Source organism: Furipterus horrens, unplaced genomic scaffold (assembly GCF_987537825.1).
Source record: "Furipterus horrens unplaced genomic scaffold, mFurHor1.1.pri manual_scaffold_7, whole genome shotgun sequence".
NCBI lineage: Eukaryota > Metazoa > Chordata > Mammalia > Chiroptera > Furipteridae > Furipterus > Furipterus horrens.
The window spans coordinates 57,550,194-57,622,282 of record NW_028327177.1 but is presented as its reverse complement, the minus strand read 5'-3'; the positions used below and the strand labels follow the sequence as shown (position 1 = coordinate 57,622,282).

Genomic DNA, 72,089 nt, shown 5'->3' with positions numbered 1-72,089 from the left:
GGAGTGGAGAGGCAGGCACATGTTGGTCACACACAGCAGGGAGTTTTAATTCAATAGCAAACCACTTTTTTAAGAAATCACTTAAAATTTATTTTAAAAGATCAGTGGTACATCTTTTAAAGTCATTGTATGCAGCTATGACTGGATACCCTGTTAGGACATGTAACAATGTGCCCTGCTTTTGTGCACAGACCCATCACTGAAATATATACTTAGTTTTCTTTTCTTGGCCTTTCTCCCTATGGCCATGGGAGAGGCATCTGATAACCAGAAAGCTCTTGAGGAGGGGGGACTAGCTGGTACATCAGGAATGACTTGATAATTCCTCATACTCTCGATCTTTCCATTATCTCACTTCCCAGCAAGCTGAGGGCCATAGGTGCCCACTGGGCCTGAAGCAGGAACTTGGGTGTCTACTTCAAATCTTTGGTTTCTCTTCTGTGTCTACTTCACTGTCTCTGTTCTGCATTCCCTTATTATGCTTCTTGGGATCACCTCCCAAATACATGGTTTGCATTCAAATCCATGTCTCAGAATCTACTTTTGGGGAAACTCAACCTGAATATTATATTGAGTTTAAATAAAGAAGAAGAAAAAAAAGGGCTTGCCAAGCTTCCTGGTGCAATTAAATCTAGGCTTTGATCCCCTAAAATAATGTCAACATTAGGAAGCTGGGACAAGCTTGGACACAAAGGTAATCACGCTGCTCACTAGGTAACAGTCTGTCAGGCCCCAGTAACAGTGAGTGAAATGTGAACATTGAGAAAGTCAGTTTAGAAGAAAAGAATATTTTGATATGTTTTATGTAGATATAAATTAGATATGTTCAATGGGACAGGGACAAGAACATTTATAGAATAGTTCAAAGGAGAATTTGTGTCCTGCAGTGTAATATATGACTGGTGGTGACAAGTTTGCCTGAAGTTTCCATACTTCCTTTGACCTCTGTGACCAAAGATTGCTTGTGATATCAACTCCTTCCAGTCCAAATCATCAAAAGTTCACAAGTTAACCAAGAATGGATTTGTGTGTGTGTGCAGATAGAAATAAATACCTCAAATTAATCTTCCAACTCAATATTTTGTGGAACAGCTTTTGTGAACACTATAATTCTACAGGAACTTTGTTCCTTTTGTGTTATCATGCAGCCATCAAGATGTTGTTTAGGGTCCCAGAGTGTTTGGATTCTCTTTATGAGGCTGTGAAAGTCATTGATTGGAAAAACAGGACATAACAGTTTTTCAAGGACAAACTTGAACCAAATAGGAACAACAAATGATTCAATTATTCTGTAATTTGAGAATTTTCCCTGTAGGTCAAATTGAACAAAATAAATAAACATTGGACATGAGATAAGAAATGTTGAAGAAATACTGGGTGACTGCATTCAGCCATACAACTCTCCGCAATGCCATCTTTTACCACATGGGTAGAGTATAACCCAAGGCCTTTTACAAAAACCTGTCATGTCCGAATGTTAATCTTTGAAACAAATGTACTTTTTAAAAAGTGTATTAGTCAGTGTCGTTCAAGTCCAAATATGAGGGCAGGATTAGCTAGATTCAGAGATGAAGAGATTTGGGTGGGAAGAGAGTTACTGAAAAAATTAAGGACTTCCTTTACACCCAGATCCTAGGTTGGCAGTCTCTTAAAATGCCTTGTAGTTCTATGGGCCAATTTAATGATGGGATCCTGAATATAAAAAGGGAGGGGTCAGGGGTCAACAAGAGATGACAGGAGCAGGAAATGACCTGCTACTGAATGTCTAAAGGATGCCTCCATGACGGATATTGGGAACAAACTCTACTGTGGCTCATTCTTGCTTATTTAGGTTGTTGACCTATGAGTCATGTAATACCTCTGAGTTTTTAGATGATTAATAAAAATATTTTTAAAAACACTTTGAAGTTTTTGAATTACTGACAGGTGTTTATGTTGAGTGTGACTTTTTATGCCAGGGGTAGCTATGTGCTTGCTACCCCTGGCATAAAAAGTGAGTTTTCAAGTACAAACTGTAGAAGTCCAAACCAAGATTTCAAAGAAGTTAGGGTGCTTTCTTGGTGAAGACTCTGCAAACTTGCAAGTATGAAGGTGATAGGGAAAGTGGGTTATATTTTGTGGGAAATAAAGTTTTGGCATTTAGTTTAGAGGTACATACATCTTCTATCTTGTCTTTTTCTTATATTTAACTTCAAGTCCTGAAATACTATAATTCAATTAAAAAACTAAATTCAGTTCTTTTATAGACTCATTAGGGCTTTAGGTGGGAAAGCTAAGTGTGCAACCACATTGACATCACAGTCTTGGCTTGGGAATTAATGCTCCAGCCAGACACTAGCCCTGACTTGGCCCCCTCGTGGTGACCACAGTGCTTTTCACCTCGGTGGGCTCTAGTTGCCCATCTCTATGCTCCAGCTCTCACAGTTTATGAGTCGATGAACCATGACAGTGAGAACAAGCATCCAGAAACAGCCTAAAGTGCAGGGGTCCCTTGGTGTGGCCCTAAGCCTGTGTCTTCTGGAGATACATTTGCTGAAATCCAATGGGTAGGTGATGGGATTATTGGTGGATGAAGTGCAATTTCTTTTTTATACTTTTGTTTTTTCCTTTATGTTTACTACAGTGAATGTATATTATTGTTACAATTAAAAAACATTCTGATCAGGGGAGGATAAAGTTAAAATCAAGGAAAAACTGAAGCAAAGACCTGAACTAAGCTGGGGGAGTATGAGGAAGTACCCTGAAGGAACAGGAACGGTCTATTTACTCAGGTGTGTCCCTGGCTCAGACTCACCTCCCTGATCCCTGAACTTCTGCCTGCCTCTGCGAGGTACCAGTTATCAGTCAGGGCAGTGGAGTCAATGTCAAAGGGGGCCCTGCTGAGACCGCGTTCCTGCTGATGCAATTCACAGGGTCTGGACACCACTGTTACATGGGAGGGAGCAGCCTGGCAGGCCGCTGGCTGGGTTCCCTGGGTGACCGTACCCTGGTGCTGTGTTTCAGCTCGCCCGTGCATCGTGGGGGAGTGGAGCTCCTGGAGCGGCTGTGCGGGCCAGTGCAAGCCCATGGCCCGTGTGCGGAGGCGCCTGGTGCAGCAGGAGCCCCAGAACGGCGGCACACCCTGCCCGGCTCTGGAGGAGAGAGCTGGCTGCCTGGAGTACTCGACGCAACAGGGCCAAGACTGCGGGCACGCTTTCGGTAAAGGCGGAGGTTTGCACGATGCTGTCTTTGTGGTTTTTGATGACTTCCCTGCTCTTGGTCCCCTAAAAGGGCAGGTGCTGAGTAGGGAAAGTTCCATGCTGCAGCCAATGGGGTGGGCCTGTCAGTCTGCAGGGAGTAGATATGAAGCTCAGGAAATGCTTGATAAAGGAATTACCGTTCAGCTGTAAAAATGTCCCCAGCCCCATCCCTGCTGTTTCCTCTGTGTGTTTATATGTCAGAGGTGGGCCATTCTCCTTGTGCATGGACTCAGTGGTTTTTAGCAAACTCAGTCAAGCTTGTGACAAAGGACTTTAGGTAAGGAGATGATATTTCACACAGGAGAGTGAGTGTGTCTGGTAAGGATAACTCTGTTTCACCTTTCACTATAATTTCTGTTTAATCACCAACATTGACATGCTTGTGAAAATAGTAGGAACATTACATTTCTAAATGATGATAGAATTATCCTCTTTAAACACCTACCTCTCCTCTCATGCCAACTAGATTGGGGCTGATGTGATCAGATCTGTGACTTGAAAAGATCATTCTGGTTATTGGGTGGCCAGTGGAGGTGCCAGGAGTCAGCTTCTTAGTGAGTCAGGAGCCAGATGAAGTTCACAAAGAAATAAGCAAAAAGGCCAGTATCGATGTTCTGATCTGGATGGGACCCAATAGAGCAAAGCACTGATTCTCAGGAGAGCAGAGATCATGTTTTTTATAGGAACTTGGAAAATTTCATGTCAGCATGACCTTCGTTAAGCCATTATGTTCCTTCTTCCATGCCACAGGCTGCATGCCAAGCACTGGCAGGGGCCAGAGTTACAATGGCGTGAGAAGCTGACAGGGAGCCCACTGTTATGTCTAGATAGATCATTGTCTGGTGGGAGGCAGAGATGCTCATTGGATCATCCTGGGAAATTAATCTCAGAAAATCACAGCTGCAGTTCGGTCCAGTTGGTCCCAACCACATGAGAGGTGTGGACCTAGGAGTGTGTGTTAGCTGATTTCCCCTAGTCCTGGGGAGGAGGGAAGCCACAGAGGTGGGAGGGGAGAGGATGAAGCTGAGAGACCAGCATGGTGAATCAGATAGTCAGGGAGAGGGGTTGTGAGGGGTTTGAGGTTGATCTAGGAGAAACATGTGACCACTGGAGGCAGGACTTTGTGACGAGGAAGTCCAGAGGCTGTGGTGTGGGGACCATCATCCAGAAGGGAAGGAGAGGCGTCGGCATGTCAGGGCTTCTGTGTCTAGTTGATGTCAGTTGAGTAGCACAGCCAGGAGTCTTGGGGTCACAGAGCAGTGAAGGGCAAGGGCTTTAACAGATTGGAGTCTGAGAACCATAGGTAATAGCTTATCAATGGCCAGCAGATGCTGGGTGTAGTTTCACAGAGTATGAAAAGCAAGCCAGGTCTAAATGACTAAAAGTCTGCTTGTTTGGCTATTTTTAAAACAATTGGATGTAGAAAAATTTGAGTTTGATGCCAGTAGACTTTGGAGCTACCAGGTTTCAGCATGCTGTGAGGAAATAAACAACCTTTGGCCACCTTTGGCTCATTTATAGAATACAGGGAACAGAGAGCAAGGTGAGAAAAGTAACACTGCCCCCCAAACCCTCACATTCCTCCACCCCCTTACATCCAGTACAGGGCCTTGGGGCTCCTTGTTTAGGATTCTGGTCTTTATTGGAAAATCGCTGGAAAGCTGCTGGGGTATTTTCTGCAGGGGTCAACGTGATCAGATCTTGATTTGAAAAGATCACTCTGGTGGTGGTGAAGGGAAGGGTCAGGGTAGAGGCTTTCCATGGACACAAGTATCATAGTAAGCTCATAGGGAAATACTTTAATGCTCCAGAATTGGTCATAAAACAAAATCACATTCCACTCATTACTCTGCAGAAATGCTGCAGAAAAGGCTCAGAAGTAAGTTGTTGTCGGACATAATGGAGTTTTTAGATGATTCTTAAAATCTATAGCCAAACTGTCAGGAAAAGCAGCTTGCTCCATTCATTTACTACCCAGTTTGACTGCTAGAAAGTAGTCCTTCAGCACATTCGGTGTTGCACTTGGTTGGCACAGACCCTTCCCAGCCCCGGAGGGCCTTCTAACAGGACCATGCACGTCACAGGGAAGGGGACAAGAAGGTCACTGAAGAGAATGCTATGAAGCATGGATCAAGGGCACCAGGGAGCATTGGGTCCACCCCTTCCCCCTGGGATTCTCTTCTCTGCCTGGAGATGTCCACCCCTTGGCTTCTGACTAGGCAAAGCCCTTCCTGCCTCCAATGTCCCCACATTTCCAATTACTCCTCTCACCCATCTCTTCCCACCAAACTCTACAATAGGATTTTAAGAAACAGTAGTCTTCTTAGGTGACTCCCCAGAAGGTGTTAGTGACTCTGATGTAATCCTAACAGGAGATATCTGTACTTAGTGGTCTCCTTTCCCAATAAGGTAAAGTAAAATTTCTCAGTTTGGGAAGAGAGGAGAAATCTTTGTTTGGGGCAGGGCCATTTACAGTCCTGGCTCTGATCCCTGACCTTAACTTTGCAATTAGGATGTCTTGAAAATGATGACTCTTGTCACAAGCTGATCATGGAGAACAGAATGTGGTCCTAGACCAGCAGCCCTGGCCTCACCTGAAAACTTGTTGGAAATGCAGGTTCCTCAGCCCAACCCAGACTCACAATCACTGGAGCTGGGCCCAGCTCTCTGCACTGTAGCAAGGCCTCCTAGGGATTGTGCTGCTCACCAAAGCGTTCCATGGAATACATGTTGGTAAACGATGGACTGTTAGGGGGGAAAAGGAGAGGTGTAATGTAAAAACCCATGGGAGTACATTCTCCAGGCCCCCCAGGCCTGATTTCACCCCAGCTCTTGTGCCTCCAAGTATATGTGTTTTCTTAAGATTCCCTGAGCACCTATGACATCCCAACACTGTGCTGGGTTTTGGAAAGGCAAACTTGAATGGCAAACTCTGGAGCTGAGTGAGCTCCTTGATGGACGTGAAGGTGGGTGAGGGAGCATTGGGGAGGGCACCCACCTCTACCTGGGGCTTTAGGCCCTGCTGTGTGGCCACCTGTGGACCTGTTCTTACCTCCTCCTCCAGACCTCTTGTTCACAGAGCAAGAGCCTTTGTTACATGCTGCACTGGCCCTCACATTTGTGTGGCAAAGAGGCTTTATAGATATTATTGATTCAGTCTTCAGGGCACCCCTGTAGGAGAGTATTTGAGTTTTCTGTGGCTGCAGACACAAATTACCACAAGCTTAGTGGCTTGTGGTAGTGCGAATTTATTATCCTACAGTTCTGTGGAATAGTAGTCCAACACGAGTCTCACTGGGCTAGACCCAAGTGAGTCAGCTGTGCGTCTTTCTGAGGTCTCTTTGGGGGAAATCTGTTTCTTCACCTTTTCATGGTGGAAAGAGGGTCCCTGTCATTAGAGGCAGAAAGCTTAGTGGAATTGCAGTTATGTGGAAAGTAAAACTTGTACCTGATGAAGTTGGATATTTAGTTGAGAAGATTTCCAAGCAGAATGTTGAAGATGTGGTCTGGTTTCTTCTTGCTAAGAGGTAGATGGAGAGAGGAACTATTTATCTCAATGGAACCAGGACTTAACGAACTGAGAAATTCTTAGCCTCACAAAATGGCAAAGGACACTGAAATGAAGAGATTCATTCTCGGAAAGCATGTTCTAGAGAAGAACATCAGAAAAACACCAGGATGTGGTTGCATCACTTTTTGTCAATACCTCAGAATGTTACAGATAAAACTTACCACAAACTTAGTGACTTAAGCAACAGAAATGCATTATCTTACATTTCTGAAGTCAGAAGTCAGACACGGTCTCACTGTGTGAACCAAGGTGTCCATAGGGCTGCCTTCTCTGCCTTTTCCATTGTCCAGGTGCCATCCACATTGCTTTTCTCATGGCCCTTCTTCCACTCTGCAGCATCTCTGCAACTCTCTGTGCCTTTCCTCTATTGTCACATCTCTCCAGGACTCTCTTCTGACTCGTACTCTCACTTTTAAGGCCCCCTGTGATTACATGGGGCTCACCTGGACAATCTAGAATAATCTTCCTATTTTAAGGTCAACTGAGGAGCACCTACATTCCTCTTTGCCATGTAACATAATGTATTTACAGGTGCTGGGCATTAGGACATGGGCATCTTTTGGGGGCCATTATGCTGCCTTCATGGAGCCAGAACAGTGTCATTATCCTTCATTTGCACATGATTACGTCGGAGCTCAGCGAGGTGAAAGCATTAATGAAAGGCTAGCAAAATTCAAACCTGGATCTCGTGGCTCTAAATCCTTGGTATTGTTTTGCTGTAAACTGTTGTTAGAGCTAAAATTGCAATTACAGATTCTGGTAATGCTAAGTAGACCCATAAAGGCTCTGAAAATGAAATATGATCACAGAAGTGCTCTTATTAATGATCAACTAGCTATTGCACTCCTCCTTTTCATTTAATGCCTATTTTGACTATTTCTTTCAATCACAAAAAACAAACCCCCCCAAACCAAATGATTGTATCCATTACACATACAGACAATTCTTTCTTTTTTCTTTTTTTAAAGTATATTTTATTTATTATGTTGTTACAGTAGTTCCAATTTTTTCCCCTTTTCTCCCCTCTTCCCAGTACTCCCCTTCCCTCCAGCAATCCCACCCCCCTTAGTTCATGTCCATGGGTCGTGCATATAAGTTATTTTGCTTCACCCTTTTCTATATTATTCTTAACATCCCCCTGTCTATTTTGTACCAACCGATTATGCTTCTTAGTCCCTGCACCATTTCCCCATTTCTCCCCCTCCCCACTCCCAGCTGATAACCCTCCAAATGATCCCCATACCTATGATTCTGTTCCTATTCTGGTTTGCTTACTTGGATTTTTTTTTATTTTTTAGATTCAGTTGTTGATACTTGTGAGTTTGTTGTCATTTTAGTATTCATAGTTTTGATCTTCTTTTTCTTAAGTAAGTCCCTTTGACATTTCATATAATAATGGCTTGGTGGTGATGAATTCCTTTAGCTTCACCTTGTCTGGGAAGCACTTCATCTGCGCTTTCATTCTAAATGATAGCTTTGCTGGATAGAGTAATTTTGGTTGTAGGTTGCTTTTCATCACATTGAATACTGCTTGCCAGTCCCTTCCTGCCTGCAAAGTGTCCTCTGAGAAATCAGATGATAGTCCTATAGGCAGCCCCCTGTAGGCAACTCTCTGCCTCTCTCTTGCTGCCCCCAGGAATCTCTCTTTATCTTTTACCTTTGGCATCTTAATCACAATGTGTCCTGGTGTTGTCCCCTCTGGGTCCAGCTTGCCTGGGACCCTCTGTGCTTCCCGCATCTGTATGTCCATCTCCTTCACAAAATTTGGGAAGTTTTCTTCATTTTCTTCAATTCTTGCTTCCTCATTCTGCACTGGTTGACTGTTTTTTTCTTCCTTATGTTCCAAATAATCGATTTGAACCCTGGTTTTCTTCCCTTCATCATTGGTTTTGTGTGGATTTTCTTTGTTTCACTTAGCATAGCCTTCACTTCTTTTCTTATGCATTTGTCATACTCAAGCATATCTGTCAAGCCTGTGAGCATCTTTATCACCAGTGTTTTGAATTCTGCATCTGTTAGGTTGTCTGTCTCCTCATCTGTTAGGTTGGCTATCTCCTCTCCGCTTAGTTCTCCCACTGGAATCTTGATCTGTTTCCCCTTTTGGGCCATACTTCTCTGTCTCCTCATTCTGACAGGCTTCTGTGTTTGTTTGCCTCCATACTGACAATTCTTTATATGTGTTTTCCTCCTGCAGGGAGACAAATGTGCATTATCAACTGTATGCTTCCAGGTTGGTATCATTGGGCAGATTTTCTTTCTGTTCTGTTTTACATGAAATCTACAGAGCAGGAGTTCTAAGCCTGCTGTTGTGACACCCCGCTGTGTCAGAGGGCTTTGTGAAATTCTCAAAGCGAATTTAATTTAGTTTTATGTTCAAAGTAAGTATGTATGGTGCCACCTTTTTGAAGTGGAAGTTGTAAAACCCAACAATACTAGGTTGATGGGATGCCAGGGAAGTTGACAAACAGCCTGTTAACAAAGAATCTATTACGTTTGAATGTTGTCGTCAGGAGGGTAATGGAGTAGGCACTAACATTTATTGAGTCTTTGTTCTGGGAACCCAGCTATAGGCTTCCATGCATAAGCAGAAGTGGGACTGGAGGCAAAAATAGTTTCTAAATTACTTACTACTTTTCCAGTAATGACAATTACATTTGTGGGGAGACTGTGGCACTGGCTCAGAGATGTGCAGGCAACCGGGCTCCTGGTCTATTTCTTGAGGACTCATAGGAGTGGGAGGTGCTCTATCACTAGGGCAAAGGGGCAGGACATGCAGGACACAGGGTCTAGGGTTACCGGGCTGCTTTTATCATGGGTCATAACCACAGAGGTTTGACACTGACAGAGCGTATTGGGTCTCACAAGAACAGAACCTACCTTCCATGTTGGGCCTTTGCTCAGTCATTTATTATTTACTTTCCCTCTACCTTCTGTGAGCTTCAGCTTTTTGATGAGAAAACGTCATCAGAACACCTCTTTACAAAGCTTTTGTGAAGCTTGGTAACACAAAATGTGGAAGTTCTTCCTAAACAAGCAGGCTTCAGACGTCCAAGGTGCCATCCTAGGACAGGTGTTAATCTGTGCCCAGTGGGAGCCCCCTCTTGCTCTTGGGCATCAGCCCCCACCCCACCCATTTCCACTTCCCACTTTCAGATGGTGATCAGCGACAGAAGAGGAAAATAAAACAGAATGTAAGTAATTCATGAGAAAAATGTTTTATAAAATAATGAAAATTTGTGATCAGCATGAAAATAGAGACCGTAGAGCTCAGCAATAGGAGCATGGTTTAGAAACGTGGCCTAGTATTGCCATATTTAAACATGAGCCTTGAACTCCTGTCTTACCTTCTCTTCACCACAATTTTCCCATCTGTTAAATGGAGAAACAATAGGATCTATCTCAGAGGGTGTGGTGAGAATTAAATGAGTTAACACATGGAAAGTGTTTTCATTGCACCTGGAAACTTAGAAGTGCATGATTGCTAACTTTTTATTATTCTAAAACTTTTCTGAGGACTTTATATCTGAACCTATAGGCATATACTTGCCCTCTGCTTTCTAACCTCATTTTTTCCTGAGCTATGCATTAGTGTTTATGCCTTTGAACTTCTGTGATAATATATGCAGTGCAAATTAGGAGATCAAGTATATGTTTTGAGTAAAGAAACACATCCCCAAAATGTTATAGTTTGCCTGGTATAATGCTACACATTCTTTACTTAGAAAATAAACACATAAAGTCATCAGAAGAACAAGGTGAAAACAATAATTCATGGGAAAACTAAAATGCTTTAGATGTTTGTGTTTCTGATCATTAGATCTAAGAGAAACAGAGGGATTATGACATACATGCATTCACTTGTCATTTGGATTGTCTGTGGATTTTGAAGTTCAAAAACTACAGTCACATTTAGAAAGTGTGACGTGTTCTCTTTGGCAAACAATTAAACATGTTAGTACAGAAGGAAAGAGCCACACAGCTGGGGTACTAGGGCTTATGGAAGATTTAGGAAATTTTTTACTGGAGAGATTAGGCACCAAACCATAGGAGACAAGAATAATACCTGTAACTCTTGGGGGCAAGCGGCTGCCAGGTGTTAGGCCACTCTTGTCTTACATTCTTAGTAATATAAAAATGCCTCCTCGTTAAGAAAATCTAAAACAGAATTAGGGCTGCCATCTTGTGGCAGTAAGGAGCCAAGTAAAATGAACAAATAGGTTTGAAGCATCAGTTTTGCACCTGGTACCCTCCTAGTATGGTGTTCATGTTGATGATGACTTTGGCACCCAAAAGCCATCATCAGCTGGTACTACCCTTTCTGGATTGGTCTCATTTCTGAAATGAAAGGGAGGAAGGATTTTGTTTAGCCATTTTAGCTGCAAGTCTCAGTACAAGAACAAAAGACCACTGGGAAGTAGAACCCTGTGCCTTTGTGTCAATTTGGGGACTTCATTCACTTGCTCATTGGCCCATTGCACACACACTTATTAAATGCAAAAATGTGTAAGGGCTACAGTGATGAACAAGGCAAAACCTTGTCTTCCTTGAGTTGACAGCAGAGTGGAATCGAAAGGCTATCTGCAGGTGCTACATAGAGTGACAGGTGCCTCACTGGACTTGGAGATGAAATAGGAAGAAGAGACACAAACAAAATAAAATTATAGAAGGAACAGAAGTGAGAGGAAAGAATTCCTGGCTCCTTTTCTCTTCTCCTACCCAGAGCACTTGATTTGGGGTAGGGTTGCTGGAGGAGGGGGAAGAGCAAAGGACAACTTAGAACTTTGCTTCCTCAGGTGGGCACAGGGAGAACACTGCGCTGGCTGGCACCTAGCACCCACATCTGGGTTGTGAGTTGAGCAGTGAAGCTTCTAGGTTGCACTTACCAGAAGACATGGCAAGCACTCACACTTTCATTCTTTGCTTTTTCTGTTTTTTCCCCTTTCTCATTTCCTCTCTCTCTGGTCATCATTTTTCTTCCTTCCACTCTGTGTCTTTACTCTCCTGTGTCTTTTTTTCTCTCTCTTTTCTGCCTTCTTTCTCTCCTTTTGATTCTTTTACTTTATTCTTCCTATCTTTCCCTTTTCTGCTCTATTCCTCTACCTTTCATTAAAAAAAAAAAAAATCCTCTCCCTTTCTATATCATGTCACTTTTTTGTTTTTTGGTTTACCAGCCCCATCATTTTTTATTTCCTGGGCTGTTCCTCCTGGCCCTTCCTTTTCAGTGTTATTATTCCTGCAGATAAGCCCACTTATCCAGGCCTGCAGTCCCTTCCTCACTCATCTGTTTGCACACAAATCTTTATCACTGGGTTATGGGGACACTGGAACATAGCCCCACTTCACTCACTGACGGTGCCACAGACTTTTGGCTTAAGAAACAGAGCACCTTTGACAGGTTTGAAACCAAGTTTGGCAAATATCACTCTGAGTACTTTAGGCTACATGTGTTCAATGTCATTTTGTTTCCTAGTCCCTGCCTTCATAACTACCTCCGCATTCAACAAGGAGAGAACAAGACAAGCTGCCTCCCTGCAGTGGTCTACAGACACAGAGGATGCTGGGTAATTTGATTTTTTTTTTTAATCTTATGTTTTTTCACTTGGCCACAGAGGTCAACTTGGTGTGATGGATTCCCTCTCATACTTATTCATTGCCTTTTGGTAAAAATAGCTCTACCACGGAGTTGGAAAAGTATTTTTCCCCTCCCTGTTTTTGTTGGGCTTTAAAGATTTATCTGTCTCTGAGGCCTAATCTCCGAGAAAAAACATGCTATATAAAAGTGAGTTGGTATTACTGTCAGTCACACTAAGGATACTCCTCTTACAGTCTTTATGGGACCATGGACTCCAGCACCACCTCTCTGGTGAATTTGAAAGTGGCCCACACCTGAGCTCTGAGGATTTCTATCAAGACTCCAGGCACAGGCTGGGAGGAACCTCTGTGCTCACTAGAAGCCCACTTTTCTGCTGTCAGAGTAGGGACACCAGATGGGCTGCATGGTCAAATCCCTATACTGCTGCTCAGCAGCCACCTCAACTTTTTCTTCTTGAAAAGTGCGAATACCAATACCTACCACATGGGTTGTTATGAGAATTTAATTAGAAGAAAATATTGAAGAGATAGATGTCTGAATTAAGCTGTCTTAAGTTTACTGAAGCTCCATCATAGAATTTTCTACCTCAGTATTTTAAGGTACCTAATAAATGATACTTACCAAGTTAGAGATCTTCATTGAAGCAGATGCTCCAAACACTTTCCATATAACTATTACCACTCATAATTCTACAGATGAAAAACTAGCCAATTTTAGCATATTTAGAATCTAGAATGCAACATTCAGGATTTTTAAATTACATTTAATTCTCTGCAGAATTATAAAATTGTGTTGATTTTGAGAACACGATTGAAATATTCACACATATCTGGGGCCCTCAGTCTAGTCACATATAGGGTTAGAGTTTTCCACAGCTTAGTGAGAAGTGACAAAAGCCTTTGTCACAGGAAATCACATCTCAGCTTCCCATTTCCTTTCACCTGTGACACCCAATATAATTTTGATGTTTGACTTCAAGTCAAAACTCATGTCATTACCCCAGACCATGCAGGTGAGCTGGGTCGGGAGGGCAGGGAAGGCCTTGGGCACATCTGTGGGAACACTGCTGGTTGGCCAGGGCCCTCCTGGGAGTCACATGTTCTCAGGCTCAAGTAAGTTCTTATTCAATTTATATAATTCATTAAAATGTCAGCAAAGCTATCAAAGTTATCAAGGGCTATTGTCCTACTGAAACGTGTTTTTATATACACAATTTAGTGGTCAGGCTAGACAGGGTACAGGATACTGAATTTCTGCAGATCCATGTTGACCAGATAATTCAGTCATGGATTGAAAAAGCTTGAAGTTTCACTGCAGTTGTCACCTGGACATCATCATAGTTCAGCCAATGAAAATGGTCATCAGGTATTATGTGACCAAAGTGGGACCTGTGCAGATGTCTTTAGGGACAGACGACAGGCTTCCTAAGACTTTCCATAGTCAAGGCCACTTCTAATCACAGCAAGTGAAATTGTTTCTTTTTTTTGCTGTAGATACTGTATGGAGTTCAAGACCGAGTCTCTGACTCATCACTGCGCCCTAGACAACCGCCCCCTGACACGATGGATGCAGTACCTACGAGAGGGGTACACAGTGTGTGTCAATTGTCAACCTCCAGCCATGAACTCTGTGAGCCTCCGTTGTTCTGGAGACGGCCTGGACTCTGATGGGTGAGCGAGGGAAGTGGGTTAAAAGATTTTTCTTGTTATTCCTTTGGAGAGGTCTGTTCTCTGTATGTCCTGAACAGCTGACCAGTAGGGAATATACCAGGGCATGACTTGGAGAGTCAAACAGTGAGTGAGGAGGCCCTTCCTTTCTGCCACTCCATAGCTCAGGGCCCACTTCACACTGGAGCTTAGAGGCTCTTTACCAGAAATGAGGAATGAAGGGGTGAATCTAGATATTGGGGTTCAGGACTAACTCCTAAATGACCACCAAAGATCTGATCACTCCAAAGCAGTGTTCCAAAGACCATTTGATCAAGAATCTCTTGGTATGGTGATTTAAAACATGCAGATTTCTGCCCTGTAGTGTATGGGAGGCAACGTATTGATGTTTCTCTCTATCTCCCTTCTTTTCTCTCTAAAATCAATAAACATATCCTCAGGTAAGGATTGAAATAAAATAAAGTAAAATAATAGTTGAGTATAAAATAAAATAAAATAAGCAGATTTCTGAGCCCCACCCGAATCTGAATCTTTGGGAGTAGATTTTTAACAATCTCCTAGGTCAGGGGTCAACAGATGGCAGATAGCTACCAGATGATAGACATTTTTGACTTCATGGGCCACACAGTCTCTGGCACAAGTACTCAACTCTGCATCAAAAGCAGCCAGAAACACTATGTAAACTGATGAGCTGGGCTTTGTTCTAATAATACTGTATTAGTGGACATTAAAATTTGAATTTCATATAATTTTCATGTATCACGAAATAGTCTTGATTTTCATTCAACTCTTTAAAAATGTCCACAGGAAAGTGGGGGTGAGGGCTGGATTTGGCTCATGGGTCCTGGATCGCTGACCCCCTGCCTAGATGACTCATTTCCAGAGCAGGTTCAGAACCACTGCTCACATAGTGATTGAGATTGTGGTGGGCTCAGCTTTGCCAGGTCATAAACTTACAGAAATCTATAGCTTGTCCAAAAGAATTGACCCTTGAAAACATTCCACCATCTTGAAAAGTATGCAAGTCCTATACTCATTTATCAGTTAAATATGACAGCACCTTGTAACTAAGAGAAGGGTAGACTTCATGCTGGGCACGGGTTATGGTTTTAAGTATGTCAGATGGAACTGGTAAAAATACAGATTAAAAAGTGAAATATGGACCTTTTCAGTTACGCATTTATTCCCATAGTATGTTTTAATGCTTAATAACTTGACTTTTCATATATTAGTTGCTTGTGCCTAACAGCCTCTGTATTGAGTACAGCATATGAACGGTAAAGTGAGTAAGGAATTCATATGAAATAGAAACTTAATATTTACACTTATTATATTCTGAATACCTCATCCATATTTTGACCTAAAATGAATTTATAATTTAATTTGTATTCATAAAATACCTTAAGCTCTGGCTGAGGTTCCAGTGACTTTTAAAAATAATAATTTCAATAATCTGGCTTTGCTCTTTCCACTTTTTCCTTTTTTTTTTAAATCATGGAATCAAATAGTTGGAAAAGATTACAAGAAATTATTTGGTTCAGACTCCTCTAATTTAAATAGACATGAAACAGGAAGCCATTTTCCTTTATGTAGCACTTCATATATTCAGATCAAGTGACAGAGCTGAATACAGTGATGTTAGACTACTCTCTCAACACAGGGTGTCTTCAAATAGGGATAAGTGGTAATGCTTTGAAAGAACCCAAAGAAGGGGAACTCAGTATGTTGATTATCTTTTTTTAAAAAAATCCTCAATGTGTAATTTTGTAAATTAGAATTTCCTTTGGTTTGCTGTTAATGTAAGTAACATTTTCAAAATATTCTTTCAGAAACCAGACTCTTCATTGGCAAGCAGTTGGCAATCCTCGATGCCAAGGAACTTGGAAAAAAGTTCGGCGAGTAGGCCAGTGTTCATGTCCAGCTGTGCACAGTTTTATTTTTATATAGATAGCAAGGTAAATATTTAAAAGTCTGTGTGTAAACATGCTATTTATCAAGTCATGTTTAATGCTTCATAAACCTTTAAAAAATTGTGCAGCCAAATTTCTGAACAAATGTCTTCGCCACACTATGAACTGGAGAAAGAAAATTTAGGGGCCAGTTCTCAATAAACACAGCATCTTTATTTTTATTTATATTGAGGACCTACCCCAAAGTCTCCTGTGGTTTTGTGTCCTTGACCTCCCAGAGAGAGGCCCCTCATTTTACAGGTGACTCATGTACTACAAAATACATGTGTGTTTGCACTAAAATTACTACAACATAGTCCATTTATTGGTGAATAAGTTGTCATTTAAGAGTATTCATACTTTGCATCTTACATTTTTTCTCCAATCTTCAAAACTTCTTGCTTTAAAAAATGTATACAGATATATGTACACTCTCACAAATACATTTCTCATATATTATTCCACAGACTGTGAAATAATTCATTTCAAGCAAATTTTCACAAATAATTTTCCACAGAACAAATTGTTTAAGATTCAGTAAGCATTTTGTAATTAAAAAATAAAGGCTATTCTAAAACTAATTTTTTGAAGAAGAAATATTTTTCAGTTAATTGAAAAGATCAAATTTTCATTCTAGACCAATACGAGTTCCTTTAAATGTTATATTTTTTATAATGAGAAATTTTGGTACCAGTGAATGGAAAAATTGCTTTAATTATAAAAATTCTACCATCATTAGCATCTAAGATTATTTCCAAGGCTAAAGTCTTAACTCTTTCAGAGTCCAATGTCAAATTCAGTTGAAGTGAACTTACCACAATACTTGTTTTCCACAGCATTCATTTTATGTTTTGAATAGAAGGCAGAGGAATAGATTATTGAAGGCTGGAATTTTATTACAAATACTCTGATCTCACACACACACATGGAGTATCAGTCTTATTTTATGGTTGGAATATCAATGAACCAGAGACAAACTGGCCTGTTTAAGCATCTGGGACAAGTCATTCTGCATATCAGCCGCAAAGCTAAATCTCGATTTCTCATCCTGAATTCAGCTTTGATGAAAAGCCAAACTGTGCCAGAGACTGTGCTGTATAAGCTAAGCCCTTTCCATTTTTTGAAACAAATCTTAAATTCAGGGTATTTTATTTGGAAAATTGAATCTCAAGATTTAAACTGTATGAAATTCCTTCAGTTTCATTTGTATAAAACATTATTCACTAACAAATGATTTACTAAAATACGTATTTCTTGGTACTTACCGTGTAATGACAGAATAACAATAGCAAGCTTAATAGAGATGGAAAAGTGCCCAATATTTAATGCTGAGAGTAGCAATATTCCTGACTAAACATTCATTTAACTGTCAGAATTGTTTTGGTGGTAAATTAAGTTCTTCAGAAATTAATAATAAAAAGTTTGCATCTCATCAAGGTTAAGATTTCAACTATCAGTTCAGTATTAACATTTTAAAACTATTTCTAACATTTATAAAGCAGGGCTTTTGAAAATATACCTGGGTAATTTTCAATGATACTTAAAATTTTTGTACCAGTAAATAAACTTTCTGTTCACATTTTAAAAAGCTCTTTATTGTTTGATTAGAAAATACCCCAATTTTCTGGGCTGGTCAGAAAATGAATAAAATTTCACCAAAACCAAAAGGCCAGACTGGTACATGATCTGACGCCACCAGAGGCAGATCCAGGAAGTGCAGATCATTCCAAGAAGCACCAACAAACAATAGGAGTCAAAAAAATGGGGAGACAGAGAAACAACCTCCCATCAAAAGGAAAGGTAGAATCCCCAGAAAGAGTGCTAAATGAAATAGAGGGGAGCGAACTATCAGATATGGAATTCAAAACATGGATTATGGAGAAGCTGAATGAGCTCAGCGGAAACTTCAAAGAACTCCAGAAAAACTACAAGGAACTCACAGAAAATTACGTGAGCATGAAAAAGGACATAGAAGCTATCAATAAGAGCCAGGAGGAAATGAAAAATATGATCTCTGAATTGAAGAACACAGTAGAAGGAATTAAAAGCAGGCTAGAGGAAGCAGAAGATCGGATCAGCGAGCTGGAGGACAACCTACACAAAAACTCCCAGACAATGCAACAAAATGAAAAAAGACTGAACAAGACTGAAGAGGTTCTAAGACAGCTGCAGGACAACATGAAACGTAATAATATCCGTATCATAGGAATTCCAGAAGGAGAAGAAGAAGAGCAAGGGATAGAAAACCTCTTTGAAAAACTAATGACAGAAAACTTTCCTAACATGACGAGAGAAAGAGTCACGCAAGTCCAGGAAGCACAGAGGGTCCCAATGAAGATGAACCCCAACAGGCCCACCTCAAGACACATCATAATTAAAATGGCAACATTCAAAGACAAAGAGAGGATCCTAAAAGCAACAAGAGAAAAACAACTAATAACATACAAGGGTACTCCAATAAGGCTATCATCAGATTTCTCAGCAGAAACACTACAAGCCAGAAGGGAATGGCAAAAAGTATTCCAAGCAATGAAAAACAAAGGCCTACAACCTAGAATACTATACCCAGCAAAGCTCTCATTCAAAATGGAGGGTGAAATAAGGAGCTTCCAAGACAAAAGAAGGCTAAGAGAATACATCTCCACCAAACCAGCAATGCAAGAGATGCTAAAAGGTCTGCTCTAAGAAGATAAAGAAACAGAGAGAGACAGAGAAGAACACGAGTACAAAGGGGAAAAATGACAATGAATAAGTACTTATCGGTAATAACCTTAAATGTAAATGGATTAAACGCTCCAATTAAAAGACATAGGGTAGCTGAATGGATTAGAAAGAATGACCCACATATATGCTGTCTACAAGAGACCCACCTTAGAACAAAAGATCTACACAGACTGAAAGTAAAGGGATGGAAAAATGTATTCCAAGCAAATGGACATGAAAAAAAAAGCTGGGGTAGCAATACTTATATCAGACAAAACAGATTTCACAGCAAAGTCCATAAAAAGAGACAAAGAAGGGCATTTCATAATACTTAAGGGAAAAATCCATCAAGAAGATATAACCCTTATAAATATATATGCACCAAACTTAGGAGCACCCAAATATGTAAGGAAACTTTTGAAAGACTCCAAGAAAGATATAGACAACAACACACTCATAGTAGGGGACTTTAACACCCCATTGTCAACAATGGACAGATCTTCGAAGCAAAGAAACACCAAAGATATGGAGGCACTGAACAACACCCTAGATCAAATGGACTTAGTCGATATATATAGAAGTTTTCACCCCAAAGAAGCAAAATATACATACTTCTCAAGTGCACATGGAACATTTTCAAAGATAGACCACATGGTAGGACACAAAACAAGCCTTAACAAATTCAAGAAAATTGAAATTATATCAAGCATCTTCTCAGATCACAATGGCTTAAAATTGGAAATCAACCTCAAGGAAAAAACTCAAAAACATTCAAACTCATGGAGAATGAATAACATGCTATTAAATAATGAATGGGTTAACAATGACATCAAGGAAGAAATCAAAAAGTTTCTGGAAACTAATGATAATGAACACACAACAACCCAAAACCTATGGGATACAGCGAAAGCAGTCCTAAGAGGAAAGTTCATAGCAATACAGGCCTACCTAAAAAAGCTAGAGGAATATCTAATAAAAAATTTAACCCTACAGCTACAAGATCTAGAGGAAGAACAACAAGCAAAGCCCAGATCAAGTAGAAGGAAGGAAATCATCAAGATCAGAGCAGAATTAAATGACATAGAGTCTAAACTAACAATTCAAAAGATCAACAAAAGTAGGAGCTGGTTCTTTGAAAAAATAAACAAAATTGACAAGCCTTTAAGCAGGCTCATCAAGAAAAAAAGAGAGAGGACCCAAATAAATAAAATCAGAAATGAAAGAGGAGAAATCACAACTGATACCACAGAAATACAAAGGATTATAAGAAATTATTATGAACAACTGTATGGCAAGAAATTTGACAACCTAGAGGAAATGGACAGATTCCTGGAAACCTATAGTCTTATGAGTGGATCAAAAAACTGTGGTACATTTACACAATGGAGTTCTATGTAGCAGAAAGAAAGAAGGAACTTCTACCATTTGCAACAACATGGATGGAACTAGAGAGAATTATGCTTAGTGAAATAAGCCAGGCAACGAAAGAAAAATACGTTATGCTGTCACCTATTACAGGAAACTAATGAACAACACAAACAAATGAGCAAAATTGAACCAGAGGTATGTAAACAAGGAGTAGACTAACAGTAACAAGGGGGGAGGGGGGAGGGAGAAAAGGGGGTAAGAAGGGGAAGTGTAAAATCAAAGAACATGTATAAATGACCCACAGACATGGGCAACTGAGTGGGGACTGAATGTGGGGGAAGGGAGGGGCAGGATACAGGGAAGCAAGAGGGGAAAAAAAAAAAGTGAGACAACTGTAATGGAAAAACAAACAAAAAAATTTTTTTTAGTGGGGGAAAATGAAAATATGAAGAATGGAAATGCCAGTTCAGTGAATATTAGGACAAAGATTTTCCTTCACGTTGTATATTTTTCTCCCTATTTGATCTCTCCAGAGTTTGGCATTCTAAACAAGTAAGTAATGACTTAAGTTTCTTTGCATAGACCTAATAAGACCAGTTGTTAATAGAGGTTCCTTTTTCTGAACAAGCCTTTGACTGGAATGTCAAGCCTAAAGGAGACATGCTTGGGCTCATGTTGTTACCAAAAAGCCCTAAGGAACTGGGAATGACTTTCAAAGGTAATAAAAGCCCGCGAAATAAAAGGCCTGCTGCCATGGTTGGTTGTGCGGTCCACAGCAATCTCTCCAGGGAAGGAACGAAGGTTGTTTTCCTGAAAGATGGCTAGAAGGGACCTTAAGGCACAATGGAAAACCAGAAAGACTTGGAAAGGACAGGTGTGTACAGGCAAGGATGAATGCCAGGTATGTGGCCCAGCTTCTGTGCACTGAAGAGCAGACTGAGGGCCACCCTAAATGTTCCTTGGGTAAGTTCCAGCAAAACAGAACTAAAGATCATAAGTGATCATTTGCTGCTCTTGTTATGTTTATGCAAATGAACAGGATAAATTAAAAATGGACTCAATGTAGTCCCTAAAGACAAGGAGAGTAATCTTAGGGAGAAAAATCAGTATTCAAGGAAAATCACAATGATCAGTGGCAGACTGTAAAGTAGGGCAGCTAACCGTCTTAAAAGTTTCTTCTCATTTAAAAAATGGTTTCACTTGAAAATTAAACCATATCTGTGATATCACCAAAGAGATTCAAGTTGCAGGCAAGTAGAATGTCAAGTGCCTTGCAACTGTATGTCTTCCCAATAAGACAGTCTTACAGATTTAGAGACTTTTTTGTTGGTTATGTTACATAAATTAACATGTGTTTTCTGTTTTCAAAGGGCATAAGCCTATGACCACATTACCTGAGTGATTGTCTGTACGCATAAGCCTCACTTAATCCTCTCTGCAGCGCTGCCTCCGGAGACTCAACAGTTTGGCTGAACTAAATGGCTGAGTTGGTGAAGAATGGGGTGGTCTGTGGGCTTCACTTTAAAACTGAATTCTCTTTTCTTTCCTAATGGCTTGGACAGAAAGGGCCCAGAGGTCTGAGAGGGGGGAAACATAAACTATTTCCCTCAGCCCAAACAAAATAAAATGGGCAAAAGGGTTTTGGACAGGAGAGATGTGCCTAGCACACCTTCCTCCAAAGAAGCCCTTTTTTTTTTTTTTTTTCTCCTAATGTGGAACATTGAAAAATTAATCCCTGCCTTTTGCCACCTAGTAGTTATGGATTGAATGATGCTTTTTAACCCTTTTTGCCAAATCTGTTGCCCCCAGAACACAACAAGGATGCCAGCCTGCTAAACCAAGCACGCCGTTGTCCGGAGACAGCCAACTGACCTGGAGTCTGCACAATCCTTCCCCATGTGGGAAGGCCACCGTCCCCTCCACACCCCCACTGTTATTAGGGATTTCTGGACCCAAGGGTAGGTAGGACGACGACCATGTCCAGCTTGAAGCAGCTAGAGGAGCTTGAGACCTTCGCCCATTGTCCTTTACAAGATTACAAAGGGTCTTAATATCTGAGAGGGAGGGATAGTTATTTTTTATGAACCATGGGTATGGACTTGGGGGGGGATGCTGGGGGAGGGAGATACTGGGTGGAGGGGAGTAAAGGGGAAAAAATTGGAACTACTGTAACAACATAATCAATAAAATATACTAAAAAAAAAAAAACATTTTAAGTAAAAAAAAAAAAAACAAACAAACAAAAAAAAAAAAACCAAAAAAACCTTCAGAATTGACAGGTGTTAAGTATGATGACTTACAGCAATAAAGCTATGATGTATTTAAGATTCAATATCTTATAACATTTAACATATTTGAATTGTATAAAATCAAATTTTCACCTTATACATTTAGCTTTTAATACAAAGTCATTAATTACTTTCGTATTGTACAATAGTATATTTTTGTAATTCCTATTCTTAAGAAGAAGTTTATAGACTAGAATTAACTATTAGTAATGGTTTTGAAATGCTTGTTATTAATTCTAGCAAAGCCCAAGGAAACAGGTCAGAACTGAAACATGTAGTCCAAGTGATTAATGAAGAAGCAAATTTTTTATTTTCAAAGTTAAAGACCAAAGTATTTAAGACCTCTTTGGTGTCCTTTTTACATGAGAATCTTACAGGTAGGGTTCTTTCCACAGGCACTCTACAATGATTTATAGTCCCTAATATCACTTAATAGACTGATTTTCAAAAGTGCAGGTGTAAAGTAATTGAATAAAAATAAATGCACTCAGGGAAGAAGGAGACAGGAACTATGATGGTGATCATTTAAAAGATTTAAAAAAAATAGGTTAGAAAAAGAAACAAGGAGAATATTAATCATACTGTTTTCTTTTTAGGGTCTTTCTTTGGATGTTTTTACTTGACAATGTTGCACTTAAGCATAAATAACAATAGCAATAAATTGTTTAGTTCTAGTCTGGTATAAAAATGACAATCAACCATCTTCTCCAGGTATGCACAAAAATGATGCAAAATGAACCTGGTTCTGCCCTCTAAGTATCTTCTAGAGAGGGTTCTTACCTATAACTGCAAGTTGATTTGGAAAGCAAAGACCTGGGCATTCTGACATATAAGCAATCAGGTGAAGAGCAAGTTGAAACGGAAATGAAACTTCTAGCTCAAGATGACAGTTGGACACACACATTTACTCTATCTCCTTCCCCAGGTCCTACTGAGATCACAGGATTTATGAAAGAGAATAGGTTCATAACATAGATGAGAAGGGGGGGGTGGCGTGGAAATAATCCTAGAGATTTTGAAGATTTTTTTTTTTTTTTTAAAGATTGAAAGCAAGTAAGAGTCTACTGATGGATGATATACCAAATGGAGGGCCCATACCCTTTAGGACATATACAAAAGAAAGCAGAATCAACAGTGACAGCTATTCTTCCTGTGGTTGAGAGGTCCCACTGAGCAACAAACAAGGTGAATTTTTAAGAAATCCCCACCCTGAGAGACAAGTTTTTGACACTTAAAGTCTCGAACTCAAAGGCAAGGGTCAGCAAAGTATAGGCTAAATATTTTTATTTATTTATTATTCTTTTTCTATTACAGTTGTCCCATTTTTCCCCCTTTGCTCTCCCCTGCTCCATTCACCTCCCTCCTCTCCCACAGTCTGTCCCCATTTAGTTGTCCATGTCCATAGGTATAGGCTAAATCTTGCTGGCTGGCTGTAAATATAGTATTATTGGAACAAGCCACACTCTTCATTTACATATTCATATCTATGGCTAATTCCAAGTAGAGCAGACAGAGATGGAACAGCCCACAAAACCTAAAATAGTATGTCTGGCCATTTACAGAAAATGTTTTCCCACCCTCTGGCTTAGACCACTGACATTTAAGGTAACTATTGATGTCGTTGGATTGAGCTGTGCTTTCTTTTTTTTTTCTGTTTGTCCTTGTGATTTTTGTTTTTCCTCCCCTCTTTTTGCTCTTTTAGATTATTTGAATAACTTTTAATATTCTATTTTAACTTATCCACTGAGCATATATCTGTATTCTTTTAAATGGTTTTGATATCATAGCTAACTTTTCAGTTTATTTAAGAGTTAATATTATTCTTAATATCACACTGCATATAAATTGGAGCAGTCTTGCAGCAATAACTGGCAACAACTTGGAGAGACTGAATATAAGCAGACACTGGAGAGACCTTGTATGACAACAAACTCTGACCCACAACTTCTGCAGCAACCAGTTGAGGACGCCAAGCAAACCTCTAAAGCAATCCACCCAGACAGGACTTGGTTGACAACTGCCAACATCCCTATTCTTTATCTCCACTTCCAACTCAGAACCAATCAGAGAAAGCCAAACATGTTCCCCAAAACAATCACACTAGATGCCTGCTGCTAGCTGGCCAGCTTCCAGCTTCTTCATACTGATGACCTCCAGTCAGAGCCAGCCTTATTTCTCTTTGCTTTTCACTTCAAAGCTTTTCCACTATAAATCCCTGCCCACCAATGTCTCCACCAAACACAAGTGATGGTGCCTGACTTCTTTGCTATAGAAAGCTCTGAATATCACAGCAAAGCTGTGTACATTTACACAATATAATACTACCAGGCCTTAAAAAAAAAAAAAGAAAATCTTACCTTTTGTGACAGCAAGGATGGACCTGGAGAGCATTATGCTAAGTTAAATAAGCCAGTAAAGAAACACAAGTACCATATGATCTCACTTATATGTAGAATCCAATAAACAAAAGAACAAAATAGAAACACTCATAGATACAGACACAGTACGGTGATTACCAGAGGAAAAGGGGAATGAGGGAGGTAGAAGAGGGTATAGGGGGTATAATGGTGATGGAAGGAGACTTGACTTGGGGTGGTGAACACACAATACAAAATACAGATGATGTACTGTAGAATTGTACAGCTGAAACCTATGTCATTTTATTAACCAATGTCACCTCAATAAATCCAATTAAAAAATAAAAAGCTCTGACTAAACAGCCTGTTTGTTCTCCTTTTTGAGTGGTCTCCATCTACTCCTACAACTCAAACGCTCAACAACATAAAAGGTAAATAACTGTGATATCATCACACAATGTATTAGTGTATAGCAATGAAAATGAACAAGCTACAGCTAGTTGGTAGTCGTAGTCGGCAGCCGTCCGTCTCGAGAGACGATGGTGTAGCTTCTTAAGAGTCTATCTGCACCGCCGAGAATGGCTGTGCAGTCCGACTCGGGAGTGACACGGTATCTGTCTCCTCCCGTGTTGAATCGACATCTTGTGATGACGCTGGAGTGTCCTCTCCAGTGAAGCTGAAGCTACAGAGCCTGGGCAGGGTGATATGGAGGGTCTGCTGTTGCCCATGCAGCAGACCCCCCCTCTCTTCGCAGCTGAAGGGTCCAAGGGAAAGACGGAGTCAATACAGCTTGGCTTCAGGTGCGCCGCAGGAGTTGCCGGTGTTGACTACAACGTCAAACCGCCTTAGGGACTCCGGCTCCGGATTTTCTGTCGGGGTTTACTCCCTTAGCCTTTCCCCTGAAGAGGTATGCCACAAGGCAGCGGAGGTTTTTTGGAATCAGAGTTTTCCTTCTCTGATGTGCCCTGACTGGAAGATCGAACCAGCGACACTTAGCTCGCAGGCCGACGCTCAATCCACTGAGCCAAACCAGCCAAGGCAAAGCTACAGCTACATATAACATAAATGTGTTGAGTGAAAGAAAAAATAGCAACTACACAGAAATATTTCATTTGATTTCCTTAAATGCCTCAAGTCAAAGAAAAACAAAATATATTCTCTCACCTTTGCAGACTGGCTCTGGGTTGGGGACACTTGTTGAATGTTTAGCCAGGCTAGCTGCTAACTCTGCTTCAGCCTTCACCTCCAGCACATATGAAGCCCAGAGATCCTTCAGAGGTGGAGGCCTAGGAACCTCACAGGTCTTTACTGAGACTGCATCCAGTTCTGGGCATGTGCAGACCTTCTAGATTCCCTGGTTTACTCTGGTTCTTCAAAGCCCTCATCCCCATTATTTTTCTCTGCAGGATTTCCAGTCTGTCTGCTGCCTCCCTTCTCTGCTGTCCCTGACCTCAGGCAGCTAGGTGTAGGTAATGTTTTAAGGCAGAGAATTCAGAGGGGGCAAAACAAAGGAAAGCATCTGAATTAAACCCACAAACAGGTCAAAAAACACAACCACAATTCTGAGTCCAGGATCTGCACTGCCCACTCTGGCATTGCTAAGCTGCACCAAGTAATGGGCTGCTGTCCTTACAAGCAGAGTAAGCAAACACTCCAAAATCTTACCAAAATTCAGTGGCTTCTTTCTTCATAATACTCCCTGATTGTTTTGGTTTTTATTAGATTTCAATTTTATAAGTTGATTCTAACAGCTTTTGCCAGTTTAACAGTTACTTCAGTAGAAGAAGGATCTTTGGAGCTTCCTACTCCATCATTTTTGGTGATATCATTATGTAACATTTTTAAATGATTAAATTTTAGAAATGGAGGACAGATCAGTGGTTGCTAGGGGTTAGAGGAATGACAAAAGAGGGACATGAGAGGCAACAAAAGGAACCTGGCATTGAAGCTGATCAGTATCTTGTTTGTGGTGGCAGATACACAAACCTACAGAAATGATAAATTATTTAGAACTAAATACCCACAGTACAAGTAAAACTAGGTAAATCTGAGTAAGATTGGTGGATTGTATCCAGTATTGTGGTTCTACAAATTGATATTGGGAGAAACTGGAACAAGTGTACAAGGGACTCTATTATTTCGTACAACTACATCTCAAAAAAATTTAATAAATTTAGAAGATTCAGATTTGTTTTAAAAATAATTATCCAACTTATTTTGCTTTGCCTTTTTGTTTCCAGAAGATATATAATAAAAATCTGTATTTTAATTAAATCTAAAGGTTTTTAATAAGTGAAATAAAATTATAAATAAGAAAGCACCATACTATAGTATAATTGATAGTAACTTTTATTGGTACATAAAATAAATGAGCACCTTATAGTTAGTGGCAACTTAGATTTGATTATGTATTGCATGTTTGAAATGAGAAGGTTGACTTACAGGTCCATTTTGGCTCATGTGGCCTGCTTTGACACTAGCCATCAAAATGTCTGCCGTAAACAGAGTGACAGGAACTAGTCTAACAAAAAGTCAGGAAGCATTTAGTAATCACCCACATTTCTGTTTACTATGCAAATTCAGGAACAATGTGGAGTAATGTATAATGCAATAAGAAATGAAACAGTTTTCAAAATACTATCATTTAACTTTTTATGCAACTATATTGATATTTACTCTTGTTATATAAAGCACATGCAACTCAAAATGCTAAGTAACTATATTAGTTTTTGACAAATCCTCTAAAGAATTATACATTGGTGAAAACTCAAAATTGTAAGGTATGTATGACCTTATTTAGTATTTATCATAGGTGTGAAAATGGTCATGGTTAATATCAATGTAAGCATTTACAGACTATCATTTAGGCAGTTGATATACTAAACCAAAATATCAGAGAAAATGATATATTTACCAGGTGGAAGGAGGCCATCCCCAAATTCCCTACAGCCCATAGTTTGGGGAAGGGGACAGCGCAGCCTTTAAGGTACTTTGCATATCTATGGCAAGTAGCTAGTTTCTTTTTTTTTTTTTTCATAGTATCTCTATGTGTATTATATAAAAACTGTAAACAACTTGTTTCCATCCATATGTGAATGGATAAATGAATGTGGCATACCCATCAAATGACATTATTCAGCAATAAAATGGAATAAACTATTGATACACACATGTATGAATCACAAAATAACTAAGCTGAGAATACAAAAATTAGTACTTATAGTTTTCCTTCTATTGTTTTTCCCCCTAATTTCATTATTTTCCTTCTCCAGTGTTTTTATTATTTTAAACAATCTTTGCTTCTTTCAGTGGTTATATTTTAAATATGTCTTTACACGGACTTTGGAAAACTGAAATTCCAATCAACCCCTCCTAGTTTACATGCCACTGCAGGCCAGAACAGTATTTCTACCTTGTTTGTTGACCAAAAATTGCACATTAAATTATTATTATTACTGTTTTCTTCCATCAATGTTGACTTAGATTTATACATATTTTCTTTCCTCCCTATTTCTTTTTCTATTTGTTTCCTTCCTTTTATTATCATTTTCCTTCTTCTTGAAGTATATAATTTAGAATAGTTTTTTTTTTTTTAACATAAGCTGTGTGTATATTAGTCTGTATACAGCTTGAAACAGTAAGATGAGTATTCTTGATATTTAAGCTGCTTAGTGTTCATTGGGCTCCTAAAAATCTGAGGCTTCGTGTCTTTCATCAATTCTGGCAAATTTTTAATGGCAGTTACAGAGAGTGCCTCATTCCTAGACCATGCTTTCTTTCTAGAACTCTGATTATATCATCTCATGATCTCTTTTATTTTTTCCTATATCTTTTCTCTCTCTGCGTGGCCTTCAATGTAGTTTCTTTTTTATAACTGTACCTTACTGGCTGGTTTAACGTACCATTTAATTTTTAAGTTCTATAATTATATTTTAATTTCTGATATTCTAACAGGCTCTTATTTATTTATTTTTATTTTATTTTTTTTATCTTTTATTTTTTGGTTTTTCAATTACAGTTGTCCCATTTTTCCCCCATTGCTCCCCGCCCCCACCCAGCCCATCCCCTCTCCCACAATCATATCCCTCCCCATTGTCCATGTCCATGCATCATTTATACACGTTCCTTGACTAAACCCTTCCCTTACTTATCCTCCTTCTCTCCTTCCCCCTTCCACCCTATTGACTGCTATTCTGCTTTGTCTTATTTAGTTCCTTTGTTTGTATTGTTCTTTAGTTTCCTGTATTAGGTGATATCATATGGTATTTTTCTTTCTTTGCCTGGCTTATTTCACTAAGCATAATTCTCTCTAGTTCCATCCATGTTGGCGCAAATGGCAGGAGTTCCTTCTTTCTCTCTGCTACATAGTATTCCATTGTGTAAATGTACCACGGTTTTTTGATCCACCCACCTACAGATGGGCACTTAGGCTGTTTCCAGTACTTAGCTATTGTAAACAGGGCTGCTATGAACATATGGGTGCATAAGTTTTTTTGAATTAGGGTTTTAGGATTTTTCGGGTATAATCCTAGCAGTGGAATTGCTGGTTCAAAAGGCAGTTCCATTTTTAGTTTTTTGAGGTAATTCCATACTATTTTCCATAGTGGCTGCACCAGTCTGCATTCCCACCAACAGTGCAGTAGGGTTCCCATTTCTCCACATCCTCACCAGCACTTGTTGTTTGTTGATTTGTTGATGATGTACATTCTGACTGGTGTAAAGTGGTATCTCATTGTGGTTTTTATTTGCATCTCTCTGACGGCTAATGATGTTTAGTATTTTTCCATGTGTCTATGGACCTTCTGTATGTCCTCTTTGGAGAAGTGTTTGTTCAGGTCCTTTGCCCATTTTTAAATTGGGCTGTTTGTTTTCTTCATGTTGAGTTGTATAAGCTCTTTATATATTTTGGAGCTCAGTCCTCTGTCTGTGATATCATTGGCAAATATGTTTTCCCATATGGTTGGTTTCCTTTTCATCTTGCTGATGTTTTCTTTTGCTGAGCAGAAACTCTTTAGTTTGATGTAGTCCCACTTATTTACTTTTTCCTTTATTTCTCTTGCCTTAGGAGATGTATCCGTGAAAATATTGTTACGTGGGATATTTGAAATTTTCCTGCCTATGTTTTCCTCTAGGACTTTTATGGTGTCACGGCTTACATTTAAGTCTTTGATCCATCTTGAGTTTATTCTGGTGTATGGTGTAAGTTGGTGGTCTACTTTCATTTTTTTGCATGTCCCTGTCCAGTTCTTCCAGCACCATTTGTTAAAGAGGCTCTTCTCACTCCATTTTATATTCCTTCCTCCTTTATCAAATATTAGTTGACCATAGAGTTATTTCTGGGCTTTCTATTCTGTTCCATTGGTCTATATGTCTGTTCTTATGCCAGTACCAGACTGTTTTGATCACAGTGGCTTTGTAGCATTGTTTGATGTCTGGTATCGTGATTCCTCCTGCTGTGTTCTTCTGCTTCAAGATTGTTTTTGCTATTCGGGGTCTTTTTTGGTTCCATATGAATTTTTGGAGTATTTGTTCTAGGTCCGTGAAATATGTCATTGGTATTTTAATAGGGATTGCATTGAATCTGTAAATTGTTTTGGGTAGTATGGCCATTTTGATGATGTTGATTCTTCCCATCCAAGAACATGGTATTTGCTTCCATTTATTTGTATCTTCCTTAATTTTTTTCTTCAATGTTGCGTAATTTTCAGAGTACAGGTCTTTTATCTCTTTGGTTAAGTTTACTCCTAGGTACTTTATTTTTCTTGTTGCTATAGTAAATGGTATTTTATTTTTTTGTCTCGGTCTCTGATATTTTATTGTTGGAGTACAGAAATGCCTTAGATTTCTGTATATTTATTTTGTACACTGCTACTTTGCCAAATTCACTTATTATATCGAGAAGTGTTTTAGTGGAGTTTATAGGGTTTTCTATGTATACTATCATGTCATCCGCATATAATGATAGTTTTATTTCTTCTTTCCCAATTTGGGTGCCTTTTATTTCTTTTTCTTGTCTGATTGCTGTGGCTAGGACTTCCAACACTATGTTAAATAGGAGTGGAGAGAGTGGACAGCCTTGTCTCGTTCCTGATTTCAGGGGGAATGCTTTCAGTTTTTGTCCATTGAGTATGATGTTGGCCTCAGGCTTCTCATATATAGCCTTAATTTGTTAAGGTATGCTCCCTCTATTCCCATTTTGCTGAGTGTTTTCATCATAAATGGGTGTTGTATTTTATCAAATGCGTTTTCTGCATCTATTGATATGATAATGTGATTTTTGTCTTTCATTTTGTTTAGGTGATGTATTATATTTGTTGATTTGTGAATATTAAATCATCCTGGCATTCCTGGGATGAATCCCACTTGATCGTGGTGTATGATCTTTTTGATGTATTGCTGGATCCTGTTTGCCAATATTTTATTGAGGATTTTAGCAAATATAATCATCAGTGATATGGCCTGTAGTTTTCTTTCTTTGTTGTGTCTTGACCTGGTTTTGGGATTAGGGTAATACTGGCTTCGTAGAAAGAGTTTGGGATTTTTCCCTCTTCTTGGATTTTTTTTTGGAGTAGTTTGAAGAGGGTAGGAGTTAGTTCTTTCCTAAATGTTTTGTAAAATTTGTCTGTGAAGCCATCCAGTCCAGGGCTTTTGTGTGCTGGGAGATTTTTGATTACTGTTTCAATTTCCTTCTTTGTTATTGGTCTGTTGAGACTTTCTACTTTTTCTTGATTCAGTTTTGGAAGGTTATATGTTTCTAGAAATTTGTCCATTTCTCTAGGTTGTAAAATTTCTTGCCATACAGTTGTTTGTAGTAATTTCTTACTATCGTTTGTATTGCTGTGGTATCAGTCGTGATTTCTCCTCTTTCATGTCTGATTTTGTTTATTTAGGTCTTCTCTCTTTTTTTCTTGATGAGCCTGGCTAGAGGCTTGTCGATTTTGTTTATTTTATCGAAGAACCAGCTCCTAGTTTCATTGATTTTTTGGATTGTTTGTTTAGTCTCTATGTCATTTAATTGTGCTCTGATCTTGATGATTTCCTTCCTTCTTCTTGCCCTAGGCTTTGTTTGTTGTTGTTGTTCCAGATCTTGTAGCTTTAGGGTTAGATTTTTTATTTGAGATTCCTCTATCCTTTTCAGATATGCCTGTATTGCTACGAACTTCCCTCTTAGGACTGCTTTTGCTGTTTCCCGTAGGTTTTGGGCTGTTGTGTGTTATCATTAGTTTCCAGAAATTTCTTGATTTCTTCTTTGATGTCATTGTTAACCCATTCATTATTTAATAGCATGTTATTCGTTCTCCATGAGTTTGGGTGTCTTTGATTTTTTTCTCTGAGGCTGATTTTTATTTCAAGGCATTGTGGTCTAAACAGAGGCTTGATATGATTTCAATTTTCTTCAATTTGTTGAGGCTTGTTTTGTGTCATATCATGTGGTCTATCTTTGAAAATGTCCCATGTGCATTTGAAAAGAATGTATATTTTGCTTCTTTTGGGTGAAAAGTTCTATATATATCAGTTAAGTCCCTGTGGTTTAGTGTGTTGTTCAATGCCTGTATATCCTTGGTGTTTCTTTGCTTTGAAGATCTGTCTATTGTTGATAATGGAGTGTTGAAGTCCCCTACAATGAGTGTGTTGTTGTTAATGTCCTTCTTGTGGTCCTCTAGTATCTGTTTTATGTATTTGGGTGCTCCTATGTTGGGTGCATATATGTTTATTAATGTTATATCTTCTTGATGGACTGTTCCTTTAAGTATTATGAAATGTCCTTTGTCTCTTTTTATTGCCCTTGCTTTGAAATCCGTTTTGTCTGATATGAGGACTGCTACCCCAGCTTTTTTTCAGGCCCGTTTGCTTGGAATATTTTTTTATATCCCTTTACTTTCAGTCTGTGTAAATCTTTTGTTTTGAGGTGTGTTTCTTGTAGACAGCAAATATGTGGGTCCTGTTTTTGTATCCATTCCATTACCCTATGTCTTTTAATTGGAGCATTTAATCCATTTACATTTAAGGTTATTATTGACAGGTATTTATTTATTTCCCTTTGTACCTCTGTTCCTCTCTCTTTTTTTTTAATTCTCTTTTCTTAGAACATTCCCTTTAACATCTCTTGCAATGCTGATTTGGTTGAGATGTATTCTTTTAGTCTTCCTTTGTCTGAGAAACTCCTTATTTCACCTTCCATTTTAAATGAGAGCCTTGCTGTGTAGAGTATTCTTGGTTGTAGGCCTTTGTTTTTCATTGCTTGAAATATTTTTGACCATTCCCTTCTGGCTTGTAGTGTTTCTGTTGAGAAATCGGTTGATAGCCTTATCGGAGCTCCCTTGTATGTTATTTGCTGTTTTTCTCTTGCTGCTTTTAGGATTCTCTCTTTGTCTTGGAATGTTGCCATTTTAATTATGATATGCCTTGGAGTGGGTTTTTGGGGGTTTTTCTTCATTGGAACTCTCTGTGCTTCCTGGACTTGCAGAACTTTTTCTCTCATCAGGTTCAGAAAATTTTCTGTCACTATTTCTATCAGTTTATCTATTCCTTGTTCTTCTGAACCCTTTTTGATTCCAATAACTCTGATATTGTTTTTTCTTATGCTATCCTGTAATTCCCTTATCTCTTCTTCGTACTTTTTCTATCTTTTTTCCTTTTGCTGTATGGTCTGAGAATTTTTTTCTGCGTTATCTTCTAACTCACTAATCCGATCCTCTGCTTCGTTTAGTCTGCTTTTGACTGATTCTACTGTGTTTTTCAGTTCAGAGATTGAATTCTTCATTTCTTCCTGGTTCTTGTTAATAGTTTCCATCTCTTTTTTTATGCTGGTGTAGTTCTCTGCAAGTTCCCTGTAATTTTCTTAGAGCTATTGGTAACTTCCTTGGAGGTTGTCATAGTTGTTTTTAAGGTTGTTGAGTATATTGAGCTTCTTCACCACCATTGTTTTGAATTCCGTGTCTGACATTTGGGCTATGTCTATTCCATCTACCTCTCTTTCTGGGGATTCCTCTTTTCTTTTCATTGAGAGGTTGTTTCTGTGTCTTACCATGTTGGATTTTTCTTGTTTGTTTTTGTTTTTTGGGTTTGTCTGCTTTGACTTCCCACCTTTGTGGTATGAGATTCTTTATAGAGATCTGAGGGTTTCAGTGGAGCCGTCTCTTTGATCTCCCGAGCCTGATGTTCTTGGGGTATCCTTTATGTTGTTTGTTTATGCTGTTCGGTTATATTTCAGATGCTCTTTGGTAGGATCTTCCTTCTGGCTAGTTGATTGAGAGTCACTCTATTTTATTTTGAGTTCTTTTGTGGAGATGCTGTTAAAAACATAAACACCCAGCCCAGGCAGGAGACCCGCACCTTCAAAAATACCCCCCACCCTCTATCCCGCTATCGCCAGCCAACGAGCCAGTATTAATATAAATGTAGAGAGATTAGAGCTTTTATACTACAGGAAGAATAGATAAGAGTTGTTTTTAGGTAGGAAAAATATGATTTTTGAGATAGGGGATGATAGATTAATAATAGTTGAGACTGTGCAAGACAGTAGGTAATATTTACATTGTATGTTAATAACTATAGAAGAAGAATGCAGAATATAGTAGGAAAGTGGGATTGTATAGTATTGGATTTATATAGTAGTTATATTCTATTTATTTAGAGTGAAAGGGAAGCTAAACTAGACCCACAAACAAATAAACAACAATTAAAGAGGAAGGATGAGAAGGAGAGATTATATGAAACAAATTAGAGATATAGTTTTGTTTTTTTCCCCTTTTCTTTCCTTCCCTTCCCCTTTAAGGAAGAAAAAGGGAAAAAAAAAAAAAAAAAGGAATGTTTTTACTCAGTTCAGCCTTTGTGTGTCGTCTTCTTTTTTTGCGTCCACAGCTGGTCTAATGAGGCAGGTCAGGTTACTATTCCTTGAAGCAGCGGTGTGCGCCTGCGGTGGCTGGCATGGCGCATTCCTTTGGCGCCCGTTGGAGCTAGCTGAGGTGCCCTTGAGCGCGCCCCCCTGCGCGCGCAAGGCGCCCGAGAGCCCGCCTCAGGCCTGCCAAGCCGCGCTCCGGGTGTTGGTCTCTCGCCTCCCAGGGCTGGTCCCTGGACACTCGTGCACTGTGGAAGTGAGTGTTTGGCGACTATTGAAGCCAGGCTGAGGTGCTCTTGTGCTCACGTGCCCGTGGGCACGCAAGGCGGCCTGAGAGCTAGTCTCAGTCCTGCTGAGCCACGGTCTGGGAGTTGGGTCTCTTGCCTCTTTGGGCGGGGCCCTGGACACTTGTGCACAGTGGAAGTGTGCGTCTGTGAGTCGCTGCCGCCCACTGTTCCCACACCTGCCTGGGCGGGCAGAAGAGCCTGAGCAAGTGGTCTGCGTTCTGGCCTGGCACCCACTAGAGCTGGCAGGGGTGTCTGCGCACAGTCTTCCGCATGTCCAGTGGGCCTTCCCTGCGCCCATTGGGGCGCTGATCTTATGTCTGTTGGGGTGTGTCCGAGGGGCTTCTGGATGTGTGCCCCGCGCACCTGGGCCAGTGATTGAGGGCACTTACCGATGCACGCCCGCACAAACCAAGGGGAGGGTTGTGGAGTGGGTGAGTGCACTTCTGTGCCTGCGCTCCTCAAGAATGTCCTATCACCCCCAAACTTTCCTCCCCTCTCTGCAGTTCACGAGAAAAATACAAAGTAAAAATTACATTCTCACTTGCACAGCAGCACGCTGTCTCCAGTCTTCCAGCGCCAATGCCACCTGGTCAAGTCCCATCTCTGCCAGCAGGTAGAGATCTGCTCTCCTCCTGACTCGCCTCTGGGGAAGCCTTACAAGTTGTGTGTCATCTGCAAATTCATTTAAACTCTCTCAGCCTTCACCCAAGTCACTGATCAACACAGCTTCCGACGGAACGGCGGCGCCACTACTCCAGTGAAGCCTGCCTCTTGACTCTAGTTTCTAAGTTATGCAGATGGTTGTGGCATTGCCAGGTGCCAAGGATATGGGAGGGGCTTTGATCAGAGTGGCGGCAGAGAGCTCACGGGGTCTGTGGGAGATTCCTGCAGGTGGTCATCATTGGTCACTCTATCCACGTGGTTTGAAAGGAGGTAGGAAGAGCCAAATGGTCTGAAAGAAGGAAAGGGAGCAACGCGGCCTAGGCTAGTGGGAAAGCCAGGTACGCTGCTGGTTTGATTGTGCCTGCTCCAGCTGACTACAAAGTCGCCAAGGACTTCCCTTTGGAGACCTGGACTCTCTCTGGACTCTTACATGGTGGAAAGGACTCTCTTAGGACTTGTGCCTTTCCTGGACTTCACCATGATCCAGTGTAACACAGCACATGCTTTCCCAGACTATTATACAGAGGCTGATAACATAGTACCCCGGATCCTGAAGGAGAGAGCTGACAGATAAGGAATGGGAACTTCTGGGTTTGTTTTTTGGCTTATAGTCTTTTGGGGAGTAAGAGAAGTGCTGGGTCTTGTGGGAGAACAGGGCGCCGAGCTGAAGTGCTCCCAGCTCCCCACAGGTTGGAATATTGTAAAAAAAATGACCTGTTTTTCTCAACACTAATTGTTGGATTTTACAACAAGGTGCCATGTAAAAGAACCCCACTTTGCTCAGTAACAGTATTATGGCACTAGGTTATAAATGAGCTTTACTTAAAACAATCTTTGTCAAAGTTTTAACATTAGAACAAAGTCACATGTACCTAAAGTATACATGAAGCAAATCTTGGTAATAGTACAAATTTTATCTTAGGGGTATTACTATTTGTTTTTTCCTTTATACAAAACATACTAAGTATGTTAAAATGCAAAGATTACTTTGTATCGTTCTATAAACAAATACCCTAGTAATTACTATATCGAGGCCATAAATCAAGTCACTGATTTATAGTAATTACTGTGTCAAGGCCATAAATCAAAGGTCTATTATTATTCACTGATTTAGAAACTTCACTTTTATGTGTATGTTTTGAAGTAGAAATCAGCATATGAACACAGAATAGGTTAACAGAAATATATTTTCCTCTTACAAGGTTTTCATTTTCTTTATTGGTACAGGACTTGGGGTAGAAGTAGTGAAAACATCAGGGATGACAAATTTACATTTTACCCAAGTAAAGGGCTCTTAAAGAATACAATGATGACATATTATTCTTATAACACAAATCTTTGTATTAATTAAATGACTGTCACAGAACAATACTGTAATGCTTTAAACAAAAATTTTAAGATATACCAATGACCACCCAGTTTCAAAATATTTAACTGTCCTTTTATCAAGCTTTTACATATTTAGTCATCACTGTCTGAGCAAATCAGTTTTAGCTTCTTCATAGTCCTCCATCTGTCTTTTAACATGACACTTGTTCGATTGTTGAATTTATAATGTAATAGTATTTTAGACCAGTTTCCCTCTCCATATTTTCTCACGCCAGATCTCAGATTCTTGTCTTCTTCCCAAAGCCATGCCTTTTGATTAAAAAAAAAAAAAAAAAAAAGAAGAAAAAAAAGATCAGTCACAGAAACAATTCTTTATATTTCTAAAACGAGGTATAATTGACAAATAACATTAGTTTCAGGTACACAACATGATTCAATATTTGTATATATTGTGAAAAAATCACCGGAATAAGTTCAATTAACAGTCATAAGTAAACAAAAAGTAGAAGTTATTCACATAAACAATTCCTAAAAGAACATAGCTACTATAAATGGAACAATGTTGAAAAAGTATACTTTATTACTTATGCTATTACACTTGTCCCAATTTTTTCCCCTTTGCCCTCCTCTGCCTTCCCTCCAGCAATTTTCCCCCTCCCTTAGTTCATGTCCATGGGTCATGCATAAAGGTTCTTTGGCTTCTCCATTTACTTTACTATTCTTAATGTCTTCCTGTCTATTTTATACCTTCTTGATCCCAGCACCTTTTCCCTCATTTTCGGCCTTCCCCCTCACAACTGATAACCCTCCATATGATCTCCATATCTATGGTTCTGTTCCTGTTCTGGTTGTTTGCTTAGTTTGTTTTTTTAAGATTCATTTGTTGATAGCTGTCATTTTCGTCATCGGCAGCCATCCGTCTCGAGAGACGATGGTGTAGCTTCTTAAGAGTCTATCTGCACCGCCGAGAATGGCTGTGCAGTCCGACTCGGGAGTGACACGGTATCTGTCTCCTCCCGTGTTGAATCGACATCTTACGATGACGCTGGAGTGTCCTCTCCAGTGAAGCTGAAGCTACAGAGCCTGGGCAGGGTGATATGGAGGGTCTGCTGTTGCCCATGCAGCAGACCCTAGCTGTCATTTTACTGTTCATAGTTTTGATCTTTTTCTTAAATGTGTCCCTTTAATATTTCATATAATAAGGGCTTGCTGATGAACTCCTTTAGCTTTACCTTGTCTGGAGCACTTCATCTGTCTTCCATTCTAAATGACAGTTTTGCTGGATAGAGTAATTTTTGTTGTAGGTCCTTGCTTTTCATTACTTTGAATACCTGTTGACGGCAATGTTCATTTTGAGAAATCAGATGACAGTCTTATGGGAACTCCTTTGTAGGTGACTTCTTTTCTCTTACTGCTTTTAATATTCTCTATCTTTAGCCTTTAGCATTTTAATTATGATGTGTCTGGTGTGGTCCTCTTTGGGTCTAGCTTGCTTGGGATTCTCTGTGCTTCCTGGACGTGCATTTCTACTTCCTTTGCCAAATTAGGGAAGTTTTCCTTCATTATTTCTTCACATTAAGTTTTCAATTTCTTGCTCTTCCTCTTCTCTTTCTGGCACCCCTATGATTTGGATGTTGGTGGAACGTTTAAAGTTGTCCCTACACTTTTCCTTATTCTTTTTCAATTCTTGTTTCTTCATTCTATACTGGTTGACTGTTAATTTCTCCGTTATGTTCCAAATTGTTGATTTGAAACCCAGTTTCCTTCCCTTCCCTTGGAGCTACATTGGCGAAAATATTGCTGTGTGGGGTATCTGAAATTTTACTGCTTATGTTTTCAGCTAGGACTTTAATAGTGTTACGGCTTACATTTAAGTCTTTTATCCATCTTGAGTTTACTTTGGTATATGGCGTAAGTTTGTGGTCTAGTTTCATATTTTGCATATACCTGGCCAGATCTCTCAACACCATTTATCAAAGAGGCTATTTTTACTCCATTTTATGCTCCTGCCCGCTTTGTCAAATATAAATTGACCATAGAAACTTGTATTTATTTCTGGGTTCTCTATTCTGTTCCATAGATCTATGTCCTTGTTCTTATGCCAGTACCGGACTGTTTTAATTACAGTGGCCTTGTAAGTTTGATATGAGGTATTGTGTCCCTGCTACTTTGTTCTTCTTTCTCAAGATTGCTGATGCTACTTGGTATCCTTTTTGGTTCCATATAAATTTTTGAAGTATTTGTTCTAATTCTGTGAAATATGTTCTTGGTATTTTAATAGGGATTGTGTTGAATCAACAGATTGCTTTGGGCAGTACGAACATTTTAATGATGTTAATTCTTCCCATCCATAAACATGGTATATGCTTCCATTTATTTGTCTCTTCCTCAATTTCTTTCTTCAGTGTTCTGTAGTCTTCTGAGTACAGGTCTTTTATCTCCTTGGTTAAGTTCATTCTTAAGTACTTTATTTTTTCTTATTGCTATAGTAAGTGGGATTTTTTCCCCATAGTTTCTGTTTCTGATATTTCATTGTTGGTGTATAAAAATGCCTTCAATTTCTGAATATTGACTTTGTATCCTGCTATTTTGCCAAATTCACTTATTAGGTTGAGTAGTTTTTTGGTGGGACCTATAGGGTTTCTATGTACACTATCAGTGTAAATGACACTATCATGTCATTTACAAATAATGGCAGTTTTACTTCCTCCTTTCCAATTTGGATGCCTTTTTTTTTTCTTGTCTGATTGCTGTGGCTAGAACTTCCAATATTATGTTGAATGAAAGTGGTGAAAGTGGACACCCTTGTCTTGTTTCTGATCTTAAGAGGGAAAGCTTTTAGTTTTTGCCCGTTGAGTATAAAGTTGGCTATAGGTTTCCCATATATGGCTTTTATTATGTTGAGGTATGTTTCCTCTATTTCCACTTTGCTGAGTATTTTTATCATAAATTGGTGCTGTGCTTTATCAAATGCTTTTTCAGCATTTATTGATATGATCAGGTAATTGTTGTCCTCATTCTATGTGGTGTATTACATTTATTGACTTGCAAATATACCATCCTTGCATCCCTGGGATAAATCCCACTTGCTCATGGTGTATATTTTAACATATTGCTAGATCTGGTTTGCCAATATTTTGTTGAGGATTTTAGCATCAGTGATATTGGCCTGAAGTTTCCTTTCTTTGTTGTGTCTTTACATGGTTTTGGAATTAGGATAATACTGGCCTCATAGACAGAGTTTGTGAATCTTCCTTCTTAAATTTTCTGGTATAGTTTGAGAAGGACAGGAGTTAGCTTTTCCCTGATGTTTGGTAAAATTTGCCTATGAAGCCATCTATCTGGTCCAGGGCTTTTGTATGCCAAGAGTTTTTTGATTACTGCTTCAATTTTACTAGCTGTTATCAGTCTATTCATACATTCTGCTTCTTCTGGATTCAGTTTTGGATGATTATACATTTCCAGAAATTTGTCCATTTCATCCAGGTTGTCAAAATTCTTGTCATCCAGCTGTTCGTAGTAATTTCTTACAATCCTTTGTATTTCCGCGGAATCAGTTGGGATTTCTCTTCTTTCATTTCTGATTTTTATTTGGGTCCTCTCTTTTTTTATAGGTGAGTCTGGTTAAAGGCTTGTCAACTTTGTTTATCTTTTTGAAGAACCAACTCCTGGATTTACTGGTCTTCTGAATTATTCTTTTAGTCTCTATGTCATCTAATTCTACTCTGATCTTATTTTCTTTCTTCTACTTGTTCTGGGCTTTGGTGTTTTTGTACATGTAAGATCAGGTTATTTGAAATTTTTCTATTTTTTTTAGGTAGGCCTGTATTGTTATGAACTTCCCTCTCAAGACTACCTTCACTGTGTCCCTTAGGTTTTGGGCTGTTGTGTGTTCATTTTAATTTGTTTCCAGAAACTTTCTGATTTCTTCCTTGATCTCACTGTTAACCCATTCATTACTTAATAGCATGTTATTCAGTCTCCATGAATTTGAATGTTTTTGAGTTTTTTTCTTGAAGTTGGTTTCTAGTTTCAAGCCATTGTGATCTAAGAAGATGCTTGATATGTTTTTCCTTTAAAGCCCAGAATAACCTTATTTAAGTTGGACTTCTATTAGGGAAATATAAATATAAAAGGTAATATATGTGGATTTAAGTTCTACCTTTCATCTGCTGGACTTTATGATGGTATCACAATAATTTTAAACAAATGTCACATTATCAACACTCAAGACTATTTTAGCCCTAGTTGGTGTGGCTAAGTAGATTGAGTATCAACCTGTGAACTGAAAAGTTGCCAGTTCAATTCCCCATCAGGACACATGCCTGGCTTGTGGGTAGGCCCCCAGTTGGGGGCGTGTGAGAGGCAACTGATTGATGTTTCTCTCATACATCAATGTTTCTCTCCCTGTCTTTCTCCCTCCCTTCCTTTCTCTAAAAATAAATAAAATCTTTAAAAAAAATTTTTTTTAAATATATATATATATTTTAAAAAGACTATTTTAAAAATGTGGGTGAAGTATTTTCTTGGAACTTTTAATAGGCAGTTTGGTCAATTAATATAAAATGCAAAAATCAAAGATAGCCAAGAAGAAACATGTTTATACTCAAGATTTTTTTAGGGTTGAAAAGAAATAATGTGAAATAATCACAATTATTCAAGTTATGACTTTACTGTCCATTAAGTATTATTTTAAAATAATAAGCAAATACCTGTTTTTTCCTAGATCGATGATTTTTAGGAGTTTCTGGCTGATTTTTAAAAATATTAATTTTCTTTCTTTCAGTGGCTTGTCTGTTTCCCTCTGTCTTTCTTCTCCCTAAAAGTACGAATACTGCCATCAAAAATTGTTTTAAATGGAAAGAAAAGAGGAATTGATCACCATGAAATTCCTATTTATTTTTTAGCTATTTTAAAGAAAAATAATTCTACATGCTTAATTTTTTTCCCCTTCGAATCTCTGAACAGTATGGTACAGGTGCAAAGATCAGTACTGGAAAATTAGAGGAGGTGTGTTTTGAATCCTGATTCTTTTATGTGGCTTTAAACAAGTCATCTCACCTCCCAGAGCCTGCCTTTTCATCATGTTAAAAAGAGATATAACATTTACCTAATGTATTGTTAAAATTTTCTTAAGATAATATTTAAGAAGTATTTGACACAATGTAATAAGTACAACCCTTTACTCATTCCCTCTTTCTTATTCATATGAAGTTTTGTAATACAAGAAATACATGTATATGTAACTGAAAAGATATAGAACTATAATTATTGAAGAATTTTTTATATAGAACCTAAGAGTCTACAAATAGAATTAAAAAGAGTTTAGCAAGATGATCAGATACAACAATTATCTAATGGTTAGATCAGTAAACAAAATTCAATAGTATTTCTGTACATTAGCAACAATTAAAATATTTAATTAAAACAACTGAAATAATATTTACAATATAACAAAAACACAACGTTCTTAGGGATAAATCTAATAAAAGTAGTCAAGATCTATGTGTAGTAAACTATAATAATTCTACTATATATTTGTGTATGTACACATATATTACAAGAAAATATACAGAAGACAATCTAAATAGAGAAATATACTTTTTGTTCACCCACAGGAAGACAATATAATTGTGTCAGTTCTCTCAAAAATCATCTATTGTTACAATGCAATTTCAAATCAAAACTTTAATAGGGTTTTGTAGAATTTAACAATATTACTCTAAAATTCTATGTATTAGGAGAGGTAGTCCACCATGGGCCCTGAGCACCCCTGTAGTTCTTGCTGAATGTACAAGGTTTACTTATTTCCTGATACCAAGCGGTTTCTGTAGTTAGTAAGACAGGCACCTAAGTAGGTCAAGGGAACCAAATTATTTTAGTTTAGAATTCTAATTCCTAACCATTTTGTAGCAATAGATGTGGAAAAACAACTTTAGAACTCTAGCAACATGAAGCAAATAGTTCTTTAACTTCACCACCTTTAAAATGAGAATGATAATATCTATGGGTGTAAATGTTTTTGAGCTGTAATTTATAAGTATTAGCTAATAGTGGCCATGTCATCAGCCATCAACTATGAATAAATTTATTTAATTAGTGTTTATTGCAAGGCTACTATGTGCCTGGCATCAAGTTGGTACATCTATGATTTTTATATTTTATATTTAGGTTTGGATAAACAAGGTTTAAAAATCCTTACATGAGCACAGTATCTAGAACACAGTGTCAGTTCAATGAACACTGGTTAAAGGTATACTGCTAGGAAGAAACTTTCAATCAAATTATAATTAAAAAGAATTATGAATTGTTTTTAAGATTTATTTTTGGCTATTGTTGCTTGTTTCTTACATCAATCTAGCAATGGCTTTAATAAGGATAATAAATTCTGAATGCAATGAGAATAGCTATATTCCATATACAGTCAATTTTAATTATAATGCTGTTGCCATAAGTTCAATGTTCATAAATATACATTATATATTAAATAAAGTGTCTTTTAATAGAAACATATGTGACAAGCTTATGTATTGATCATTTGACAAAAATATTTTGTGACCAGAGGTTCCAAGGAACCTAACTCTATTGCCATGTACTGTAATCACTAATTCATTGTTCACAGAGACTTCATAGAACATAACCACCGTGCATAACAAGAATCAACTGTATTTGTTTTAGATAAGTAATTATTTCAAGTTGCTAAATAAAGTTAAGGTAGAAAAGCAGTGTACCACCACAGCAAAAGTACTCAGAATAGCTAACTTTCTACCTTAACTACCATCTCTGATTAACTCTGTCAAGTCATGACATTTAATCTTTGTGCTTCAGTTTTCTGAAGTGTGCATTTATATGTTGTAGTGATGAGGTCAAGGATTGACACGCTTTTGAGAACACCTCAATTTTCCACTTCTAAAACTGAGAGTACTCACTTTTTAGAGTTTCTGCTCTTTCTTCTTTCTCATTAAAATCTTGCTGGTGGCATCCACGTTGTGACTTAGGTAAGAAGAGATTCTTGTGAGACCTAAATGAAACATCAAAGCTTGTGACTGGTTCCACAAAGACTAGAAAAGCTATAGAAAAAGGGAGATGATTTCTTTGTTCTCAGACATTCTTCTACTTTGGCCTGTTTCCTTTGGTGCTCTCCTTGCTTAGTGTCCCATCTTAACCTATGGCCTCTTAAGATTGTTGTCAGACTTCCCTTTCTCCCATTACTATTTTTTCCATGTCATCTCAGAAATCAAGATTCTTTTGGTTTTCCAATTAAATAGATCAAGTAAAAAAAAACTTGTGTAAGGCATTAACTTGCATTCTCTCCCATGGCTTGTAAGTTTATTTCCCCAAAGAGAAACTGCAAAATTCCTTTATACAGGAGATGGCAGATACCAACTGATTATCTTTACAGCTTCCAAAATAAAAGCTTTTTTGAAAGGTAAGGCTGTTGGAAATACAGGATATGGCAGAATTCTGACAATCCCAAAAAAGTTGGCATTATTCCAATTTTATAAAGGTGCAAACTATGATGAAAAAGTAGTTCACTCAAACTCAGGCAGCTACTTTATCACCACCTAAAATCTGTACTTTCACCCCAGTAAGTGTTCTATGCAACCTACTAAGCCTTTCCCTCCCTCCCAAAACTTTCTCTTGTGCTCTCTGGAATGCCATTCTCAGCCTCTTCACCAGTGAACCAACCTCTTCGCCTTGTTTAACATGTAGCTCTCCCCTGGGGACAATATTTTTCTCCTTTGTGGCTTTCTCAAGTAGAGATTCACTTAATCTTCCACCTTCCATAAACCACAGAATCCCAGAGGTGGGTCTCTGAATGCCATTTTCAGGATCCAGATTCCACAGAGACCTTAGCCTGTGAGGACTTATGCCACTCAGGTCTACCACCCACTACCATCATCACTCAGTCGCTATCCTTCCAAGCATTTCACACCATTCACCGATCTCTCTACTCTTAACTACTGCTTTCATCATGAGCTATTTCAGTGTTCCCAAAGATAACCCAATGAGTTCCTCCCCACTAAGTCAGCCACCCCTCAACATGGTTCCATTCAGCATCCTGACTACTCTATCTCTGAAATTATTCATGCAGACTTTCTGCTCTCTGAACATGTGACATTGTCTGTTACAGCATTTATAGTGGGTTAAGTACAGGTTAAGTATAGTTTTTCAAGTGATTTCATACAATTAAAATTTGGAACATTCATCAGAAATGTAACTACATCCCCCTCCTGCCCCAGCATCATATTTTTATCTCTATGGCAGAGCAAGAGTTTACTAAACATCTGCTTTCAGTTCAAGTTCTCCCTATGTGAGTATTCCAATAATAGCACTGTAAAAATAATGTGAAACAACCTGGGGTCCCAGAGGCAAGTTTCTGTAGTTTGAATTTCAGGACATGTCAGGGTCCACAATACCTTAGGACCCTGTGATATTCTTTAAATCGTACCATTTTCGTGGCAGTTATCATGATCTATTTAGATCTGCATGAATTGTTAAAAAGATTTTTAAAAGAGAGAAGAAAAATGCCAATTTACCTCACCTCATTAAGGATACTGTACCCAATGAGGATTCAGTTACTGCAGGTGGTTTGTCGTTAACACTTTAAAGAAGAAAAAAATTATAAGAATGCGATAACAAGAAACATTTCATAAGAATAGTACTTTCCACAAGTCAATTTAGTAAAACTTTCAATTCAGAAAAAATATCTTTGGGAAAGAAATCCTGGTACCATTAGGACATATATTGTCTATTACAACATGGCTAATTTTTTGCCAGATATGCTTACTAGAGACAGTAAATCCAGCTTCCCCAAACACAATTTAAGCAAAATTAATGCTGCAATCAGCACTCATAATGTCACTCTTTAAAAAACTGTCCCATTAATCTTTTTTTCTATTCAAGTTTAATTTCTTGTTGTTTCCACCAGTCTCTGAAATTTTTTTTTTTTTTTAATGAATCTCTCTCCTTTGTGATAGTTAAAATTAGCTACCAGACACTGCACGGCCATTTATACCACCACAGCTTCACCTCAACTACTCCTTCGTGAAATGGTACAGTATTTCCTCTTTCACCTACTTGTCAGAACCTTAACCACCCTCCAAGGCCCTGCTCAGTGCAGTGGACACCATCCTCGAAGGTGTCCATATCAAGACTTTCGGCATGTAAGTCCACCTATAAACTAACACGTTATGTAATTCCTGCTACTGTTTCTGTTTCACATCTACAATTCTTACAGTCTCAAATAGTTTATAAGCTTTATCAGAGCAAACTATTTATTTCATCTAGTATTTATAACATGAGGTTTTCATCTTTCCTAACATTTGTCTGACCTTGCAGTCACAATTCTAATTCCATCTATTTGCTTCCAAGATGGTTTTGTTAGTTGCTTGATTCTTAATTTCTTTGTGTCTAGTTTTGATTTTGACTTCTGTGCCTAGTGCAGCGGTCCCCAAGCCCCAGGCCACAGACTCTTATCAATCCGTGGTCTGTTAGGAACACGGCCACAAAGAAGAAGGTGAGTGGCGGGCAAAGCTTTAACTTTATTTACAGCTGCTCCCCATTGCTCACATTACTGTCTGAGCTCTGCCTCTTGTCAGATCAGCGGCTGCATTAGATTCTCATAGGAGCGTGAACCCTACTGTGAACTGCACAGGCAAGGGATCTAGGTTGCGTACTCCTTAAGAGAATCTAATGCCTAGTGATCTGAGGTGGAGCTGAGGCACTGGGCAGCAGCTGCAAATACAGATTATTATTAGCAGAGAGGTTTGACTGCATAGAGACCATCCAGAAACCATTCTCCACCCACTGTTTGTGGAAAAATTGTCTTCCACAAAACCAGTCCCTGGTGCCAATAAGGTTGGGGACTGCTGGTCTAATGCATTACAAGTTCTAGTAATGAACTAGGGACCAAGGATACAAATCTAATTAAAACCCCCCCAAAGAATTCTCAATCTAGTAAGAGTCAGAGATAGGTAAACAGATATGTTACTATCCATAGTAAGTCCCTTTATAGAGGTGTGATTGATGCTGTGGGAGAACAGAAGTGACAACTCTGGTCAGAGGCTCAATAAGACTTCTTATAGGTGATTTTTGAGCTAGACCTTGAATGGCAAATATTCTTGGAGAAAATAGAAAGAAGTTAATTCAAAACTGAAACAAGGGTCAAGGCATAAAACTGTCTATAGTATTTCAAGGTAAAGGAGAAATTCTGGTTGCTAGATAGTACTGTATGTGGACAGGGAGGGGTTAATGCTTAGGGACAAGGTTATTTACAGAACAACAACAACAAAAAGGGGCTATGTAAGGCTTTGTAAGCTATGTTAATAAATTCTACCACATCTAGTACGAAAGTGAAAGCCAAAAGAGGTTATCAAACTGTGAAGTGATTTAGACAAGACTTGTTTTCATGGGACGCTAACTCTGGAAGTCATGTCAGGATGGATTTGTGCGGTACAAAGTTATGTAATAATCTAGGATACAAATAATCAGAAAGGATAAGTTAGAGACATTTCTGAGATGGGATTCATATACCTTGGGGAGATAACTGGATGTATGATGTGAAGGAGAGTCAGGGTACAGAAAGCAGATGAGAACAAGAATTCCGCTTTACACACTGATTTACTTCGTGTTTAGGATATGTTTATAATAGTGTATGGTACTATATAAGGAGGGGATATAAGACATGTGTTCATTATTTGTAAGGATAAAGGTAAGTTTTAATTTAATTTTAAAGCGGTATTACATCGGGCAGGAAGACTAGGCCACAAGAATGTATTGTCTTAAAACTACTACACCTTGATTTCCTAAATAAAATGAAATAATTGAACCAGTAAAAATAATATCTGTAATTAGAAAAAATAAGTCAATGAGGTCTAGTACTTTAACAGAGCTTTTGGGGAGATGACAGCGAGGAGCAGATCATGTTTTGATTGCTGGGACGGGAGAGATTATAAGATGACTGAGCTCAGTCCTGAGGTGTGACCAAAACCATGTCCACCCAACTTGGACCCAAATCCCCACCTCTAAATAAGTAGTTAAGATTGAGAACCTGTTCTGGCTGGGTGGCTCAGTTGGTTGGAGCATCATTCCTTACACCAAAAGGTTGCAGGTGCAATCCCCAGTCAGGGCACATACCTAGGCTGTACGTTTAATCCCTGGTTGAGGCATGTGCAGGAGGCAATCAATCGATGCTTCTCTCTTACACTGGTGTTTCTCTCTCTAAAATCATTAATAAAACAAAAACAAAAACATATCCTTAGGTGAGGATTTAAATGAAAAAAAAAGAAGATGGGAACCTTCAGCACTCAAGTCATGGTCCCAAGGAAAAAACAGTAATATTACACCTATTGCCAAATACATCCATCCAGAGACCAGAGGATGGCTATTTGGCCTTGGGTTTAGGGTGGAAGAATAGAAAGAATGAATCATAGGTTCAACAGAAGATCTTTATAATGGTACAGTTTATATTATTGATAGGGTTAGCTTCTAAAGCCAAAGCAAAAAGTAAAATCAATTTTGTAAAAGTCATTCTTGCAAACCCCTAAAGAAATAACTCAGGAGGCTGAACTCTTGTCTCTCAATATGTATGGCTGACACAGTGGTTTCCCTCCAGCACTGGAGCAAATCACTATTTCTTCAGTGGATTGCCAAACGCAGCGGGCTAGCTTACCCTTACATATGTATGAGCAAAGTCTTAAATACTAGAATAACCCTCAGTATAGAGTCACTTCATGTGGGCAAGTGGAATCTGAGAATTAAGGGGCACAGTTGATTCAGATTTCCAATCTCAATACTGTTCCAGAGCACAAGTCTGCTGAGAATGGTAAATGATATCACATTATTTAAACTGTGTATTTTCTCACTTTCTATTTTTGCTTAGTACATATAAAAGAAGTTTGAATAAGCCATGAAATAATTCTACATACTCATATTGCCAAATGTTCATCATCAGCAAGACAATATACTCAATGCTCAATAATTATTTTTATTAATAATGGCTCATTAGTATTACTTTTACATAAAGATACTGCATTCATACGACAAAAAATATATCAGTGGATCTACAAACCTTTTGTCTATATCCAAATTAGCTTGAGTTTCCATGTCAGTATCAGCACCATTAGGCTTATCTTGAGAAGTCGTTGTTCTTGCTCTTTTACTTTCTACTACTTTTGCTGCTGCCTTAGAAAGGGGGTTGGGGAAAGGAATGCATTAAGCCATTTTAAACAGAATTAAATTAAAGCTAATTCTCTGGTAGACATAACCAAATATCTATTCACAAGTCAGTCAAGGGCACTGTGATGTTATTTTCCCCAGTAACTATGACATCAGCAGCAGCTACTTTAACTACATGCTTAAACCTTTCTTGTAAATCTATGTTATACACCCGATGCTCTCAGTAATTTTAAGATAAAATGTTAAAGAAAAATTTTTTTAATTCCAGATATTTTAAAATAAAACTATCCCAAATTAATCAGTGCTCCATTATAACATATTAAGTTTAAAAATTTTGAGGCCAAGACAGAGCCTAAAATGTTATAAAAAATTTGTATAAGTACATTTTATTATGTCATTAAGGTAGTCCCAATTTTTTCGCCTTTGCTCCCCTCTGCCCAGTACTCTTCTTCCCTCCTGCAATCCCAGCCCTCTTAGTTTATGTCCATGAATGTACATAAAAATTCTTTGGCTTCACTCTTTCCTATATTATTCTTAACTTCTCCATATCTACTTTGTACCAACCAATTATGCTTCCTAATCTCTGCACCATTTCCCCATTTCTCCCTCTTCCCCCTCCCAGCTGATAACTGTTCAAATGATCCCCATACCTATGATTCTGCTATTATGGTTTGCTTAGTTGGATTTTGTTTTTTAGATTCAGTTGTTGATAGTTATGAGTTTATTGTCATTTTATTGTTCATAATTTTGATCTTCTTTTTCTTAAGTAAGTCCCTTTGACATTTCATATAATAATGGCTCGGTGATGATGAACTTCTTTAGTTTTACCTTGTCTGGAAGGACTTCATCTGTCCTTCCATTCTAAATGATAACTTTGCTGAATAGAGTAGTCTTGGTTGTAGCTCCTTGCTTTTCATCACATTGGGTACTTCTTGCCAGTCCCTTCTTTCCTGTAAAGTTTCTTTTGAGAAATCAGCTGATAGTATTATAGGCACCCCTTTATAGGTAATCTCTTGCTTTTCTCTTGCTGCTTTTAAGATTCCCTTTATCTTGAACCTTTGGCATTTTAATTAGGATGTGTTTTGGTATAGTCCTCCTCAGGTCTAGCTTGTTTGGGACTCTGTGTGCTTCCTGGAATTGTATGTCTATTTCCTTTGCAAAATTTGGGAAGTTTTCCTTCATTATTTTTTCATTTAAGCTTTCAATTTATTGCTCTTCCTCTTCTCCTTCTGGCACCCCTGTGATTCGGATGTTGGCACGTTTAAAGTTATCCCAGAGGTTCCTAAGCCTCTCTTCATTTTTTTCAATTCTTGTTTCCTCATTCTGTACTGTTTTTTTTCTTCTTTTTGTTTCAAATCATTTTGAACCCTGTTTTTCTTCCCTTCACCATTGGTTTTGTGTGGATTTTCCTTTGTTTCATTTAGCATAGTTTTCACTTCCTTCCTTATATATTTGCTGTATTTAAGCATTCTGTCAAGCCTGTGAGCATCTTTATCACCAGTGTTTTGAACTCTTCACCTGTTAGGTTGGCTATCTCCTCATCTGTTAGGTTGGTTATCTCCTCATTGCTTAGTTCTCCCACTGGAACCTTGATCTGGTCCCTCTTTTGGGCCATACTACTCTGTCTCTTCATCTTGACAGGCTCCTGTGTTTGTTTGCCTGTGCCTTAGGTAGAGCTGTTGCTCCTGTTATGTTGTAAGAAGCAGAGCCATAGGTATTTGTCAGTACAGGGCGACCTGACTCATCACATTGTGGTGCTGCGTGTGGGGGAGGGGTCTGAGGGAACAATGCCGCTTGCTCAGTACTCGTCCCTTTTTCAGGCACTTCTCCCACTTCCATATGGGACTGAAGCCTCTCTAGCTGTTGCCCCAGCCATCGTTCCCAGAGTGGGTGGGTCTGCGGATATTCTAAGACCGTGGGGGCCTTTTAAACAAGCAGACTCTGCTGAGAGACTGGCAGTTTCTTCCTCTGTCCCAACCCCCACTGGTTTGCACAGTCAGAAGAAATAAGGCTTTATTTTCCCTGGCACTGGGACCGTGAGCTGTGTGGTCTGGTCTGGTGCTGGGAATACTCCCTGGGTGTGCCTCCCGATCCTTCAAAATGTGTGACTGTGCTTTCCACCAGCCTGCCACTGTCACAGCTGCTGTTGTCACCATACCTCGTCCTCTCCGCCCAGCTCCACCCCTCCTACCTGTCTGGATGAGTATTTCTTCTTTACATCTTTGTTTGTTGGACTTCCATGCAGCTTGATTATCTGGAACTTCTGGTTGTCTCTAATTTTGAGGTAGTTGTATTCCTTCTTAGTTATGGAGGGAGGCACAGCGTGTCTGTCTAAGCCTCCATCTTGGCCGGAAGGCCATAAAAAACTTTTTTAAAGGCCCTTTGTCTGTCTAATTTTACTTTTTCCAAAAATATGCTAAAACTTTCTGTAAAGTTTAATTAAATTTAAACTAAATAGTTTTGCTTATTTCTCAACTCATTCTAAGTTCCCCCCTCAACTTTTTATTTTGAAGTATTTCCTCAACTCTTATTTTGAAAAGTTGTAAAAATACTACAAAGATCACCAATAAACCTCTTAGGTTCACTGATTGTATCATTTTGCCACATTCTTCTATAAAAATCACTAAACAAAATTCTGATTTGTTTTTTAACGGATTTCTATTTTAAGTATTGTTCTTTATTATAACAATTTCTCCTTAGTCTACCAGTCTTCCTGAATATATGTATACCTTCATTAAAAATGTTGATGATTTTTCATCAAGCACATAATTCACAAAACTCTTAATTTTCTCCATCATGTGGTTGTAGCTGAAGTGTTGAAAAAAGGAATGAAATGTATCTTTCTGTGAGATTATTGTAAGCAATTTCCTTTGTAAAGACTAGAGAAAACAGAAGAAACAACACATAAATCACAAATAAGATACTAGATATCTCATCATATATTAAATTAAAAAGATTACTTTATAAATATAAACTCAAAGACACGAGATTTAAAAAATTCCAATATTCTAAATGGCCCAACAATTTCTTTTGAATTAAAAAAATATCATATTTCACACACAAAAGGACTTAAAAAATAATACAAACTTGAATGTCTATTACCAAATTTAAGAAATAGGATATCATCTGTACAATTACAGCTCTTGCTGTAAGTAGGAACAGAGAACCCTATAAATGTATCAGGCTTTCTGCTGCAATCTGGAGTGTTATACCCTAGGAACAGGAGCAAATTAGAGATAGACTGAGCCTTGCTAAAACTACAACTGACCGTCAACTTGGCTCAGTCCCTCAAGGGATTAGGGTGATCACCCCCAACTCTATATATACCAGTATATGAAAAGATGCTCACCTTTGTTAGTCATCAAGGAGACAGAAATTAAAACCCAGTGTGACACATTATGTATCTGCCATAATGACTAAAGTGAAAACCACAGATAAGCTCTGTGAAGCCAATGGAACTTCCTGTAATACTGGAAGAACTGACATAATATAACTATTTTGGAAAACTATTTGGCAGCATCTACCAAAACTGACTATGTTTATATCCTATAACCCGCTAATTCTATTCCTAAGTATAGCATATGTTCTACAAAAGATACGTATAGAGGAATGTAATAGTCCAAAACTGAAAATGACTCAAATGAGTATATTCCTACAATGAAGCAATGAGAATGATCCAACTATTATTATAAGCAACATAATAGATCAATCCTAGAAATATAAACTTGTTATATGATTCTATTATACAAAGTTCAGAAACAAGTAAAGCTGATCTAGGATGCTGTAAGTCGAGTCAGTGGTTACCCTTGAGAAGGTGGGAGGGACAGTGATGGAAAGATGTGAGTGCTGGTGATCTTGATTTGTGATCTAGGGGCTTATCACACAAATGTGTTCCTTTTGTGAAAACACACCTGCTTATACATTTATGCTACATTTACTCTACTAGAAGTATGCTATTGTTCAATTAAAAGTTCACAGAAAATATATAAAACTATCTTTTCTTTGAATAAGCTTAATTTACTTCAGAAGCACTTTTTAATATTCAACCTTAACATCACACAAACAAAAATAACTAATGATCACATAAGAAACCTATAGAAAAATAAACAAATTACAGTGCCTTCCTCCATACCTGCATTGCCCACGATAGTAATCACTCGCCACACATGGCTACTGAGCCCTTAAAATGTCTGAGCCCTGAATTTAGAAAAAAATGTAAAATACACACCAGATTTTGAAGACAGTACATAAAAGAAGTGCAAAATATTTTATCAATACATTTTTATATTAATTAAATGTTTAAAATTTAAAAAATATTTAAAATATATAGTGGGTTAAATGTTATTAAAATTAAATTTCACTTGTTTCTTTTTTATTTTTCTTATGTGACCACTAGAAAATTTAAAATCACATATGTGACTTGCATTGTATATCTACTGGACAGCACTGGTCTGTTCTATATACCATTCTTTTTCTCTTTCCATTTTCCTCATTCCATATAAACAGTTCTAAAATTCTGATTCTAATTTAAACAATTACCGTATAAGAATGTGAGTCATCAAATATTCTTTCAAAGACTTCTTCTGCTTCCTTAAAATTGCCACTTTCCATACAAACAGCTATAGCCTAAAAGATAGGATGACAAATATATACCTTAGATTGCTTTTTGAAATACTGAATTGTTATTTAACATTTAAATAACTACTTCACTTAAAATATTTTTATATAGTTTATTAATTTTGGTTTTCTGTAGTTTAATAATTTTGATTTGATAAATTACATAAAATACTTTTTCAAAGATAAAATAACTTGTTTGAAAATACATGAAAAAATTTCATATACTAATAAACATGCAGCATTCTATTTTTCTAATTTAGGTCAATTAAAGGCAGGTATTAAGAAATAAATTAGAAGCTACGTTATGTACATTTAGGACCCACTTAAATATTTTGAGCAAAAAGGAAATGAGAGGGGAAATAGATGGCATTTGTGAAGATAGGATATATAAAATCTGCTATCGGGATGCCTGGAAAATCTCTTAATAGAAACCTAGGAAGTCAGATGCTTTTTAATAATCATCTTATAAATTCTCCCTTTGTATACTATATGTGGTAAGAAATGGGACAACGATTACCGTCTAAGTAGCTTTATAACCTCGGGCAAATTAGAAAATCCTCACCCAAGTACATTTTATTGATTTTCTTTTTAGAGAGAGGGGGATGGGGGGAGAGAGAGAGAAAAACATCGATGTGAGAGAGAAACATTGATTGGTTGCCTCTTGTCCCTGCGCTGACGGGGGATCAAACCTGCAGCCTTTGTATGTGCCCTGACTGGGAATCAAACCCATAGCCTTTTCGTGAACAGGATGATGCTCCAACTAATTGAGCCACCTGGTCAGGACTGGCTTATCACTCTTTAATAGGCTGCTCCTAAAATTCTCTCTATATAGTGAAAACTTTACATTCTCTTGATCAAAAAATCTGATTTAAATCAAATATTCTATTTTTTTTCATATTTATAATCTTTAAATAAAAATAGTGCACAAACCACAATTTTCAAAGCTGTTTGGTGATCTTTAAATATATATGGTGCATCTTCTAAAGTGTGGGCAATAAATACTTAGGTGGCAAACACTAAGTCCTACCTCTTAAAGCTCATGTCAAGACTACAAACCAAAGGTCAAATTTCTAAAGAAAATGATTATATTAAGGCTACTGTCCAACTTCTATTAGATTGGTTCTTAATTTCTAATTAGATGTCATATTTTGATTTTCTAGTAAAGTAATACTTAACAACACGAAGTAATATCCATACCTGAATTTTAATTAAATTCTGTATTTCCTCATGAAGTTTGTCATGTTCCTTTTCAATTGAATTCCAAATCATCAGGGCTGATTCCAAGGGTGTAATTCGTTCATCAGTTTCAAACTGTGCATCTTTTAAAACCAGAACAAAAAATAAGTAACTTAAAAAACTAAGTAGAACATTACTTTGTCACTTTTAAAAAATTCATTTCTTTATTTACTGAGTGTATATTACCTTCCAGGCACTACTCTCATATGTACTGTCAGGTAGCCTTGCTCTGAGAAATCACCTGGAGACCACTCTAAGATTAAACAACAGGTTTATTGAGGGAAAAGTGTGGAGGGGGTAGAGGAAAGAGGAAACTCCCTGATCAACTTGAGGGCCCGTAAGACCAAGGGAAGCAGGGAAAGGTGTCTCCTGGTCCATGTCATGAACCTGTAGGACAGCAAGGGAAGAGGGAACAGAGAAGTGAGAAGGGGAAGGGGAAACTCCAGATTACCCACTCGGGTCCGTAGGAATTGCCTGCCCAAGCCTCTGCAGGCGCCACCTCCACACTTTGCCAAACACACACTGCGGTTAGGGTGAGCCTGCCCATCAACACATCCAGTAGGTCATTTACATCTCCCTGCTTTTCCCCAACGAGGCCAGTCTATACATCATGCTAGGTCCATCAGCATTTTTTCTGGGAACAAGCAAAGTCCATTTTCATTTCCTATGGGAGGGGCTAGGTCCAGGTTAATTTGCATATGGTTAATTTGCATACATCAAAAGTCCAAGTGGGCAGTCCAGCTGCCTCCATGTTCTGACATATACCCGTTTCGGGAAGTGAACTTATTTTTCAAGATAATTTCCTTATTAAAATCAACTTTAACAATGGCAAAAGCTAGATGAGTTTCCAGAACATTTAAAGCTATTCTTAACTAAAATATTGATTTTAAGAGCTAAAATAAACTATTCATTACATAAGGTGTCACAATAACAGAATTCTTAAATGGTTCATAAGTCTAACTGCATTATAACAAACCTCTAGAGCACAAAATTAGTTTATTTTGAATTTGATTTTACCATAAACTACTTGAAATCCTTGTTATACATTTTGTGGTCATTTGAAACAGAATCTTTCAAAAAGTTATTTCTCTGCCAACATTCTTCCAATCACCAAGGCTTAGAAATCTAAGGAGTCACTGTTTCACTCCTTCCTCTTTCTCATCACCATATCCAATCTCTTTCAAAACACTGCATAGTGGTTTAAAAAACTTGACTTTGGAGTTTATTCCAGACTCTGTCATTACCTGTTTGGTGTTGTACAAGTTACTTCACCTTTCTAAGCCTCCTTTTTCTCACCTACAAAATGGTGAAAATAAATACTGTCTCTTAGGACTTATGTGGATATTTAATGAGATTGTATTTGTACTACAGCTAAACTTTCTTAAAACAGAATTTTGTTCAGGTTGTTCTGCTTAAAAACTCACAGTGGCTGGCAAACTCTTAGCAAATTACACAAACATCTCAATCTGACATTCAGAACCTTCACTATAACCTAAAATCTACATGTATAATCTATAATTCATTCACTCAATAAATATTGAGTACTCACTATGTGTTGGCACTAGACTAAAAACTGAGAATATTTCAATGAATAAGACAAGGTCCTTATTTTTAGAAGGCTCACAATGCTAACAGCAAAGACAGGTAATAAACAAATTAACAAATAATTTAACTTCAGAGTAATATGGGCTAGTAAGGAAAAAGTGGTACTAGGAATCGAGAATGATGGGGTAGGGGCTCTTTCAGACAAGGTAGTTAGGAAGGGACTCTCTGAGGAAGTGACAACGGAGCCTATCAGCATAATGTGAAGCAGAAGCAGCAAAGATCTATAAGAGAAACATTCCGCAGGGCACAGCAAGTACAAAGGTCCTGAGGAGGAGTTTGGTGTTCAAAAGATAAGGTCAGTCTGCTAACAGTAGTAGTGGGCAAGTGGGATGTGTGTTGTCAGATGACAGAGGAGGGAAGTAATGTCTGTTTCAGAACTTTGAATGTATAATGAATTAAGACCTGCTGGTGGACTGGATTTGGAGCGTGAGAAAAACAAGGAACTCTCTCAGGTTTTAACAGTTTGATAAATGGTGCTGCCATTTACTGACACAGGAACCCCTGGTGAGGAGCAAGGTTTGGGGAGTTGAGGATGGAAATCAAGAGTTCTAGTTTCCAAAAGACAATAAAAAAGCAAAAACAAAACAAAACAAATAATTTAAAAAGGGGAAAAAAAACACTTCTACTTTCCAGGTAAACTATAGTTCATTCTTTAAATAATGTTAATGTTTGTTTTGTACAGAATCCTATTTTCACATTCTGATGAAACCCATCAATCCTTCTAGGTTTAGAGCAAACTCTACTTCCTTCCTGAATTCCTTCCTTACCCTAGATAAGTGACTGAGATATATCTTTTCTCTAAATCTCTGTATCACCATACCTATCTTTGTTATACTTTACAGTGTTTTATACTTATACTTATTTCAACAATCCTATTAGCATTTAAGTGTCTTGAAGGCAGAAAAACTCTTACACCACAATGCATGATATTTATATTTCAAATTTTGAGGGCAGGAGCTACACAGTATATTCTTCTCAATCCCTATAGTTCCTAGTACACTAGTAGTTCTATAGCAACTACGTAAAAATAAACATACTGAAGAGACTTGTAAATGGCACATCCTTTTTTCCTTTGTAAAATTAGAGGGAGCATACAATTTAATGTTATCAGTTTCCATGATTCCTACTTTATTTCCTGTGGTCCTCTCCTATTTGTTTCACCAACATTTCAGATATAAAAATATATTCATTCATATACTAAGTCTCTTTATAGTCCAGGCTCTGTGTCAGGTTCTTAGGATACAAACATGAGGAAGAAGTTGTTTGTGCCCTTGTGGAACTCACATGCTAGCTATGAAGGAAGACATGTAGGCAAACCAATGGGGCAGGTACTTTACTAGAATTATACAGGGTGGGAGAAAAGTATGTTTACAGTTAGAAAACAATAGAATAGCTCTGGCTGGTGTAGCTCAGTGTATTGAGTGCTGGCCTGCGACCCCAAAGGTCACTGGTTTGATTCCCAGTCAGGTTGCACATGCCTGGGGGCCTGTGAGAGGCAACCGATCGATATATCCCTTGCACATCATCAACGTTTCTCTCCCTCTTTCTCCCTCCATTCCCTCTCTATAAACAAAACAAAACAACAAAAAATCAATAGAATAACTAGTAAACAATAATACAAGAACAAACTCTGTGTTTCACATATTTACAACTGTAAACCCACTTTTGCATTATATTATCCCAGTGGTTTTCAACTGTAGCTATTACCTTGGAATCATCTGAGGAACTTTTAAAAAATACTGATGCCTAGGCCTACCCCAGAGATTGATTTAATTAGTATAGGGTACAGGCCATGCCACTCTATTTTCTAAAAACTGTCTAAGAGAGACCAGTGTATTTGAGGCACAGAGTATTAGCTCTAAGAAGGGATACTAAAAGAGAACCCATCATGAAAGAGAAATCATCTGAACTGGGTCATTAAGAACAAACAGAAGATAACCAAGTGGAGAGGACAAAAATGGAAGGGGAGTATTTCAGAAGATGGAGCAACAGAAGATAAGGCAGGTGCGCAGAAGATACTCATACTCCTAGTTTACATTTATTGAGGCCCTACTATGTGTCGGGCACTGTGTTAAGTGCTTAACATGCAATAGCTCCTTTGTCCACACAATTTCTTTAACAGTGTACACAACAACAACAAAAGTACATAATATTATTAACCTTGTTTTATAAAGGAAAAGCCTGAGATCTGCAGAGGTCACAGAGCTAGGAAATGGTAGAAGCAGACAGCAAAACCCTTAAAAAGTACTAATATGTCTCAACAAAGGTGTGTTTTGGGAATAACAAGATGTCTGGTATGACCAAAGTACATGTAAAGCAGTGAAAGAAAAATAAAAAGGAAATTTACCTAATCCTTGTTCATTTCACACCTGCTTTCTTTTTTTTTAATAGTCACCTTCCTAATAAAAGTCTTTCCTGACATTACTAACCCTTCTCACTAATCTGCCTTCCTTCTTATAAGAGATAGAGCAAAAATGTATATACGTTAGATCTTAACTTAAAAAATGTAGTGTGGACCTTTACTTTCAGGCAGGATGTGGGCCACTGCAGCAGGCCGACACCACCACAATAGCTAGAAAAAACTGGATAAATTGCAGAGGCAGGGGGTAACCGTGGAAGCAAAGAGAACTTGATGAACTACAGTTCCAAAGGGAGAGCCCTGAGGTGAGCTGATGATTTGTAGCCATTTTCTTTCCTTAGCTCATCTGCTATTCAGGCTGAGGATCCAGAGTGCTTCAGACAGGGAGATTTTACTAGAGGTAAGAGAAATGAGAAAAGCTCTGGTGGCTTCTTCGGGGCTAGCTTGGTGGACTGGACACTAGAAAAACTGAAAACAGTATCCCCCCACTCCCACACAGGACATTTGCTGAGTTCTAGGACAGTGCAGGAAGCTTGATGGAAAAGTAGGGAAATCTCCCATTGTTGCATGTATCTTAAGATATAAAGTCCCATGAAAAGAGGAGCAAACCAACATTTCCTCTTCAACATCTGTCATAGTTGAAAATCCAATAAATTAAAATGAAGAGTCTCACTTGAGTCCATTACAGTGAAACATATTTATTCTTGATAACCGACCCTGACCTATTATATTTAAGATATATTCAAAACAGGATCCTGGTGAATTTAAGATTAAACCATGGGGTCAGATACAAAACCTAGATTTTCTCCACCCTTTTTGGGGGAGGAAAGATAGGGGAAAAAATAAGATACACCAAATAAATGCTGTATGTGAAGCACAGCTGAGCACTTCAGCGTATTCTGTCACATTTAATTGCAAAACAACTCTGTTAACAACCACGTTAACTTATGGTCTGCGTTGTCAGAAATTCTCCAGTTGTGTCCACATCACCCAGTTTCTTTCTTCAGCAACAGGCCCAGACCCACCTATAATTCTGTCTCTCACATCTACTCTGCCTCTAGTCCTATCCATCTATGAATCCTGGCACCAACTCCAGACCTAACCTCATCCCCAACACAAAGCATACTACATGAACAAGACCTAGATTAGTGAGGGCCTTGAGAGTGGTATTAACACACTGGAATTTTAATACAACATGTTTATAAGTAAGCAGTTTCATGTAAGTACTGCCTACTGTTCGGGACTATTGGGAAGACATTGAACAAACCAATATAAATATATAATTACTTGCATCAAAAGGTCCTTTAAATGTCTATGGTGTAATATCAGCCATTATTGATAAACTGAATCAGGAATGTCTATTACAATCTAAAATAAACTTTGGGGACAAGGAACAGAGATATTATAGTGATAACTTTATGTATATAAGTGCTGAAATCAAGTCCAAATAAGAGGCTTCAAATATCATAGCTGCTAGTAAAAACTAGAGTATGCATAATAAGATGGGTCACCACAAAAGTAGTCAAAGAACATATATGTATAACCCATGGACACAGACAACACTGTGGTAATGGCCAGAGAGAAGGGGGAGTGGAGGCTGGGAGGAAGGGGGCAAAGAGGGGGAAAACTGGGACATCCACAATAGTGTCAACAATTAAAAATAAAGAAAAAAATTTGTTACAAATTTAAATTAAAATCCCCAAGATAGAGTCTGTGAATTGTGGGACCCTAACAGCAGCATCAGAATCACCTGGGAACTTACAGGAAATGTAACTCCAGGGCCCCTCACCAATCCCATTGAACATCCTATTGAATCAGAAACTCATGGAGGGGAAGGGAACTCAGCATTCTGGGTTGCTGTTTTTTTTTTTCCAACAAGTTCTCTAATAATTTGGAAACAGGCTAAAGTTTGAAAACCAATGCTCTAAGAAATGGGGACTATATTCCTTTTTTCTTGCTGTAGATATGCTTGTGTGTAGACGCACATGATATATACATATGGGCAAACACTCAAACAAATGACAGCTCCCACCTGTTTCTCCTCATTGTCTTACCTTTAGACATAGATTGAAATATTTCCAATATAAGATAAAAACACGTATTTACCAAGGGCTTTTCCTGCTGCAATTCTTGTCAAAAATTGACATATGTATACAGTTCTTAATTGACAAGCTGTTAGACTGGATAATCCATGAATAATAGCTGAAAAAGAAAAAAGTGAATTCGATTAAAACATTTAAAAAACAAACAGCCCTGGCTGCTGTGGCTCAGTGGATTGAGCATCAGCCTGCAAACCAAGTGTCGCTGGTTCGATTGCCAGTCAGGGCACATGTCTAGGTTGCACTCCAGATCCCCAGTTGGGGGTGCCTGAGAGGCCACCGCACATTGATGTTTCTCTCTCTCTCTTTCTCCTTTCCCCCCTCTTTAAAAACAGATAAATAAAATAAAATAAAAGTAGCATTTGATCATCTTCAAGATGCAGACCAAGTTTAAAAAACAAATAAATAAAAAGTAAATAATAAAAACAAACAAACAAAAACCTTGTCCTGACTGGTGTGGCTCAGTTGGTTGGGCATTATCCCCAAAAGTGAAAGGGCACTGGTTGGATCCCCGTCAGGGCACATGCCTGGGTTGCAGGCTGGTCCCTCGTTGGGGTGCATGCGAGAGGAAACTGATCAATGTTTCTCTCTTACGCCCTGTCTTTCTTCCTCCCTCCCCCTCTCTCTGGAAATAAATAAAATCTTTAAAACAAAAACAGAAAACCTTGACCTAGCAGTGCCTATGTGGTTTGTTGAGAAAACAGGTTATAAACACATAAAAAATACAAATTTGGAGTTGCATGTTTTTATTTATAGACAATTTTAAAAAAATCAGAACAAAAAGGCATGCTCTCCCTCTGGCATGCCTTTCTTCCCCTGACATCCATGCATCCCCTAAACTCTTAAAGACTCTCCACCAGCCCTGGCCTGCATGGCTCAGCTGGTTGGGAGTCGACCCACAAAGCAAAAGGCTACTAGTCTGATTCCACGTCAGGGCACAAGCTTGGGTTGCGGGCCTGGGCACGTAGAAAAGGCAAGCGATTGATGTTTCTCTCCCTCTCTTTTGCCCTACCTTCCCCTCCCTCTAAAAATATAAATAGAATCTTAAAAACAAACAAACAAAAGAGTCTCCACTAGACTTGTAACCAGGGGAGCAATGGGCAGCTCGTCCTTGGCTAATTCCCTGAACCTGTCTCCAAGGCCCCACTTTTTCTGACTTTTTGGTGAGCCAAAGCAGCCCCGCCAAGGCTCATTTCTTTCCTATAACATTTCTGGAGAGACAAAGCAGCTCCACCTAGGCTCTCTCTTGTTGGCTTCTTCTGTTCTAAGTCCTTCCTTCTTTCACTGTCTCCAGACTTAATAAATGTACTCTCAAAAATAAAAACAAAAAAATCAGAATAAAAAGACAGCAATAAACACTTCTAAAATAAAACTGATATTTCACATCGAGAATAATAAATACTTAAAACTACTCTCACAGGTAACACTCTAAACTAACAAGAAGGGAGGATAGCTCCAAATTATAAAATGTGTCAAGTCATTATCTGGAAGTTTATTTTATACCTTCAAATTACTAATATTATTAGTAATATTATAGGTCAAGGTTTCAGTTAAGTGAGAGTCTGTTCAGTTTACAAAGCTTTATTTCAAAAACACATTTATTTATACTAATCTCCCAAATATTTGAATGCTGACCCAGATGTTATGCTAGACAGTGAGTATATACGATGGTGAGTAAACCATAATCCTGGACCTCAGTGAGTTTATTACCAAATAACAGCGAAAAGACAAATGACTGAACAACTAAAGTAAAAATGTGGAGGAAACCAATAAGATAAGTATGGAATGCTATGGAATGTTATATCAGGGAAGCCTTCTCTAAGGAAATAATGTTTAAAGACCTAATGGTGCCATTATATAATATTTCACCTAGGGCTTACTTGGTACATATAAAAACCAAAAAGCAGTCCAGCAGCCACTAAGCAGATAAGACAAATAAATACATTTCCTCAATTCTAAAATGCCATAATCTTATACTATACCAGTAATTATCTGGGCCAAATATAGCCATAAGATAATTAAATATGATTCAAAGACAGCACAAATTTTAAATAACATTTAAACACAATTCATTCAATATTTACTGAACATCTACTTCTAGCCAATATTAGGGACTGATGACTGAATGATAAGACAGCCAGCTGGTCCCTGCCCCTCACCATGGTTTTAGTCTAAGGTGGCACAAATTAAACCCTACACTCCATCACCCTTCTGAACAAGGAAACTTACTCTGAGTCAACCTGGCTACCTGCTTCTTCCACACCTATACTAAACACTGCTAAGGGAAAAATGCATTAGGGAGGCTCTAATGACTAGCAACAATGACAACTATATTTAAACACTTATTATAACACCAGGCATTACTAAGAACTTTATACCAGTGGTTTTCAATTTGGGGATGATTTTGTCTCTTAGAAAACATTTAGCAATGTCTGGAGCCTTTTTTGACTGTCATGAGTAGAAGGGGGTGCTAATGGCACCTAGTGGTTGAGGTGAGAAGTGCTACTAAATATCCTACAATGCACAGGGCACCCCATCCCACTCCCCTCCACCCTCATGCATACACAAAACAAAGAATTATGAGGAGCAAAATGTTAACAGCGCTGAGGTTGAGAAACCTTGCTTTACATCTATCAGTTCATTTGGTTCTCTCAACAGCCCTATGAGGTAATTACTATTATTATCATCATTTTACAATTTAGGAAATTGAGGTACAAAGAAGGTAAGTACTTGCTTGCTTCAAGTCTTACAGCTATGAAGTAGTAGAACCAGGAATCAAATTCAGACAATTTACTCTGGAGTTCTTTTTTAAAAAAAATTTTTTTTATTTACTTATTTATTTTTAGAGAGAAGAGGGAGGGAGAAAGAGAAGGAGAGAAACATTGATGTGTGAGAGACACCATCGACTGGTTACCTTGTACAGGCCCCCAACCGGGTACCTGGTCCACAACCCAGGCACATGCCACGACTAGGATCAAACCAGAGACCTTTCATTTCTCAGGCTGATGTTCAATCCACTGAGCCACGACACCAGCCAGAGCTGGAGCTCATATTCTTTTTTTCTCAAAGATATTCATTGGAGTTTAATTTATAATTACAGCCAAATGTAAGAAATATTCTAAATAACCAACTATGGAGGAATGGTTACAGTGGTCATAATAAAGGAATGATTACAGTAAAATATTATGCAGCTAAAATGTATATAAAAAGCAGGTTCCCAAGCAGAATATTTTTAAAAATTCATTTATTTTTTAGGACTTGAATGTCATTCTTAAAATATTAACAATTTTTAACTCTTGACTACAGAATTATAGATGTTTTACATTTAAAACATTTTTGTTTTGTAATGTAAATTAATTGTTTATATAATTTAGAAAAATAACATTTTAAAATTCCAGCTAATCACTATCTCACAGTGCTTCCCATGGCAGGAGACAGGTTAGAAGTAACAATCTGGAAAAAGCATCATCTGACACAGAGGTGTGAGAACAATTCTGAGTTGGAATGAAAGAGCTAAGAATTTTCTGGAAAGCATCAAGTCATATATTTTTTACAATACTTAAAAGTGTAGTAAATGAAATTCTATAGAAGAGATAAAGGGAGTCCCTTCAGTCAAAAATGGATCAGAGACAAAATTATGTTCACAATTTGCTTATCTTCCACTGATTGGCAGTGCAACTTGAAAAAGTTCCCTTTCTCTGGGGTTCTGGGTCCTTAACTTGAATAAAATGGATTATTTCTCTGGTCTTGAGCTAGACCCTTGAGAGGGGTTTTTGTTTTTCATGAATTTATTTCTTAGAATGGTTTTAAATTTACAGAATTATTGTAAAAGCAGTAGAGGTCCCATATACCCTCCATGCAGTTTCTATTACTTTTTAAAAAGATTTTTATTTATTTATTGTTAGAGAGGGGAAGGGACAAAGAGAGGGTGAGATGGTTTGCCTTTTGCATGCGACTGAATGGTGCAGTTTCCCCTATTATTAACATCTTATGTTAGGATGGCATATATTAATGAACCAACATTGATACACTGACTAAAGTTCATGCTTTATTCAGATATCCTTAGTTTTCACAACACCCTTTTCCTGCAACATTCCATCCATCTAAGGCATCACATTACATTTAGTCATTAGACTTTCCTTGGTTTTGATGACCTTGCCAGTTTTAAGTATTTTGTATTGAGATACATCTGATTTTTTTTTTTTTTTTTCCCCTCATGATTAGACTGCAGTTATGGGGTTTGGGGAGGAAAACCAGAGGTGAAGTTCCATTTTCATCATATCATATCATGCATACATACTACCAACTATCATTGTTGAGGCTGACCTTGCTCACCCTGGTGAGGTAAGAGTTCGTCAGCTTTCTTTACTATACAGTTACTCTTTCCTCCCCTTTCCATACTGTACTCTTCAGAAGAAAGTCCCTATGTAAAGACCATACTTAAGGGAACGGAGAGTTATGCTCCACATCCTTGAGGACAGAGTAGCTACTTCTTCATGGGAGATTAGTCTATTCTCCCATTTATTTAATTATTCCATCATTTATTTACACCAGTATGGACTCATAAATATTTATTTTATACTTTGGGTGATAATCTAATATTTATTTTCTTGCCTAAGTTGTTTTAGCTTTAGCCATTGGGGAGCTCTTGCACTCAGTATCCCCACTACTGTGGGTGTTTTTGTTTTGTTTTTAGCACTTCCTTACTTTCTGGCACAAAAATGCTCCAGATTCATCTTGCACATTTCCTGTCCCAGTACTAGAATCAGGCCATTTCTCCAAAGAGCTCTGGTTCCCTTCATGGATGAACTGTTTTATGAATTAAGACTTGAGGGGTAGGTATACTTGTTGCTACAAGGGGTACATTGAGTCTATACCTTTTTATCTAATAGAACAAGGAAATTAATGAGTATATACTAACCTACGTCCATATATTTATAAAAATATGCATATGGCCCTGGATGGTGTGGCTCAATGGGTGAAGTATCAGTCTGCGAACCGAAAGGTTGCCCATTGGATTCCCAGTCAGGGCACATGCCTGGGTTGCAGGCCAGGTCCCCTCCTGGGGACGTGCGAGAGACAACTGATCAATGTTTCTCTTGCACATGATGTTTCTCTCCCTCTCTATCTCCCTCCAGTTCCCTCTCTCTAAAAATAAATAAAGTCTTTAAAAAATATGCATATATATTTCCATATGTAGCCATCTATACTTATTTTAAGCTAAGCAGGAGCTCATGCTAATGTTTCCAACTGAAATTCATTACCACATAGATACTTCTAGCCTCCTCCCCAAAGAGAACTTTTTAATAATTCTAATTATGGTGCACTGGCTTCATTCCAGGATTTAACTTTCTGAATTAAATTAATGGTTCTAGTGCTATCTGTGACACAATCAGAAGAAAGATTCTTGAACTGGATCATAAGGTACGGGTCTAGAGCACCCCTTAAAAGGGGTTAAAAGCTATCACTACTTTAGGTTGCTTAACTAGTTTACTTCTCTATGCACTAAGATTATTTGCCTAATTCATGGGATTGACATGAAGACAAACTGTGTTAATATGGTTTTCTTAAGTATTTAATTTTCTATTAGATACTATCTTGGGGCTGCATTCAGCTGCAGTAAGTTGAATGCCAAATCTATAATAAATACCAGAGTATAGGAACTTCATTTCTTTAATATGACCTTTTCTCCTTTCTTTCCCTGTGACTCAAACTGGCTTCATTGCCCTTAGAGGCGTTGCAGATGTGTCCACTGTGTTGCATTTTTGTCATTAGGGGGTATACACTCAGCCTTCTGGCTGGCATCTGGATGACTGACAGTCTGACACTTGGAGGAAAAATAAAACAAAACTGTCTTCACCTAGCACTCTGACTCACCCGCCTTCTCCCTTAATCATTAACCCCTCAGGACAATAAAGCTCTGGCTGGCATCAAATAATCTAAGGAATCCACCAGGTGGCTGACATCAGAACCTGAGGCACTGGTAAGCGACCCCCTATCCTAGCACTGACCAATCACTGGAGATCACGACCCCAATTCCCTGAGTCACCACGATTATTGATGAGCCATCGCATGGAAGCCATTGGGGAGCCAGGTCTTTGAGCATTAGCTCATCTGTCTCCTGGCTTAAACCACTTTCTAAAAACAAACCCTTACTTTCCTTGCTGCAAACTCTTGCTCATGTCTAATTGGGCTTTGATACAAGCAGGCAAACGGACTCCCAAGTCCCGTAACACATCTTGCTGTTATCATTCAAAACGCCAGGGTAGTCTACGAATCTATGTCTTTGTTCATCATTTATGTAAACGTCTAGGCAGATTTCATTGACAGTGACTGTTTTGAAGCTACAGTACTGCGCTAGAAGGCCAAATGAGGTTTAAGTAGCTCACAGGTTAACAGAAAACACCGAGGCCTAGGTCACTTGGAGACCACAGAGACTGCTGACTGCCATTAGAGGAATACCCGAGTCGTAAGAAAAATATTATGCCAACAAAGACAAAAGTACTTGGCCACTGGGCTCGGTGCGCTTTCGTACATTCGAATTCATTTAAATCTGCATCAATTCTAAACGAGGTCTTATTCACATTTTTCTCAGAAAAACTTAGAATCGGAGAAAAACTGAGAACTGATAATAGGCGGGTGCGAAATTCCAACCAACGGTTCAGTCGAGCCCTCTGTTCCTCCGCTCTCCAGCCGATCCCCCAGGAGGTCAACGCCGTTAACAGGCCTCGACCGCCCGCCCACCCGCTGCATTCTCGGCACTCACCCTCGGCGCTGTCGCGGGTCCGGTGGAAATCCTCGGAGCGGCCGTCGCGGAAAGCCCGGCAGAGAGAAAGGCAGAGGAAATCCAGCATCCAGCCGCCAGCTACCTCCTCGACCTCCGCCTCCAGGCCTGCGTCGTTCTCCTTCTCCGGGGCCCCAATCTCGACCTGACACTCGAGCAGTTCTTGGCATTCGAAAGCCTCCTGATTGTCTCTCGCCGTTTCACACAGCCGTTTCTCCGAGAGTCCCGCATCCTCCCCGTCCGCACGCCCCCGAGGACTAGGGGACGCTCGAACACTGCACTCCGCCATATTCAACCACTGGCGCGGGTTTTGCTTCTTCAGGCTCCGGGCGACGATTGGCTCGCGCTGGAGGGCGAGGGTGGTGCCATGGCCGGCTCTTCCGCAAGGAATCCACCAATCTCTCCGCCAGGATGGGCGAGCGGCTCGAGCCTGGCTTTTGATTGGTCTAGACCTGCCCTCGCCTCGGGAAGTTAATTTGTCGTCATTATAGCGCCGGGCTTTGTTGGTGAACGAAGTACTGTAACTCCAGATTGCTAGGGGAGAGCGACTTAAAAAAGAGATGGGTGGTTAGAACTTGACTCCATTATTCAAGCGTAACACTTTGAATCCTAGTATTCACCTAACACAATTACTATGCGATCACGAACCAAAACTGTTACAACTACCTTATATCCGCATTTCTCCAACTTTAATGTGCATCAGAATTACCCCCGTGACTTGTTAAACACAAGTTGTCGGGCTTCACCCCAGTATCAGTTCTATAGGTCTGGATCGTGGTCCCTGAATGGGAAAATCTAACAAGCTCCCAGGTGATGCTGAGGCAGCTTGTCTGGAGACTACATTTTGATAATCAGTACTCTAGAATAGAAATTAACTATACAATGCAGCTTATTCTGAACTTTGAAACTTACGTACAGCTGGGTGTGGTGGTGGTGGTGGGGATCTGCTTCTATTGTGTTTCTCTATGTGGGTGATAGTTACAAGAGTGTATTCACTTTATGGAAATTCACTGAACGTGATTTACACACTTCAGTAATGTGTGTCATATTTGAATAAAAAGTTTACCTTAAAAACCTTACTGTTTATAACACATCCAACATTTTCAAAGCCATTATGTATTTTAAATTTACACATTATTGCTTTAAGGCTATATTTTAAATGTTGAGTCATTAAAACACTTTATTATAGCCATTAGGAATTCCTAGGTTGGGTCCTGGCCTGGTAGCTCAGTTGGTTAGAGCATTATCCCCATACATCTAGGTTGCAGGTTCAATACAGGTCAGGGCTAATGAAAGCATAAATGGATCAATAAAAAAAGAATGGCTAGGTTAGAATGTTTTCTATCAGTTACCCACTGGCTGTGTGCCTTAGATAAACTATGTCTCACTTTTTCTTCTGTATATTAGGCATAATAATAAAGCCCTTATCATAGGCTTTTGGGGGGATTAAAAGGCTTAATAAATGTAAAAAGTTTAGAAGGAAACCCAGAATGTACTAAGTGTCGGCAGCCGTCCGTCTCGAGAGACGATGGTGTAGCTTCTTAAGAGTCTATCTGCACCGCCGAGAATGGCTGTGCAGTCCGACTCGGGAGTGACACGGTATCTGTCTCCTCCCGTGTTGAATCGACATCTTGCGATGACGCTGGAGTGTCCTCTCCAGTGAAGCTGAAGCTACAGAGCCTGGGCAGGGTGATATGGAGGGTCTGCTGTTGCCCATGCAGCAGACCCCCCTCTCTTCGCAGCTGAAGGGTCCAAGGGAAAGACGGAGTCAATACAGCTTGGCTTCAGGTGCGCCGCAGGAGTTGCCAGTGTTGACTACAATGTCAAACCGCCTTAGGGACTCCGGCTCCGGGTTTTCTGTCGGGGTTTACTCCCTTAGCCTTTCCCCTGAAGAGGTATGCCGCAAGGCAGCGGAGGTTTTTTGGAGTCAGAGTTTTCCTTCTCTGATGTGCCCTGACTGGAAGATCGAACCAGCGACACTCAGCTCGCAGGCCGACGCTCAATCCACTGAGCCAAACCAGCCAGGGTAACGTACTAAGTGCTCCATAAATATTAGCTGAACAAACAGGACATTTGTGCCCTGGAAAGAGAGTGCTGAGTCAGAAGGGATGCACCCTTCAGGCTCTAATTGTCCCTATTTTTAAACAATACAGGGGAATGGGGTCTAAGGGAATGAGGGTTAAGGTGCATTATGAACATAGCAAATGAACCCCAGGTTTCCAAACTGAAATTTGTTTTTTCTTTTTTTGTCATGCAAGGCTCTCAAATGGGACCTGCTTCTTCCTTTCCTTCAAACCTCCTCTTCTCCTTTCCCGTTGGTAGTTAGGGTTTTTCTTAGGTATATCAACCAATTCATTCAAAGCCACCAAGTAAACATGTTTTGTTTTGTTTTTCCCTGTGGCTTCAACTTACTAAAAGATTTAGAGAAGTGAAACATTTTTTTCAATTATGTATAATGAAGTAGAATTTTTTAAATGCATAATTTTGATTAGGATTTAATCACAATTGTCAACAGATTTTTTGTTTAGGGATAGGCTACTTCTAGCTACATACTGCATTCTCTGGCCTCCTACCTTACTGGTATTTCACTGAAGGAAAATTAAGAAGCTCTGGCCTGGGGACAGAGACTGACTCTTGGGCTCTCTTCCTGGAGGATGCTTGGATGATCATGCTGAAGCTGCCTGAAGACGGTATTTTGGATGGTAGAAGGAACTCTGGGTGCAGCCTAGGATCGGGCTGGCCTGGCAGAGGGTGGCAGGGTTATTCTTGGTGTGTTAGAGAGGGGACAGGCTCTGAGGCAGAAGCCATTCTTCCAAACTTGTATAGCTTTTGTATCTTATGTTGTTTTAGTTTGTAAACTAACCCTATAGAAATAAGATAATTAAAAACTAACATGAGGAATGATAGGAGAACTCAGGTTTTAGAGTTTAGCCTTAATTGCTAGGCTTAAGTGACTAATGAATGTAGTAAGCTGTTATTCCAAAATTGTGTAGCTTTTGGAATAAACACTCCTTTCCTTTTTCACCAAACCTCTACCTCTGAAATTTTGCCGGTGGGCCTCAGGACCTCGCAACCTCATTTGCTGTTCAATAACAGGTAACAGACTGAGATAGGTAATTGCTATAGTCATCTTTAGTTAAAGGGCTGCTGTGAGAGGAGAGATTTGATTGCTTATTTATTTATTCATTTAATTTTGGTGATGATACTAAGAGGACAACATGAAAGCAAAGGCTGAAGTTTTAGGGAGGCAAGCGTGACTTCTTACAACCCATGCTTTCTAACCATTAGAGCTTTCCCACAATGAAGTACTGACAGGTGACAGTTTCTCACCATTAGAGTCACTGATGTAGTGGCTGGATGACCCATGAGAAAGAGATAATGTGGAAAGATTCTGCTATGGACTGAATTGTGCCCCCCTCCCCATTCATATGTTGAAGCCCTGGTCTTCAAGGTGACTGTGTTTGAAGATAGGACCTATAGAGAGATAAACAAGGTTAAATGATGTCTTAAGGGTGGGACCCTGATCTGATAGGATTATTGCCCTTATAAGAAGAGACATTAGAGAGCTTGCTCTCAATATCCCCCCCCCCACCTCTCAGCATGTTGGGGCACAGTGTAAGGGGGCCATCTGCAACATCTGCAAGCCAGGAGAGACTTGATTAGAAACCAAATCAGCCAGCACCTTGATCTTGGACTTCCCAGCCTTCAGAGCTGTGAGAAAATACATTTGTTATTTAAGCCACCCAGTCTATGGTATTTAATATGGCACCCCAAGCTCACTAATGTAGATTCCCATAAAGCCTAGCTCCCCACACTACTGGCATTCCTGAGATTGTTTTGCTTTGGACTACTTTCTAAGGAACACTTTGAAACCAGGCACTGTGACTCTGTGTTATGTGTTATTTCCTTTTCTCCCTAGAGATCTACCCAGGGGAGCAGAGGCCAGGTATAGTTCACTTTACTTGTCAATGTTTCTTAGGCCTGGAGGTTCACCTCCCCTTTCTTTCTGCTGAAGAATTAAAATCAAAATATTAAAAAATTAAAGCTCCCACGCATATCAACTTTTGCATATAAGTGCCTATGAAGGCAGTACTACCAGGCCATTCCATCTAATGACTTGGGATGTCATAGGACATTCAATTATTTTTTTCTCACAACAAGATTATTTCAAATGGAAAAGGATAATTTTGCCTTGTTTAAAAGAAGATTAACCGCCCAGGCAGTGCCAAGCCATGGGCATCTCTCTGGACAACTGGTACAAGCACCACAAGACTGAGGGCAAGAGAAAGCCCCATTACAAGAGGTGGAAACATAAGCTGGGATGCCCTGCCAACAACAGTAATGTTGGCCCACT

General features: G+C 38.8%; 2 protein-coding genes, 1 long non-coding RNA gene and 1 other non-coding gene across 13 annotated transcripts in view; 3 read left to right on the top strand and 1 right to left on the bottom strand.

Moving 5' to 3' along the window:
* Positions 1-23,452, top strand: part of SBSPON (somatomedin B and thrombospondin type 1 domain containing) — a 31,808-nt gene extending 8,356 nt beyond the window's left edge. Inside the window, exons 2-7 of one of the 4 annotated variants that reach the window (XM_090283724.1) lie at positions 3,004-3,198; positions 9,005-9,040; positions 12,281-12,371; positions 13,897-14,073; positions 15,900-16,025; positions 23,421-23,452. In XM_090283724.1, coding sequence (XP_090139850.1) covers positions 3,004-3,198; positions 9,005-9,040; positions 12,281-12,371; positions 13,897-14,073; positions 15,900-16,017 — 617 coding nt within the window. In that variant the 3' untranslated portion in view covers positions 16,018-16,025; positions 23,421-23,452. Of the gene's footprint in view, positions 1-3,003; positions 3,199-9,004; positions 9,041-12,280; positions 12,372-13,896; positions 14,074-15,899; positions 16,059-16,855; positions 17,608-23,420 lie in introns of those variants that run through there. The other 3 variants (XM_090283725.1, XM_090283726.1, XM_090283727.1) reach the window with 3 other exon arrangements.
* Positions 23,453-23,466: 14 nt separating this feature from the next.
* Positions 23,467-25,095, top strand: LOC150004501 (uncharacterized). Its single transcript, XR_016512392.1, has 2 exons — positions 23,467-23,563; positions 24,233-25,095. It is a non-coding gene; the product is annotated as an uncharacterized LOC150004501 (long non-coding RNA).
* An 11,614-nt stretch (positions 25,096-36,709) lies between these two features.
* TERF1 (telomeric repeat binding factor 1) lies at positions 36,710-68,075 on the bottom strand. Of its 7 annotated transcripts, none has more exons than XM_090282875.1 (11): positions 67,718-68,073; positions 60,959-61,054; positions 54,850-54,971; positions 53,575-53,661; positions 51,765-51,914; positions 48,929-49,041; positions 47,995-48,078; positions 45,401-45,460; positions 43,785-43,876; positions 41,568-41,689; positions 36,710-37,164 (listed from the first exon to the last, which is right to left on the bottom strand). In XM_090282875.1, exons 1-11 carry the CDS (start codon positions 68,022-68,024, stop codon positions 36,988-36,990), a joined length of 1,410 nt encoding a protein of 469 aa, XP_090139001.1. In that variant the 5' UTR covers positions 68,025-68,073; the 3' UTR covers positions 36,710-36,987. The 7 variants fall into 7 exon arrangements, with proteins under 7 accessions (XP_090139001.1, XP_090139002.1, XP_090139003.1 ...); XM_090282876.1 differs by having other exon boundaries at positions 41,568-41,674; positions 67,718-68,072; XM_090282877.1 differs by lacking the exon at positions 47,995-48,078 and having other exon boundaries at positions 67,718-68,072.
* Positions 66,673-66,780, top strand: LOC150004500 (small nucleolar RNA SNORA17). Its single transcript, XR_016512563.1, has one exon. It is a non-coding gene; the product is annotated as a small nucleolar RNA SNORA17 (small nucleolar RNA).
* Positions 68,076-72,089: the final 4,014 nt, after the last annotated feature.

Bases quoted from the DNA above. Each gene is read 5' to 3' on its own strand.
- TERF1 (XM_090282875.1), bottom strand. From the start codon at position 68,024: ATGGCGGAGTGCAGTGTTCGAGCGTCCCCTAGTCCTCGGGGGCGTGCG. The intron at 53,662-54,849 runs GTATGGATATTA...CCTATCTTTTAG, and splicing joins AGAATTTAATTAAAATTCAG to GCTATAGCTGTTTGTATGGA. The intron at 48,079-48,928 runs GTTTGTAGATCC...TAATGATTTTAG, and splicing joins AATTTGGATATAGACAAAAG to AGAGAGAAACACCAGTGTAA.